The sequence below is a fragment of the Rhinatrema bivittatum genome, unplaced genomic scaffold (genome assembly GCF_901001135.1).
Source record: "Rhinatrema bivittatum unplaced genomic scaffold, aRhiBiv1.1, whole genome shotgun sequence".
Classification (NCBI taxonomy): domain Eukaryota; kingdom Metazoa; phylum Chordata; class Amphibia; order Gymnophiona; family Rhinatrematidae; genus Rhinatrema; species Rhinatrema bivittatum.
The window spans coordinates 631,879-703,967 of NW_021820400.1; positions in this window are offsets into that span (position 1 = coordinate 631,879).

Here is a 72,089-nt window from a genome sequence, read left to right on the forward strand (position 1 = left end):
CTGTGGCAATCTGAGAAATCTCACCTGGGACGGCAGATAAAGACAGCACAAGCCACGCTTCTGCACCTTCACTTCCTTACACATTGCATAGTCTGCTCCGGCTGTGGCACTCAGAAATCTCGCCTGGGATGGCAGATAAAGACAGCACAAGCCAAGCTTCTGCACCTTCACTTCCTTACACGTTGCATAGTCTGCTCCGGCTGTGACACTCTGAGAAATCTCGCCTGGGATGGCAGATAAAGACAGCACAAGCCAAGCTTCTGCACCTTCACTTCCTTACACGTTGCATAGTCTGCTCTGGCTGTGACACTCTGAGAAATCTCGCCTGGGATGGCAGATAAAGACAGCACAAGCCACGCTTCTGCACGTTCACTTCCTTACACGTTGCATAGTCTGCTCCGGCTGTGGCACTCTGAGAAATCTCGCCTGGGACGGCAGATAAAGACAGCACAAGCCACGCTTCTGCACCTTCACTTCCTTACACGTTGTATAGTCTGCTCCGGCTGTGGCACTCTGAGAAATCTCGCCTGCGATGGCAGATAAAGACTGCACGAGCCACGCTTCTGCACCTTCACTTCCTTACACGTTGCATAGTCTGCTCCGGCTGTGGCACTCTGAGAAATCTCGCCTGTGAAGGCAGATAAAGACTGCACAAGCCACGCTTCTGCACCTTCACTTCCTTACACGTTGCATAGTCTGCTCCGGCTGTGGCATTCTGAGAAATCTCGCCTGGGACGGCAGATAAAGACTGCACGAGCCACGCTTCTGCACCTTCACTTCCTTACACGATGCATAGTCTGCTCCGTCTCTGGCACTCTGAGAAATCTCGCCTGGGACGGCAGATAAAGACAGCACGAGCCACGCTTCTGTACCTTCACTTCCTTACACATTGCACAGTCTGCTCCGGCTGTGGCACTCTGAGAAATCTCACCTGCGATGGCAGATAAAGACTGCACGAGCCACGCTTCTGCACCTTCACTTCCTTACACGTTGCATAGTCTGCTCCGTCTCTGGCACTCTGAGAAATCTCGCCTGGGACGGCAGATAAAGACAGCACAAGCCACGCTTCTGTACCTTCACTTCCTTACACGTTGCACAGTCTGCTCCGTCTCTGGCACTCTGAGAAATCTTGCCTGGGACGGCAGATAAAGACAGCACAAGCCACGCTTCTGTACCTTCACTTCCTGACACGTTGCATAGTCTGCTCCGGCTTCTCACTATCAATGTACTTGTGTCACGTAATTGATGCTGGCTGGCAAAGTCTCTGAATCTATGCAGTTGCCACCTCTTTTCCTTCTGTCTGTACATTGTTTTATGTTGCAAGTTTTATCTTTTTTTAAATGAATGTTTTATTTCTGGACTCTGCTTTGAGCTGTGGATGTTAGCGGCCTATAAATCTTTTTAAAAACTACATAAACTAAACTTGGATCTTCCCTGTTCACCCCATGCCACCAGGAAATCTGGAATTGTGTTTTCCTCCACCACCTCCTCTGGGAGGCCAAAACCCAGGAATCAGCCGCCCTTTCTGCTCAGAAATATTTTCTAACATCACTCTTTGAGCCTTATATCAGTGGATGGGCAAACTGGATCGTCCCCATGGTCTTTTTATCCCGTCACATTTCTCTGTTTCCATGTTTCTGTGATCTCGTGTGTAGAGCTTCCATGTATTTGCATGCACTTAGCAGACGTCCATCACGCAGTAAGCAAGGCAGTTGCAGATGGGTTGAACTCTCACTGAAAGCTGTGCTTGGGGATTTTCTGGCTTGGCATGTCAAAGGAGCCTAGGAAGAGGTCAATCTCCGCTATCTAGCTTGCATAACCAGTGAAACAGAAAAGGTCCAGGGAAAACTGGCACAGGAGAAACCAAATCTAGCAGAGGATCCCGGCACGATGACAGGATTGAACTTCCACTGGCCACAGATGTCTGTGGAATTTTGTGCAATCTTACAGAGAAATTTGTGGAGGAAATGTCATCAAGCAACTTGAGACAATGATGAATGAAGCGGTGCAATGAGTCTCAGCATTGCATGACAAGGCTAAGAGTAAGATCAAACTGCTGCTAAGGAAAAAGTAGTCGTGCCCAAACGGAGATCTCAGGTTTTGCTGGATAGATAATAAGAATGTGAAAAACACGAGAAATCACCATACTGGGACAGACCAAAGCTCCATCAAGCCCAGCATCCTGTCTCTGACAGTGGCCAATCCAAGTCACAAGTACTCAGCAGGCTCCCTCAGAACAGATCCAATCCTTCCTGCTCAGAACCAGAATAAGCAGTGGCTTCCCCATGTCACATTCCTAATAATACTTTATGGACTTTTCCTCTGACAACTTGCCCAAGCTTTTTGGAACCCAGCTATACTAACTGCTTTCACCACATCCTCTGGCAAGTAATTCCACAGCTACCTTCACCAATTAAGAACATAAGAACATGCCATACTGGGTCAGACCAAGGGTCCATCAAGCCCAGCATCCTGTTTCCAACAGTGGCCAATCCAGGCCATAAGAACCTGGCAAGTACCCAAAAACTAAGTCTATCCCATGTAACCATTGCTAATGGCAGTGGCTATTCTCTAAGTGAACTTAATAGCAGGTAATGGACTTCTCCTCCAAGAACTTATCCAATCCTTTTTTAAACACAGCTATACTAACTGCACTAACCACATCCTCTGGCAACAAATTCCAGAGTTTAATTGTGCGTTGAGTAAAAAAGAACTTTCTCCGATTAGTTTTAAATGTGCCCCATGCTAACTTCATGGAGTGCCCCCTAGTCTTTCTATTATCTGAAAGAGTAAATAACCGATTCACATCTACCCGTTCTAGACCTCTCATGATTTTAAACACCTCTATCATATCCCCCCTCAGTCATCTCTTCTCCAAGCTGAAAAATCCTAACCTCTTTAGTCTTTCCTCATAGGGGAACTGTTCCATCCCCTTTATCATTTTGGTTGCCCTTCTCTGTACCTTCTCCATCACAATTATATCTTTTTTGAGATGCGGCGACCAGAATTGTACACAGTATTCAAGGTGCAGTCTCACCATGGAGCGATACAGAGGCATTATGATATTTTCTGTTTTATTCACCATTCCCTTCCTAATAATTCCTAACATTCTGTTTGCTTTTTTCACCACCACAAAGTGAAAGAAGAAGACTGAGGGGCTTCCCCTCTTATTAAAGATAAATCAGAGAGAGAGCTTTCAAACAGCACTTTTGCAGGAAATGCATCTCAGAGAAGCTGCACACAGCAAACTTTGTAGAAATTGAGTGGGGCAGACGTATGCATCTTACAGCTCAGAGCGTGGAGGGGAATATGTCCTATTGCACCGTTTTTCCTGCTACTATTTCCACAGCATCCTCTGAGTCTGAGGGCAGCATAAATCAGATTGTGCTGTAGCATATGCTGCCTGACGTATTCTCTAAGTTTTCTTCTTACACAAACGGGGGGTGGGAGTCACTGGAATAAAAGCTTAGATCCCAGGGTAGATAGGTCTGGTGCTACCCTGGACATTTGCCAATGGCAGGTTTTCTACATAAGGACTGCAAGATGTCTGGAGGGAGAGGTGTCTTTCAAGCATTATACGTGCTTCTCATGGAGTAGGATGGGTTTGTTTTTTCTTGTATTCTTCCAGCATGGTAGTTCCATAAGAACAGAAGTAGTACCGGAGTCCATCAAGCCCAACATCTTGCCCAGTTGAGGGCACTATGATGATCCTACGAGGACGTTCTTTCCTCTTTTATCTCTGACCATGGTCCTTTTTCTGTTACCTTAAATATTATTGACTGAGTGAGGACCAGCGAGAGTTGGAGACTGAATCTTCTGTGCTGGTAAACTCAGAACTTCAGTCCTTAGTGTAGAAAACAAATGAGAGTCATTCTTCTTCAGATGATAACTCCACGCCCTCCTAGAGGGAAACTCTGAAGCCAGTTTGAAGAGGTAACATCATTTCATGCATGAGCCGCCTTCAAAGAGCTAGGTCTGCCAAACAGCAGTCTCTGCTGAGCAAGATTAGTGAGCTGGAGAGTCAACATCATAAAAAACGGTCAAGAAAAACACAGAAATTGCTTCGCCTAGCCAAAGATGAAGTGCATTCTTTACAAAGCACAGGCTGGATGATCTGTTAGGGTAGTAAACAACTTCTGACTAGGGCTGTGAGAGTAAGAGCCTAAAATTCAAGTCAGTGGCTAAGCCCATTTGAAATCCTCGGAGATCAATAATGCTTTACCCACAGCACTTTCAGGCTTTCAGCTCCAGTGGTTGCTCTGCCTCTTTATTGGATGCAGGCTCTCTCTTGGAAAATTGGGATCTGCCTTCGGTGACTACAGACCCTGATGCCTCCCTTACGGAGCCATTCACCACAGAAGACGTGATCGGAGCTATTGCTAAATCTCCAGCTGGCCGACGTCCAGGGCCTGACGGGGATTTCTTAGGCTTTTACAAAACATTTTCCCTTTAATTTACTTCTAGTTTATGGGGATTGCTTAATATCTGAGGGAACTTGATGCTGCTGTGGGGACAATGACTGATGCCCTAATTACTCTTTTACATAAACAGGGACGGGAAAAAATTACATGATTAGTCCCTATTGAACCATTTCATTAATCAATAGATAAAGATCCTAGCAACGATACTTAAGGATGGATTATATCGCCCCCTTCTCTGCTGAAGCTTGAGCAGATGAGGCTTCTCCCAGGTCATAGCTCCAGCAATAATAGCAGACGGTTATTTAATATTACTCATGTGCCTGGCTGAGAGAAACTCTTGGGGCCTGTTATTGTGCGTCTGGAGCTGCGGTCAAAGACCTTGATACTATGCAGTGCCCTCTTTTGCTTTCCTAGGTAGATATATTTCTTGGAACTAAGCGTTGCAGGTGAATCCTTGGCCTAAAATCCTTCCTTAATGGCGTTTGCCTCCTCTGCTTTTCCGGCTAGGACGTTTGATCAGGATTTCTCAGGAAAGCTCAGGGTTCTCCCGTCAGGGGAAAGTCCCCTGCTTACGTCGTTAGTAGTAGAAAAACGATAAGTAGTAGCGCAGTAACATTTTCACATAACGTTCTCCCCAGAACTAACCACTTACCCAGGTAGCTTCCCCCACCCAGGGACGGGGTTCATGCAGGGAAAGCCACCTGTGCCTGGGGATTTCCATGCACTTTCAGGCCGATACAGTACAGTGCACTCCGATGGAGCGCACTGTTAACCCGCGATTGGACGCGCGTTTTCGACGCGCTAGCGTTACCCCTTATTCAGTAAGGGGTTGAAAACGCACGTCCAACCCCCCTGAGACTAATAGCGCACGCAACATGCAAATGCATATTGATGGCCCTATCAGTTATTCCCATGTGATTCAGAAAGTAAAATGTGCAGCCAAGCCGCACATTTTACTTTCAGAAATTAGCGCCTACTCAAAGGTAGGCGCTAATTTCTCCGGCACCGGGAAAGTGCACAGAAAAGCAGTAAAAACTGTTTTTCTGTGCACCTTCCGACTTAACATCATGGTGATATTAAGTCGGAGGTCCCAAAAGTTTAAAATAATCAAAAAAATAAAAAATAAAAATTTAAAATCGGCCCGAGGCTTGCGGGTTGAAAACCGGACGTTCAATTTTGCCGGCATCCGGTTTCCGAACCCATGGCTGTCAGCGGTTTGAGAACCGACGCCGGCAAAATTGAGCGTCGGCTGTCAAACCCGCTGACAGCCGCCGCTCCTGTCAAAAAGGAGGCGCCAGGGACGCGATAGTGTCCCTAGCGCCTCTTTTTACCGCCGGCCCTAATTTGAATAAATTCTTTTTCTGAATCGGCGCTCGTCCACTCTCCCGCGCTGTTTACTGTATCGGCCTGTTTAAGAGCAGACATTACCGAGTATTTTCCAATGTATGCGCACATTCGCTTTGAGAATCCTGGGGTGATTGGCCGAGCACTCGCACTCGTTCACTGTCCTAAGATTGCGCGTCCTCTCTCGTGCTGTAGCTCGCACGTGGACATTTACCCGCGGCAGAAGTGCTGAGTCCGCCTTGTGCCTCCCTCCTCCCCAAATTGCGTGCACTGAGCCCGGGCTCTGAAAATTAACCCTAAAAGCGCCTGCCGGCCCCAGATTTTGAAAGGGAAACGTGGCAGGGAGGTTTCCTCTGATAATTAGCTTGCAGCTCCCGGGGCTAAATTCTAATTATTCAGCTCAGAATTTGTGCTCCCAGTTGCTTGGCCATTTTGGATCGATGTAGCAGAGTCTCTGACAACGCAGTAAATGCTGCTAAATCTGGAGTTTTACCCATGGGCCCCTGGTATGGTTTAAGCTTCTGCCCTCAAGATTAGAAATATTTAGGTATTCAGATTGTAGCCAATTTATGTCATGCTAATTTGTCCCTGTCGTCCAGAAAATAAAATAATAATAATAAAAAATTTAAAAAAAACCCAAACAACCCTGTATCCAGCTGGGCAGATCGCTACTTGTCTTGCACAGGAAGGATCAATTGCACCAGGTCCAGTGAGTTTATTGCAGCGCATGGCTGGGAGGAAGGGGAAGCACCGCGAAGGGCTGGGCTTCGTCAGGGTCTCATCAGACAGCCTGCACACTTCTCCACATGGGACGGACGTGCAGGCGCAGGAAGGCCAATCATTTTCTGCAGATCTGAATCCATGGTGGGAGGCAGATCCGGGAGGAGGCTAATTAGAAGCCCTTTCACGATTTGATGGTGAAGTTAAAAATACCCAAAGGTATAGAGAATACGGGGCGGAAACTCTAAACTGCGTGCTTAAAATGCTTTGGCGTGCAAGCAGCGCACTTTTCAGCCTGCAGCCAAAAATCACAACTGGAGTTCAGTTCATTAAGGTCACGATAGGCAGAGCGTGCGATGACTGAAAAAAAAGTTGCAGAAATTGTAGCCTGCATGCTAAAAGTGTACCGTGCACTCACGGGTGGGCAGCGGGAAGTGAGCATCACTAGCCCTGTGCGTGTGTGTGCAATACGCGTCTGCCTCTCTGATCCTCCTTCTCCGGTCACAAACACATAAAGGGGAGGTCAGCGCCGCGTGGACAGACGGAGGGGAGGGCCGGCTTCCATTCCGAGGGGGCGATTTTGGAAGGGCGCTATGTGCGGCCTCCTGTGCTAGCTCCTTTCTAATGTCTGTCTCTTGTTCTGTCTCTGTGAGGGTGGTCTGGGGAGGGGAGAGGCAGTGCATATCTGGGGGAGTGGGCAGGCTAGGAGTACCGCTGAGGGTGCAAAGTGGTGAGGCGAGGGAAGGCATAGGATGAACGGAAGGAAACGGTCATGTCTGGAAGAGGGAGGAGAAGTGGAGATAGAGGAGGGAGGGCAGACCCAATGTTAAGGTCTGGCAGGCACAGGGAGAAGCAGAGCACAGGGAAGAAAGAGATTTGGGGAAAAGAGCATAGGAGGAGCCGTCAGATACCAGCAATGCTGGGGCAGGAGGAGACAGAACCGAACACCAGAGGGGCACATCTGCATCCACATCTGTAGACGGCAATCTCTTCAGTAAGGATGAAACCCAGAAGCACCTCTGGAAAGTGAGAGCGGCAGAAGTGAGCAGCTCAGGAGCAGCCCTCAGGAAGGCAGGAGGCCACCATCAGATGAGCAGGAGCCATATTTGGGCTCTCGGGGGCTGGGGCTGGCTTTGGATGTTGGCGTGGGAGAGCTGGCCCTTTCCCCATGAGGCGTGAACCCTATGCCCTGCAGTGCCCTGAGTAAAAGGCCCCGGTGCCACACGAAGCCCATTTGCAGGGCACATGAGATTTTGGGCCGGTGCCGCTCCGGCGTTCCTGCTTTTGGAAACCGTTCTTGTTCTTGATGGGTTTGGGTGTTAGGGGAAGGGATGGCCCTTTCTCTCAGAGGAGAAGGATGTAAAACTTGGGGAGAAGTTCCTTCTTTCCCACCTTCCCTCTTTCTATCGTCCTCAGATATCCAGGATCTGTTGCAGGCCAGCCCACGCCATCCACCATCTACTCTCTTCCTGTTCCTTCCACCCAAAGCCCGGCACTTAGAAGCACAGAACATGACAGACAGACAGACCGCCTGGCCCCTCCACATCTCCTGGAAAGGTCCAACGTAAGATGTGCAGAGAGATGGCATCAGGATGACCCGGGGGAGGGGCAGTGCCAGGAGGTGTGCGGCTGATAAGGGGGTCCTGCCTGCCTGTGCACTGAGCCGTCAGGGCCGGTGGAAGCATTAGGCAGGGTAAGGCAGTGGCCTGGGGCGTCAGAAGAGGGCGGGGAGACAGAGGAGCACTTTGCAACTTCTGTAAACAAGGCTCCAGGAAAGAAAAGCGATGTAGAAAAGTAACTGCACGTCAGAGGGAGGCAGCAGCTGACAGGATGAGCAGGAACTAAGGCAATTAACTCTGTAGTAAGGCCACAGGGACCCTGCAGAACCTTTCCCTCCCGCCGCTTCTAAGCCTCCCTCCCTCCAGCTTTCTTTGACCGTATTGACTTTTCAAGCTATTATTTCTTAAAAATAAATCCAAAGCTTAGAATTTGAAATACACCCCAGGCCGAGGTAACCTTTGATGTAGAATTGCAAAGTCAGGGCAGTTTTTAAAGTAGAAAACAAAATAAAACAAACAACAAATATCAATTCATTTAAAATTAAAAATTGCAAACGTATTTGTTAATTATGAGAAATAAAATTAAAAAAAATCAATTCAACTGTAGTCAAACTAAAAAAAAAAAAAAGGCTCAGATATAAAGTCCGCCTGGAAGAGCCAGAGCCGTGCTTAGGGCATAAGAGCATAAGGCTGGGTCAGAGCAAGGTCCATTTACCCAGCATCCTGTCCCTGGGTCACAGGTTCCCAGCGGATCCCATAAAGTAATTCCTCACTCCCAGGAGCACCAGTCGTGTTCCTTAGTCTCCCTGAAAACCCCCACCTCGTTCATTTCCAGAGGGCCAGCAGTATTATTAATCCACGGTGCCAGAGAGGTGGCGGCTGAAAGTGGTACGAGTTGGGCTTTGAAACATTTCTGTCCATCACAAATGAAGAAAGCAAAAGTGGCACAGAAGCAGGCGGTACCTTCTGGAGCAGGGATAGGCAGCTGGGATCATGGGGTGCCACGCGCACAGGTCTGGCTCTCAGGATAGCCCTGGAGCAGGGGTAGGCAGCTGGGGTCCTGGGGTGCCACGCGCACAGCTCTGGCTCTCAGGATAGCCCTGGAGCAGGGGTAGGCAGCTGGGGTCCTGGGGTGCCACGCACACAGGTCTGGCTCTCAGGATAGCCCTGGAGCAGGGGTAGGCAGCTGGGGTCCTGGGGTGCCACGCGCACAGCTCTGGCTCTCAGGATAGCCCTGGAGCAGGGGTAGGCAGCTGGGGTCCTGGGGTGCCACGCGCACAGGTCTGGCTCTCAGGATAGCCCTGGAGCAGGGGTAGGCAGCTGGGGTCCTGGGGTGCCACGCACAGGTCTGGCTCTCAGGATAGCCCTGGAGCAGGGGTAGGCAGCTGGGATCATGGGGTGCCACGCACACAGGTCTGGCTCTCAGGATAGCCCTGGAGCAGGGGTAGGCAGCTGGGGTCCTGGGGTGCCACGCGCACAGGTCTGGCTCTCAGGATAGCCCTGGAGCAGGGGTAGGCAGCTGGGGTCCTGGGGTGCCACGCACACAGGTCTGGCTCTCAGGATAGCCCTGGAGCAGGGGTAGGCAGCTGGGGTCCTGGGGTGCCACGCACAGGTCTGGCTCTCAGGATAGCCCTGGAGCAGGGGTAGGCAGCTGGGGTCCTGGGGTGCCACGCACACAGGTCTGGCTCTCAGGATAGCCCTGGAGCAGGGGTAGGCAGCTGGGGTCCTGGGGTGCCACGCACACAGGTCTGGCTGTCAGGATAGCCCTGGAGCAGGGGTAGGCAGCTGGGGTCCTGGGGTGCCACGCGCACAGGTCTGGCTCTCAGGATAGCCCTGGAGCAGGGGTAGGCAGCTGGGGTCCTGGGGTGCCACGCACACAGGTCTGGCTCTCAGGATAGCCCTGGAGCAGGGGTAGGCAGCTGGGGTCCTGGGGTGCCACGCACACAGGTCTGGCTCTCAGGATAGCCCTGGAGCAGGGGTAGGCAGCTGGGGTCCTGGGGTGCCACGCACACAGGTCTGGCTCTCAGGATAGCCCTGGAGCAGGGGTAGGCAGCTGGGGTCCTGGGGTGCCACGCGCACAGGTCTGGCTCTCAGGATAGCCCTGGAGCAGGGGTAGGCAGCTGGGGTCCTGGGGTGCCACGCGCACAGGTCTGGCTCTCAGGATAGCCCTGGAGCACGGGTAGGCAGCTGGGGTCCTGGGGTGCCACGCACAGATCTGGCTCTCAGGATAGCCCTGGAGCAGGGGTAGGCAGCTGGGGTCCTGGGGTGCCACGCGCACAGGTCTGGCTCTCAGGATAGCCCTGGAGCAGGGGTAGGCAGCTGGGGTCCTGGGGTGCCACGCACAGGTCTGGCTCTCAGGATAGCCCTGGAGCAGGGGTAGGCAGCTGGGGTCCTGGGGTGCCACGCACACAGGTCTGACTCTCAGGATAGCCCTGGACCAGGGGTAGGCAGCTGGGGTCCTGGGGTGCCACGCACAGGTCTGGCTCTCAGGATAGCCCTGGACCAGGGGTAGGCAGCTGGGGTCCTGGGGTGCCATGCGCACAGGTCTGGCTCTCAGGATAGCCCTGGAGCAGGGGTAGACAGCTGGGGTCCTGGGGTGCCACGCACACAGGTCTGGCTCTCAGGATAGCCCTGGAGCAGGGGTAGACAGCTGGGGTCCTGGGGTGCCACGCACACAGGTCTGGCTCTCAGGATAGCCCTGGAGCAGGGGTAGACAGCTGGGGTCCTGGGGTGCCACGCACAGGTCTGGCTCTCAGGATAGCCCTGGAGCAGGGGTAGACAGCTGGGGTCCTGGGGTGCCACGCACACAGGTCTGGCTCTCAGGATAGCCCTGGAGCAGGGGTAGGCAGCTGGGGTCCTGGGGGCCACGCACACAGGTCTGGCTCTCAGGATAGCCCTGGACCAGGGGTAGGCAGCTGGGGTCCTGGGGTGCCACGCACAGGTCTGGCTCTCAGGAAAGCCCTGGAGCAGGGGTAGGCAGCTGGGGTCCTGGGGTGCCACGCACACAGGTCTGGCTCTCAGGATAGCCCTGGAGCAGGGGTAGACAGCTGGGGTCCTGGGGTGCCACGCACAGGTCTGGCTCTCAGGATAGCCCTGGAGCAGGGGTAGGCAGCTGGGGTCCTGGGGTGCCACGCACAGGTCTGGCAGCTGGCTCTCAGGATAGCCCTGGAGCAGGGGTAGGCAGCTGGGGTCCTGGGGTGCCACACGGACAGCTCTGGCTCTCAGGATAGCCCTGGAGCAGGGGTAGGCACCTGGGGTCCTGGGGTGCCACACACACAGGTCTGGCTCTCAGGATAGCCCTGGAGCAGGGGTAGGCAGCTGGGGTCCTGGGGTGCCACGCACAGGTCTGGCTCTCAGGAAAGCCCTGGAGCAGGGGTAGGCAGCTGGGGTCCTGGGGTGCCACGCACACAGGTCTGGCTCTAAGGATAGCCCTGGAGCAGGGGTAGACAGCTGGGGTCCTGGGGTGCCACGCACACAGGTCTGGCTCTCAGGATAGCCCTGGAGCAGGGGTAGACAGCTGGGGTCCTGGGGTGCCACGCGCACAGGTCTGGCTCTCAGGATAGCCCTGGAGCAGGGGTAGACAGCTGGGGTCCTGGGGTGCCACGCACACAGGTCTGGCTCTCAGGATCGCCCTGGAGCAGGGGTAGACAGCTGGGGTCCTGGGGTGCCACGCACAGGTCTGGCTCTCAGGATAGCCCTGGAGCAGGGGTAGGCAGCTGGGGTCCTGGGGTGCCACGCACACAGGTCTGGCTCTCAGGATAGCCCTGGAGCAGGGGAAGGCAGCTGGGGTCCTGGGGGCCACGCACACAGGTCTGGCTCTCAGGATAGCCCTGGACCAGGGGTAGGCAGCTGGGGTCCTGGGGTGCCACGCACAGCTCTGGCTCTCAGGATAGCCCTGGAGCAGGGGTAGGCAGCTGGGGTCCTGGGGTGCCACACACAGGTCTGGCTCTCAGGATAGCCCTGGACCAGGGGTAGGCAGCTGGGGTCCTGGGGTGCCACACACAGGTCTGGCTCTCAGGATAGCCCTGGAGCAGGGGTAGGCAGCTGGGGTCCTGGGGTGCCACGCACAGGTCTGGCTCTCAGGATAGCCCTGGACCAGGGGTAGGCAGCTGGGGTCCTGGGGTGCCACGCACACAGGTCTGGCTCTCAGGATAGCCCTGGAGCAGGGGTAGACAGCTGGGGTCCTGGGGTGCCACGCACAGGTCTGGCTCTCAGGATAGCCCTGGGGCAGGGGTAGGCAGCTGGGGTCCTGGGGTGCCACGCACACAGGTCTGGCTCTCAGGATAGCCCTGGACCAGGGGTAGACAGCTGGGGTCCTGGGGTGCCACGCACAGGTCTGGCTCTCAGGATAGCCCTGGACCAGGGATAGGCAGCTGGGGCCCTGGGGTGCCACGCACACAGGTCTGGCTCTCAGGATAGCCCTGGAGCAGGGGTAGGCAGCTGGGGTCCTGGGGTGCCACGCACAGGTCTGGCTCTCAGGATAGCCCTGGAGCAGGGGTAGACAGCTGGGGTCCTGGGGTGCCACGCACAGGTCTGGCTCTCAGGATAGCCATGAGCCATGAGCCATGGCTCTCAGGATAGCCATGAGCCATGAGCCATGTTCAACCATGCCTACCCAGAATAACCCTTCTCCATCTCCCCTCACAGTTCCCCCTTCAGGGGTCTGCCCTCTCCTTATATTAAGGAGACTATCATTGTAAATTATAAACTGTATTCTCTGGTTATGACTTTCTTGTTTTTTAACTATCTTTCCTACTGCCTATTTATTTTATCCCCTGCCCAGTTACTGTCTCCCTGTTGAAATGTATTTTCCAAACTTTCAGTTATTATGTGAACTGGTATGATGTACCCACTAATGCCGGTATATAAAAGTTTCTAAATAAATAAATAAATAGCCCTGGACCAGGGATAGGCAGCTGGGGTCCTGGGGTGCCACGCACACAGCTCTGGCTCTCAGGATAGCCACCATGAATGATGCAGGAACTGCCTCCATCGCAGGCGGACACATCTCATGCAGATTCACTGCGGATATTCGGAAAAGCAGAGCAGGTTGTGGTGCACCAGGACTGGACTAGAGTAACCGATATATTATCGAAGCACAGGATCAGATGCAGGAAGGGCTTTCCTGCCTCACTAAATCCGACATCACTTCTGCATGCACATTCTTTCCTGCTCACCTTTGCTTTTCTTTGTTATTTCGAGGCTTTCATTTTCTGGTTGTTTTCACGTTAGTTGTATAACTGATGCCTCTGGAACTTTTTATTCTTTTAAACTAAACGAACACAACAAAACATCTGAAAAGTTTGAAAGCTGAATATTTCCCTCTGATTCACACCTCAATCTACAGAAGCACATTTTCTGAAACCTGGCAAACTGACAGGGACTGAGAAAGGAATAGGCACCGGGAGTGTTATTAAAATTAAAAAAACAACCTGCCAGACCTTCCTGTGCCAATCCATCAGTGAGTGCAAATCAGAATTTAAGAGAGACGTGCACCTGATGAGTCCTGCTGACTGATAGCCCAGGCTTCCCTGCACTAATGGCTGAGGGAGGGGAGAGCTCCATTAAGCTCCGAGGGGAAACACTGAAGTCACATCTTCTCCTGTCATCTTGCGCGCTCCATGAATCGCAGCTCCTTTACCTCGCAGACTTTCCTTCACAGTTTATTGCTTTCAAAGCAATTAAGTAAATCAATCAAGTGAAAAAATAAGCCCAAGCCGGAAGCTTTTCCTCAGCCTCCTCTGTCTGCAGGTGTCCTGTAATCTAATTTGTTTGGAATTCATGAGCACGGCTTCCCGTGCAGAGAGCAGCACAGTGCGCGGCTTCCCGTGCAGAGAGCAGCACAGTGCGTGGCTTCCCGTGCAGAGAGCAGACACAGTGTGCGTCTTCCCATGCAGAGTGCAGCACAGTGTGCGGCTTCCCATGCAGAGAGCAGCACAGTGCGCGTCTTCCCGTGCAGAGAGAACAGTGCGCGTCTTCCCGTGCAGAGAGCAGCACAGTGCGTGGCTTCCCATGCAGAGAGCAGACACAGTGCGCGTCTTCCCATGCAGAGAGCACAGTGCGCGTCTTCCCGTGCAGAGAGCAGACACAGTGTGCGTCTTCCCGTGCAGAGAGCAGCACAGTGCGTAGCTTCCTGTGCAGAGAGCAGACACAGTGTGCGTCTTCCCATGCAGAGAGCACAGTGCGCGTCTTCCCGTGCAGAGAGCAGCACAGTGCGTGGCTTCCCATGCAGAGAGCAGATACAGTGCGCGTCTTCCCGTGCAGAGAGCAGCACAGTGCGCGGCTTCCCGTGCAGAGAGCAGACACAGTGCGCGTCTTCCCGTGCAGACACCAGACACAGTGCGCGTTTTCCCGTGCAGAGAGCGGCACGTGTGCAGCTTCCCGTGCACAGAGCAGCACGGTGCGCGGCTTCCTGTGCAGAGAGCAGACACTGCGCGTCTTCCCGTGCAGAGAGCAGACACAGTGCGCGGCTTCCCGTGCAGAGAGCAGACACAGTGCGCGGCTTCCCGTGCAGAGAGCAGCACGTGCGCGGCTTCTCGTGCAGAGAGCAGCACGTGCGCGGCTTCTCGTGCAGAGAGCAGCACGGTGCGCGGCTTCCCGTGCAGAGAGCAGACACAGTGCGCGTCTTCCCGTGCAGAGACCAGCACGGTGCGCGGCTTCCCGTGCAGAGAGCAGCACAGTGCGCGGCTTCCCGTGCAGAGAGCAGACACGGTGCGCGTCTTCCCGTGCAGAGAGCAGCACATGCACGGCTTCCCGTGCAGAGAGCAGACACAGTGCGTGTCTTCCCGTGCAGAGACCAGCACAATGCACGGCTTCCCGTGCAGAGAGCAGACACAGGGCGTGTCTTCCCGTGCAGAGAGCAGACAGCGTGCGCATCTTCCTGTGCAGAGAGCAGACACAGTGCGCATCTTCCCGTGCAGACAGCAGCACAGTGCGCGTCTTCCCGTGTAGAGAGCAGACACAGAGCGCATCTTCCCGTACAGAGAGCAGACACACAGGCTGATACAGTACAGTGTGCTCCGATGGAGCGCACTGTTAGCCTGCTCTGGGACGCGTGTTTTCCCTTTCCCCTTATTCAGTAAGGGGAGGAAAACGCGCGTCCAACCCGCGCACCTAATAGGGCCCTCAACATGCATTTGCATGTTGAGGGCCCTATTAGGTATGCGCGCGGGATACAGAAAGTAAAATGTGCAGCCAAGCCACACATTATACTTTCAGAAATTCTTCCGGTGCCGGGAGAGTGCACAGAAAAGCAGTAAAAACTGCTTTTCTGTGCACTCTCCGACTTAATATCATAGCGATATTAAGTCGGAGGTCCCGAAAAGTAAAAAAAGTAAAAAAAAAAATTTTGAATTCGGCCCGCGGCTGTCAGGCCGAAAACCGGACGCTCAATTTTGCCGGCGTCCGGTTTCCGAGCCCGTGGCTGTGAGCGGGCTCCAGAACCGACGCCGGCAAAATTGAGCATCGGCTGTCAAACCCGCTGACAGCCGCCGCTCCTGACAAAAAGGAGGCGCTAGGGACGCGCTAGTGTCCCTAGCGCCTCCTTTTACCCGGATCTACCGGGTCACCTAATTTAAATAGAGAATCGCGTGCACCGGCTAAGGGTATTGGCCCGATAGAGCACAACTTCCCGTGCTGAGAGCAGACACAGTGCGCATCTTCCCGTGCAGAGAGCAGACACAGTGCGCGTCTTCCTGTGCAGAGAGCAGCACAGTGTGCATCTTCCCGTGCTGAGAGCAGACACAGTGTGCAGCTTCCCATGCAGAGAGCAGCACAGTGCGCGGCTTCCCGTGCAGAGAGCAGCACATAAGAACATAAGAACATAAGAAAATGCCATACTGGGTCAGACCAAGGGCCCATCAAGCCCAGCATCCTGTTTCCAACAGTGGCCAATCCAGGCCATAAGAACCTGGCAAGTACCCAAAAACTAAGTCTATTCCATGTAACCATTGCTAATGGCAGTGGCTATTCTCTAAGTGAACTTAATAGCAGGTAATGGACTTCTCCTCCAAGAACTTATCCAATCCTTTTTTAAACACAGCTATACTAACTGCACGAAGCACAGTGCGCGTCTTCCCGTGCAGAGAGCAGCACAGTGCGCATCTTCATGTGCAGAGAGCAGACACAGTGCGCGGCTTCCCGTGCAGAGAGCAGACACAGTGCATGGCTTCCCGTGCAGAGAGCAGATACAGTGCGCGGCTTCCCGTGCAGAGAACAGCACAGTGCGCATCTTCATGTGCAGAGAGCAGACACAGTGCACGGCTTCCCGTGCAGAGAGCAGACACAGTGCACGGCTTCCCGTGCAGAGAGCAGCACAGTGCGCATCTTCCCGTGCTGAGAGCAGACACAGTGCACAGCTTCCCGTGCAGAGAGCAGACACAGTGCGCGTCTTCCCGTGCAGAGAGCAGACACAGTGCGCGTCTTCCTGTGCAGAGAGCAGAGACAGTGCGCGTCTTCCCGTGCAGAGAGCAGACACAGTGCGCGTCTTCCCGTGCAGAGAGCAGACACAGTGCACAGCTTCCCGTGCAGAGAGCAGACACAGTGCGCGTCTTCCCGTGCAGAGAGCAGACACAGTGCGCGTCTTCCTGTGCAGAGAGCAGACACAGTGCACGGCTTCCCGTGCAGAGAGCAGACACAGTGCACGGCTTCCCGTGCAGAGAGCAGACACAGTGCGCGTCTTCCCGTGCAGAGAGCAGACACAGTGCGCGTCTTCCTGTGCAGAGAGCAGACACAGTGCACGGCTTCCCGTGCAGAGAGCAGACACAGTGCGCGTCTTCCCGTGCAGAGAGCAGACACAGTGCACGTCTTCCTGTGCAGAGAGCAGACACAGTGCGCGTCTTCCTGTGCAGAGAGCAGACACAGTGCACGGCTTCCCGTGCAGAGAGCAGCACAGTGCGCATCTTCCCGTGCTGAGAGCAGACACAGTGCACAGCTTCCCGTGCAGAGAGCAGACACAGTGCGCGTCTTCCCGTGCAGAGAGCAGACACAGTGCGCGTCTTCCTGTGCAGAGAGCAGAGACAGTGCGCGTCTTCCCGTGCAGAGAGCAGACACAGTGCGCGTCTTCCCGTGCAGAGAGCAGACACAGTGCACAGCTTCCCGTGCAGAGAGCAGACACAGTGCGCGGCTTCCCGTGCAGAGAGCAGACACAGTGCGCGTCTTCCCGTGCAGAGAGCAGACACAGTGCGCGTCTTCCCGTGCAGAGAGCAGAGACAGTGCGCGTCTTCCCGTGCAGAGAGCAGACACAGTGCGCGTCTTCCCGTGCAGAGAGCAGACACAGTGCGCGGCTTCCCGTGCAGAGAGCAGACACAGTGCGCGGCTTCCCGTGCAGAGAGCAGACACAGTGCGCATCTTCCCGTGCAGAGAGCAGACACAGTGCACAGCTTCCCGTGCAGAGAGCAGACACAGTGCGCGTCTTCCCGTGCAGAGAGCAGACACAGTGCGCATCTTCCCGTGCAGAGAGCAGACACAGTGCACAGCTTCCCGTGCAGAGAGCAGACACAGTGCGCGTCTTCCCGTGCAGAGAGCAGACACAGTGCGCGTCTTCCCGTGCAGAGAGCAGAGACAGTGCGCGTCTTCTCCACCTTTCTCCAACATTCTTCATTCATCATGCAAACAGTTAGATGATGAAGACCTCTCCAGCTTCACAGCCTGCCTAGCTAACCCCTTGTCACCACAGGTCATCTCCTTCCCTGTGTTAGTCCCAAGCAGGCTTTTAGTCTGTTATGGGTTTCTTCACCATATCACCCTCTCAATAAAGACATTGTCTCTAAGCTTCCCTCCTTCCAAGGTCACATCATGACCTTTGTCTGCACGCTGGTTCATCTTTCCAATCTACCTGTACGCAGTGTAAGCTTTCTTTCATTTTTCACAAAAGCAATACCTGTACGGCCGGGATATCTCCTTAACAATCTTATGTTCTTTAGTGAACACAGAACTGAAGTATTCGTTTAATATTTCTGCCATTTCTTCGTCTCTCTCCACACATTGATCTTTGTCTCCTTTCAGTGTCACTATACCACGTCGGACCTTTCTCCTTTCTCTGATGTATCTGAAAAATGTTTTGTCACCTCGCTTTACCTCTTTGTCCATCCTTTCTCTGCTTAAACTTTTGCTTTCTTGATTGCTTTCTTTGTCTCCCTCTGTTCCACCAGATATTCTTCCCTCTGTTCCTCCCTTTGGGATCCTTTATTTTTCTTGAACGCTGTTCTTTTTGTCTTTATTTTTTCGGTCACCTCCTTAGAGAACCAGATCGGTTTCTTATTTCTCTTCCTCTTGTTTACTTTTCTAACTTATTGATTTGTTGCTTTTTTAATTGCTCCTTTTAACTTGGCCCCACCTCTCCCATTTTCTCCAGTTCTTCCTCCAGGTAGAGCCCCAGTTTGACAAAGTCTGTGTTTTTGGAGTTCAAAACTCGGGTCTTCGTGTGACTTCTCTGTATCTTATTTGCAAAAGGGAAGCCCTGCGACTGATGATCCCTGGTGCTGAGGTGAGCTCCCACCTGAACATTGCAGACATTATCACCATTAATGAACACCAGATCCAGTGGCGAACCTAAAGTATTTGGCACCTGGGGTAGATACGGCCTTTGGCAAAAGCCCCCAAACCCCCCAATAAATAATTTTAAAATCTCCTAAATATCGATAAAATATTTCAAAACAGCAGACACATCAAATAACACCCGATAATTACAACTAATGAGGATTTAAAAAATCTCCCACTCTCTATGTCTTTCATCCTAAGATTGTCGTAGCCTGGGGACACACATGCACACAAACTATGCTCCCTCTCTCTCTCTCTCACACACACACACACATACATGCTTGGTGAGAGATAGAGGGAGTGTGTGTGTATGTGTGAGAAAGAGAGACAGAAGAAACGTGTGTGTGTGTGTGTGTGAGTGTGTGAGAGACACGCATACTTCCTTTGTGTCTTTCTTACAACACAGACACACTACCTCTATCTCTCACACACACACACACACACACATGCTTCCTCTCCTTCTCACAGACTAACACACATACACTTACACACACAGACAAGCAGACAAAAACTGAACTGCAAACCACAACAAGCCAGATTCTGTACGCAGTGCAATAATGAAAAAGCAGAACATCACTACTCCTCAAAACAATACAATCAAGAAATATAAATCAATCAGAATAGTAAAAGCATACTAAAAATATTCATATCAAGACAGCTGATGAACAGAATTATCAAACACTAATAAAATATTTCAGAATAACAGATATCACATCTAATAATTAAAACTAACAAGGATAAAAAATATCCATTGCTCACCATACCTGGGAACTTTAAGATTTTTAGTCATCCTGAGATTGTCTTGGATTGGAGGAGAACACACAAACTTTAACCCCTTTCACACACATATATACAGGCACACATGTACAGGCACTCTCTCATACATGCACAGACACACTCTCACACAAACACACACACTCACCCTCACATACAAACACACCACACACATGCACCCTCACACGCACACACACAAACACACCCACACACATGCACCCTCACACACACACATGTGCCCTCACACACACACGAACCCTCATACACAAACACACACCCACACACATGCACCCTCACACACACACACACACGCAGGCACCCTCACACACACACACACACGCAGGCACCCTCACACGCACACACACAAACACACCCACACACATGCACCCTCACACACACACACACACGCAGGCACCCTCACACACACACACACAAACACACCCACACACATGCACCCTCACACACACACACACACGCAGGCACCCTCACACACACACACACACACATGCACCCTCACACACACACACACACGCAGGCACCCTCACACGCACACACACAAACACACCCACACACATGCACCCTCACACACACACACACGTGCCCTCACACACACACGAACCCTCATACACAAACACACACCCACACACATGCACCCTCACACACACACACACACGCAGGCACCCTCACACACAAACACAGCCACACACATGCACCCTCACACACACACACACGTGCCCTCACACACACACACACACGAACCCTCATACACAAACACACACCCACACACATGCACCCTCACACACACACACACGCAGGTACCCTCACACTCAAACACACCCACACACATGCACCCTCACACACAAACACACACACACACAAGCACACACACACACACACTTTCTCATAGAAAGGCACTCACTCTCACAGGGCAATCTCTCGCTCTCTCACACACATTTTGGACCTCTTATTTGGCAGCTGGCTGCACGGCAGGGCCTCTTCCTCTGCTTCCAGCTCTGTGGAAATGCCAGTGGCACCGCAGAGCCTCTTCTTCCACCGCAGGACCTGGTGGGGAGTAGGAACCCTGCCAGCACGTTACACTCTGTGCCGGTGATAATGCCACCCCCCCACACTGTTATCACCCGGGGCAGACCGCCCCCTCCCCCCCCCCCCCTTAGTGCGGCCCTGACTGGATTGAGCATTGCACCCTCCCTCATGGGTTGCATTACCATCTGTTTGAGCAGAGCCCCATGAAGGGCATCCCCTGTCTCTCTATTTCTCACAGATTCCACAGAAGGGATCCTCCAATCCACATCTGGCAGATTAAAATCTCCAATGAGCAAGGCTTCTCCCTTCTTTCCCACCTTTCGGATGCCTTCAGTGAGTTCCCTGTCCAGTTCTTCTGTCTGAGTCGGTGACCTGTAGATCACTCCAGTAACAACAGATGCACCATCTTCTATTGTCAGGACGGCCCATGATGCTGCTTCTCTATCCCACCTCCCTTGCACTTCAGTTGCTTGCTTATTGTTTCTGACATAAAGAGCTGCTCCTCCCCCTTTCCTGTCCTCTCTGTCCTTCCTTAACAAGTTATAGCCCGGTATTGCCGTATCCCAATCCTGAGAATAATGAACCAGTTCTTTGTAACAGCAACAATTCCACCTCCACCGTTAGGGTCTGCAGGTCTCGGATGTTGTTACCCAGACTGCGAGCATTTGTGGTCAAAGCTTCCCAGCTGCTCTTAACATTCGCTTTTTCTGCTTTTTCTGAACTGATTGATTTTGTTACTTCCTCTTCCCTCTTCATGATTTGTTTGGGGGTGACCTGCCCAATTCACTGCCCACCTCCTGCCGTCCCGCTCCCTAGTTTAAATGCCTGATAATGAATGATCTGAGTTTCTCACTCAGAATCCTCCTTCCTGCCACAGACAAATGCAGATCATCCTTACCATAATCATCATTTCCTGCTCCGTACACGGCCCCAGCCTCCGATGTATCCAAATCCACATTCTGCACACCGGGGTTTTGCGCCAGGGATTGAAGTTCTCTATACGGCACAGCCTCTCATTTCTCTCTCCATGAACAGGTTGTACTTCTGAAGAGGCAATGGTCTTTGCCACGGATCTAATTCTTTTCCCTAGATTTTGGGAATCTTCCTGTACTTTATGGGCATCGTTTCTAACAAGGTCATTGGTCCCCAGATGGAAGATAACGTTGAAATCACAGTTCTTACTTTCTTTTATAATTCTCTTCACCATTTGGTTTGCATTTCTGTGAGCTGAGGATCCTGGAAGGCCTTTATCTCCTGTGTCCCCCCAAAACATGAGTTCCCAAATTGGTTTCTCTAATAATTAAATCTCCCAGCAGAAGCAGCTTTCTTTTATGACATTTCATCGAGTTGAAGGGTTTCTGGGTGCATTGGCCCTTTCAGACCTCATTTCATATTCTGTTACTTGGACTCTTTCATTTCCCAGTGCAGAAAGTGCATGAATAAAGGAACCAGCGGGAGAGAGGCTGCCTCTTCCTCACAGGCCTTGTTCCACCAAAACCCACTGTAACCCAATTAGTCCTGGGATTCTGAGTCCTGGGTCTCTTGATTCTCTGTGGGAGTGGGGGCGGATACTCAGGATGCGTCACAGACGGTGAAACTGAGTGCCTCAGAGTCACAGGTCTTATTCCACCAGAGCCCACTGTAAACCATTTACACCTGGGTGTCTGAATCCTCTTATTCCCTACATAGGACAGAGGGGAGGGGTTCAAACAGGGAACAGGGAAGCTCCCCCTGCCAGTCTTATCCCTCCCCTCACCTCCTCTGCACTGGGAGGAGCAGGAAGCAGGCTGCTGTTCTCTGATGAGCGGCATTCAGTACAACTGGCCTGCTTGCCCCCAAATTCTTTCTGTCCTAGGCATAGGCCTGGTGCACCCGTTGAGCGATAGGTAGTGGAGCTTGCTGGGAAATGGAATTCACACTGAAGAAAAGAAGGTGATGAGTGGAGACCCTCAGGGAACCTACTCTGAGGAGCAAAGTGGAGTGCCTCAGGGATCGGTTCTTGGGTCGCTTCTGTTCAATATCTTTGTGAGAGACATAGAGAAGACTTAGAAGGAAAAGTTTGTCTTTTTGCTGACGACATTAAGATCTTCAATAAATTTCTGAGGGGTAGACGGTAAGGAATTCATTGCTGGAGGATGTGGTAAAAGCAGGCAACATAGCTGAATTAAAAAAAAGTTTTGTACAAATTCCCAGAGAAGTCCATAAACTGTTATTAACCAGGTAGACTTAAGGACAAGCCACTGCTTATCACTGTGTGATAGCAGCAAGGGATCTATTTTCTGTTTGGGATCTTGTCAGGTACCTGTTATCTGGATTGGCCACTGTTGGAAACTGGATACTGGGCTTGATGGACTCAGTTTGGCACTTTTTATGTTCTTAAAGAAGATAAGGACTGACTGCTCTTTGGCACCTAATAAGTTTTGAGTTGTAGATTTTGGGCCGGATTTTCAAAAGGTTACGAGCGTGTAAGTCCCGGGGCTTGCAAAAAGGGGCGGAGCAATGAGGGGGGTGGGGTGGGGTCAGAGGCTCCCGGCACAGCGGCCTTTTGCTGCTGTGCTGGGGATCGTGCGCCGGCAGTCGGCCGGCGCGCGCAATTTACTTCAGACCCAGGGCTGAAGTAAGTTTTAGAACAAAAGTAAAAACAAGAAAAAGGTAGGGGGGAAAGGGCAGGGGAGGTAGGGGAAGGGAAGGAAAGGTGGGGTGGGGGGTAGGGAAGTTCCCTCTGAGGCCGCTCCGATTTCGGAGCGGCCTGGGAGGGAACGAGGGAAGGCAGTGCGGCTCGGCGTAGGCTCGGTGCGCGCAAGGTGCACAATTTTGCACCCCCTTGCGCACGCCGACCCCTGATTTTGTAACTTGCGCACGCCTGAGCGCCCATGTTATAAAATCAGGCATATATGTGTGCGCGCTGGGTAGCGCGCACAGGTCTTAAAATCTAGCCCTTTGGGTATAGACCACAATAGGAGGTGAAATACTGATGTCCAGGAAGCAGGAAAGAGACTTTGGGGTGATGACATCTCATGATTTTAAGATGGTGAAACTATGCAACCAAGCGGTGACCCGTGCAGGAAGGATGCTAGGATGCATAGGGAGAGGCATAACTAGTGAAAAAGAGAACGTGAATTTGTCATTGTACAGAGAAGCCAGGGTTCAAATCCCACTGCTGCTCCTTGTGACCTGGGCAAGTCGCTATACCCTCCATTGCTATACCCGTCCATTGCCTCAGGTACAAACTTACGGGCCGATACAGTAAAGCGCGGCCGCGGTTACCCTGTTTTTAACCCGCTTTGTACGCACATTTTGGACGCGTATGTCTAACCCATGATTCGGTATCCGGTTTTACGCGTCCTTACCGCTTACTGAAATCGACGCGTATCCCTTTCCGCCCGCCGCATGTATATGATATGTTAATGATCGGATTAGCTATTCCCTCCCATACAGTAACGTGCGCCCAGATTATCGCCTTTTTAACCTGCTATTTTGCCGCGTCTTTAACCTGCAAATTTACTGCCTACCCTGACCCTGGCGTTAGTGTGGTGAACTTAGCCGCCCAGTCCCAAACTAACCCAATCCACAGAAAAAAATGCTTCTCGCACAAGGGGGAAAAAAGTAACCCAACCTGGCATCACCGCGCTTAACCTCAGAGAACTTCGGTTCCGTAGGGAAGAACGGACACCGTTTCCGGGGGCTCCTCTGGCCTTCTCGTGGGTCTGGGCTCCTTGTCGCCGCTGACTCGCAGTGGGCACGAGCTCCTGTATCAGGCCCTACCCCTACACGACCTACGCCATGACCTCGGACGTCCAGCCGGGTGCTCAGGACGCGGCGTGCGTTCATGCATCTTCCCGCTGCCTTGAGCACCCAAACTGGATGTGCAGGCGGGCATCCGAGGTCACAATTATTACAAAAAATAAAGCAAGGTGCAGGGCGAAAATCATTTCTGTATCACACTCGGGCATCGGGGATTGCCAGCTTGACAAGTGTCAGGCAAGCCCCAGCAGCCGGCGATCGGCGGCAGGGAGCGCAACAAAGCACCTGTGCGCGCAGCTCCGATTTTCCGCCTCCTTCGGACGGGCAAGAGAGAGACGAAATTTCACGGGCAAACTTTCCCCCAGCCCCCGCTCAACTGCCCTGGCCGCGGCCACGCAAGCCCCCAGCAGCAGCAGCAGACGGGCGTCCATGGGTGCCGATCTCTCGTGCGGGTGCGCTGGCAGCTCCGGAGCAGCCCCAGTCCTCTCTCCACTCCTCCCGAGGCGCGCACCGCGGCTCCCCTGCCTCCCGGGGGCAGCTGACGGCGAGAGCAGCTTCAGCAGCCCGGGACGGATCGGGCGCTCCCCATGCGAGGCGGCTTCAAGCAGCCCCCGCCGGCGAAGGTGCATGAACGCATGCCTCTACGCCTGTACGTCCAATTTGGGCGCTCAAGGCATCGAAGGTGCATGAATGCACGCCTCGACCTGAGCGCCCGGCTGGACGTCCGAGGTCACGGCGTGCATTCATGCACCTTCGCTGCCTTGAGCGCCCAAATTGGACGTACAGGCGTACAGACGTGCAGTTAGTGTAGCTGGGTTCAAAAAAGATTTGGATAAGTTCTTGGAGGAGAAGTCCATTAATGGCTATTAATCAATTATACTTAGGGAATAGCCACTGCTATTAATTGCATCAGTAGCATGGGATCTTCTTAGTGTTTGGGTAATTGCCAGGTTCTTATGGCCTGGATTGGCCACTGTTGGAGACAGGATGCTGGGCTTGATGGACCCTTGGTCTGACCCAGCATGGCAATTTCTTATATTCTTATGTAGATAATAGAAGGACCAGGGGGCACTCCATGAATTAGCAAGTAGCTCATTTAAAACAAATCAAAGAAAATTCTTTTTCACTCAGCGCATAATTAAACTCTGGAATTCTTTGCCAGAGGATGTGGTTTAAAAAAGTTTTGGATAAGTTCCTCGAGGATAAATCCATTAACTGCAATGCTGGTAATTAATAAGCAATAGTAGCTTGTGATCTATCTAATGTTTCTGTATTTGCCAGGTTCTTGTGACTTGGATTGGCCACTGTTGGAAGCAGGATGCTGGGCTTGATGGACCCTTGGTCTGACCCACTATGGCATGTTCTTATGTTCTTATGTTATGTTCTTATATCTTTATCAGATGCATTGGAGGGCATTGCCTCCTGCACTGGGGCATCCTGCAGGAATTCACAGATATCTGCATTAGGGATGCACAATTGTTTTAAAATGAATGGTAATCCAAAATGAATTAGGCATATTTTTTTCAGTTAATTTTTCTCCATATAAATGCCAATTCCCATTGAAAATCCCCTAAATTTACAGTTTATTCATTTTGGAAAAAGTGCATCTATTAACAAATATTTCATGCTATATTCTGAAATGAATAGAAACAAAAAAAAAAAGGCCAAGAAATGAAGAAAAAAAATACTACCTTAACAGAATGCATGGGGTAACCTGCACAGAGCGGCAGTTACTGCCCTTAAAGGAACACATCGGGGTAATCTTCATGGAGCAGCAGTTTTTACCCTTAATGGAATGCATGGGGTAACCTGAACAGAGCGGCAGTTATTACCCTTAATGGAATGCATGGGGTGAGCTGCACAGAGTGGCAGTCATTACCCTTAATGGAATGCATGGGGTAACCTGCACAGAGCGGCAGTTATTACCCTTAATGGAATGCATGGGGTAAGCTGCATGGAGGGGCAGTTATTACCCTTAATGGAATGCATGGGGTAAGCTGCACAGAGCGGCAGTTATTACCCTTGATGGAATGCATGGGGTAAGCTGCATGGAGCGGCAGTTATTACCCTTAATGGAATGCATGGGGTAACTTGCATAGAGGGGCAGTTATTACCCTTGATGGAATGCATGGGGTAAGCTGCATGGAGCAGCAGTTATTACCCTTAATGGAATGCATGGGGTGAGCTGCACGGAGTGGCAGTCATTACCCTTAATGGAATGCATGGGGTAACCTGCACAGAGCGGCAGTTACTGCCCTTAAAGGAACACATCGGGGTAATCTTCATGGAGCAGCAGTTTTTACCCTTAATGGAATGCATGGGGTAACCTGAACAGAGCGGCAGTTATTACCCTTAATGGAATGCATGGGGTGAGCTGCACAGAGTGGCAGTCATTACCCTTAATGGAATGCATGGGGTAAGCTGCATGGAGGGGCAGTTATTACTCTTAATGGAATGCATGGGGTAAGCTGCACAGAGCGGCAGTTATTACCCTTGATGGAATGCATGGGGTAAGCTGCATGGAGCGGCAGTTATTACCCTTAATGGAATGCATGGGGTAACTTGCATAGAGGGGCAGTTATTACCCTTGATGGAATGCATGGGGTAAGCTGCATGGAGCAGCAGTTATTACCCTTAATGGAATGCATGGGGTGAGCTGCACGGAGTGGCAGTCATTACCCTTAATGGAATGCATGGGGTAACCTGCACAGAGCGGCAGTTACTGCCCTTAAAGGAACACATCGGGGTAATCTTCATGGAGCAGCAGTTTTTACCCTTAATGGAATGCATGGGGTAACCTGAACAGAGCGGCAGTTATTACCCTTAATGGAATGCATGGGGTGAGCTGCACAGAGTGGCAGTCATTACCCTTAATGGAATGCATGGGGTAACCTGCACAGAGCGGCAGTTATTACCCTTAATGGAATGCATGGGGTAAGCTGCATGGAGGGGCAGTTATTACTCTTAATGGAATGCATGGGGTAAGCTGCACAGAGCGGCAGTTATTACCCTTGATGGAATGCATGGGTAAGCTGCATGGAGCGGCAGTTATTACCCTTAATGGAATGCATGGGGTAACTTGCATAGAGGGGCAGTTATTACCCTTGATGGAATGCATGGGGTAAGCTGCATGGAGCAGCAGTTATTACCCTTAATGGAATGCATGGGGTGAGCTGCACGGAGTGGCAGTCATTACCCTTAATGGAATGCATGGGGTAACTTGCACAGAGCGGCAGTTATTACCCGTAATGGAATGCATGGGGTAAGCTGCATAGAGTGGCAGTTATTACCCTTAATGGAATGTATGGGGTGAGCTGCACAGAGCGGCAGTTATTACCCTTGATGGAATGCATGGGGTAAGCTGCATGGAAAAGCAGTTATTACTCTTAATGGAATGCATGGGGTAAGCTGCATAGAGCGGCAGTTATTACTCTTAATGGAATACATGGAGTAAGCTGCATGGAGCAGCAGTTAATTCTCTTAATGGAATACATGGGGTAGGCTGCACGGAGTGGCAGTTATTATCCTTAATGTTATGCATGGGATAAGCTGCACAGAGTGACAGTTATTACCCTTAATGGAATGCATGGGGTAAGCTGCACAGAGTGGCAGTTATTACCCTTAATGGAATGCATGGGGTAACCTGCATGGAGCAGCAGTTATTACCCTTAATGTTATGCATGGGGTAAGCTGCACAGAGTGGCAGTTATTACCCGTAATGGAATGCATGGGGTAAGCTGCATGGAGTGGCAGTTATTACCCTTGATGGAATGCATGGGGTAAGCTGCATGGAGCGGCAGTTATTACCCTTAATGGAATGCATGGGGTAACCTGCATAGAGGGGCAGTTATTACCCTTAATGGAATGCATGGGGTAAGCTGCATAGAGCAGCAGTTATTACCCTTAATGGAATGCATGGGATAAACTGCATGGAGCGGCAGTTATTACCCTTAATGAAATGCATGGGGTAAGCTGCACAGAGTGGCAGTTATTACCCTTGATGGAATGCATGGGGTAAGCTGCATGGAGCGGCAGTTATTACCCTTAATGGAATGCATGGGGTAAGCTGCACAGAGCAGCAGTTATTACCCTTAATGGAAAGAATGGAGTAAGCTGCACAGAGCGGCAGTTATTACCCTTGATGGACTGCATGGGGTAAGCTGCATGGAGCGGCAGTTATTACCCTTAATGGATGCATGGAGTAAGCTGCGCAGAGCGGCAGTTATTACCCTTAATGGAATGCATGGGGTAAGCTGCATGGAGCGGCAGTTATTACCCTTAATGGAATGCATGGGGTAAGCTGCACGGAGCGGCAGTTATTACCCTTGATGGAATGCATGGGGTAAGCTGCATGGAGAAGCAGTTATTACTCTTAATGGAATGCATGGGGTAAGCTGCATAGAGCGGCAGTTATTACTCTTAATGGAATGCATGGAGTAAGCTGCATGGAGCAGCAGTTAATTCTCTTAATGGAATACATGGGGTAGGCTGCACGGAGTGGCAGTTATTATCCTTAATGTTATGCATGGGGTAAGCTGCACAGAGTGACAGTTATTACCCTTAATGGAATGCATGGGGTAAGCTGCACAGAGTGGCAGTTATTACCCTTAATGGAATGAATGGGGTAACCTGCATGGAGCAGCAGTTATTACCCTTAATGTTATGCATGGGGTAAGCTGCACAGAGTGGCAGTTATTACCCTTAATGGAATGCATTGGGTAAGCTGCACAGAGTGGCAGTTATTACCCTTGATGGAATGCATGGGGTAACTTGCATGGAGCAGCAGTTATTACCCTTAATGTTATGCATGGGGTAACCTGCACAGAGTGGCAGTTATTACCCTTAATGGAATGCATGGGGTAACCTGCATAGAGCGGCAGTTACTATCACAAGCAAATTGTTAGGAAACTGGATGTACCATTTGGTCTTTATCTTCCATCGTTACTATGTTACTGTTACTGTGTTATGTAAAATGATCCAAAAACAAATAAAATGAACTGAAATTAAAACAATTTCCCTGCACTTCCCTAATCTGTATTAGATTATTTATTTATTTAAAATATTTATATCCTGCCCCTCCATAGTTTGGAGCAGGGTACTAGAAACACTTATAATAAAGTCAATGCTTATACAATAAAAGCAAATGAAACATAGGAGTCATCAATTCAATACAGTCCAATGTAAGGGATAGTCAATATGTCTTTGACCTGAGGAGGTTCATCATTAATGATGGAAAGGTTACATCTGAACCACATGCAGGTCGAATGCTAACTTGAAAATGTGAGTCTTTAGATTATTTTTAAATGTTTTAGGATCCTGGATATTCAATGTGTAAAGTGTATGGGAGAGAGTTCCAATCTGATGGTCCGGCCACGGAGAATGAACGTTCTCGTGTCTCATCTAGGTGTGCCAGCTTGAGTGAGTCGGCATCTAAAAGGCCTTGACTGGTCAACCTTAATGGTTGAAATCCACTCTGAAAATTATTGGGTAGACCTTGGACGATGACTGCCATTTTGTATTGTATGCGCCACGAGACCGGGGTTGTATGCTCTCGGAGTGCTGTACCTGTTAATAGTCTGGCTGCGGAGTGTTGGACTAGTTGGAGAGGACTGAGTTAGGCTATAGGCAGCCCAACAGAAAGAGAGTGTCTATAGTCAAGATACAATGGAGGATGTCTCCTGCACTGAGAGACTGTGCAGGATGTCTTGGAGAAACAGCAGGAAAAGACCAACTGGTCCACACAGTCTGCCCACGTATTCCTATTCACATTGCTAGGACATATACCATCCTTCCAGCTGCCAGCCATAAACTGTGGCCGCCTATAGGCTATCCCTCCTTATCCTGGAAAATGTTTGTCATATTTTTCCACTGTGGTGCAAGTTCATGATTAGCTGAGCCTGCAGCCTGCAGTTCCTTCCTCCCATCTGCACAGTAAGGATGTGTTTTATCTTCTGTAGTACTGTGTACATTGATGGCACTTACATACACAAGAAACAGAATTGCTGTCATTGTTAGAAGCAATGGGAGACGAGACCTCCAGCATGTGAAGCATTGCAGACCCATGGAAAATTAGTGGAAGATTTCCATGCACCTCTCACATCGCAGGAACAGTGCCAGGTGGAGATAAGGGGCTTTAGCAATGCTCATTGCATTGAGCTCAGACTGCTGCTGTATTGAGTCGTGGCTGCTGATTAATGATCTCACAGCTGGGGCATGGCAGATGGATGGAGGCCACTGAAGGGCACCAGGAGGCATACTGGGGATGACCTGAGACCCCGGTGATCAAGCTGTCAGTTACACAGAAGCAGTGAAAGTTCGTTCACTGGCTGGTAGCAGCATAGAGCCTTCATGTGCAGCTGTGTGGACCTGTGTGATGTGCTAGTGCATCCCTAAGACGTTTTGTGCTGCATTGTGCAGTTGTATTACATATAGCGCAGTACAGCTGTGACATGCCCTTAGCACAGATGCATTATACACATTCTAATGTGCTAGTGCATCCCTAAGACGTTTTGTGCTGCATTGTGCAGATGTATTACATATAGCGCAGTAGAGCTGTGATATGCCCTTAGCACAGATGCATTATACACATTATAATGTTCTAGTGCATCCCTAAGACGTTTTGTGCTGCATTGTGCAGTTGTATTTCATAGAGTGCAGTACAGCTGTGATATGCCCTTAGCACAGATGTATTATACACATTATAATGTGCTAGTGCATCCCTAAGACGTTTTGTGCTGCATTGTGCAGATGTATTACATATAGTGCAGTACAGCTGTGATATGCCCTTAGCACAGATGCATTATACGCATTATAATGTGCTAGTGCATCCCTAAAACGTTTTGTGCTGCATTGTGCAGTTGTATTTCATAGAGTGCAGTACAGCTGTGACATGCCCTTAGCACAGATGCATTATACGCATTATAATGTGCTAGTGCATCCCTAAGACGTTTTGTGCTGCATTGTTCAGATGTATTACTTAGAGAGCAGTACAGCTGTGACATGCCCTTAGCACAGATGCATTATAGGCATTATAATGTGCTAGTGCATCCCTAAGACGTTTTGTGCTGCATTGTGCAGATGTATTTCATAGAGTGCAGTACAGCTGTGATATGCCCTTAGCACAGACGCATTATACGCATTATAATGTGCTAGTGCATCCCTAAGACGTTTTGTGCTGCATTGTGCAGATGTATTACATATAGCGCATTACAGCTGTGATATGCCCTTGGCACAGATGCATTATACACATTATAATGTGCTAGTGCATCCCTAAGACGTTTTGTGCTGCATTGTGCAGATGTATTACATAGAGTGCAGTACAGCTGTGACATGCCCTTAGCACAGATGCATTATACACATTATAATGTGCTAGTGCATCCCTAAGACGTTTTGTGCTGCATTGTGCAGATGTATTACATAGAGAGCAGTACAGCTGTGACATGCCCTTAGCACAGATGCATTATACGCATTATAATGTGCTAGTGCATCCCTAAGACGTTTTGTGCTGCATTGTGCAGATGTATTATTTATTTTATTTATTTATTTATTTTTAATTTTTATATACCGAAGTTCTTGTGGGAATTACAAATCACTCCGGTTTACATAAAACGATGAACTGCCCAACAGCGGATGGGGGCTTTACATAGAACTGTAGAACATAAGGAACAATAAAACCGGATGTCAATTTAACATAGTAATAATAAATATAATATAATATAATATGTACATACAATTTAACTATTTAACGTAGTAGAGATGACCTGTCAAATCTACCATATAGATACAATAAGAGTAATATAGTGAACTTATGGATTCAAAAATTGATTGAGCAGTTGTGGAGTCCTGATAGTAGGAATTGGTGAGATGTCGATAATTTAGGGATACTATTATTTAGGAAGTCCTCTTGTCTAAGTATCATTGAGAATCTGGGAAGGCTTGTTGGAAAAGCCAGGTCTTCAGTCTTTTTTTGAACTCTTGATGACTGGGTTCTAGTCTTAGATCTGGGGGGAGAGCGTGCCACTGGTGGGGTCCAGCTGAAGATAATGCTCGTTTGCTCAATGCTGATTTTACTTGTGGGACATGCAGTGTTCCTTTGTATGCGCTTCTAATTGGTCTGGAAGATGTATGCGGTTGAAGTTGAGTGCTTAGCATGATAGGAGCCAGATTGTATATTGCTTTGTGTACTATTGTGAGTATCTTATAGAGTATCCTATATTTGATGGGAAGCCAATGTAAGTTACGAAGGAGTGGGGTGATATGGTCTTTTTTGTTAGAACTTGTGAGGATTCTAGCAGTGGAATTCTGTACCATCTGTAATGGTTTGATGGTGTTGAAGGGTAGACCTAGCAGAAGGGAGTTGCAATAGTCGAGCTTTGATAGTATGATGGATTGCAGTACGAGCCTGAAGTCCGAGAAGTAGAGGAGGGGTTTAAGTTTTTTAAGGACTTGCAGTTTGTAAAAGCAGTCCTTAGTGGTAGTGTTTACGAACTTTTTTAGGTTTACATGGTTGTCTAGCCAGGCTCCAAGGTCTCTGACGTCGGGTGAGAACTTGCTATTTGAGTTATGAGAGAGGTTTGATGAGATTGTAAGGGGATCCTGGGAGACAATGAGCATTTCGGTTTTATTGTCATTCAATATTAGGTTGAGGTTTGAGAGAATGTTTTTAATCAGCTGTAGGCATTCGTTCCAGTATGTGATGGTTTTTTCAAGGGATTCTGAGATCGGGAGAAGGATTTGAATGTCGTCTGCATAGAGGTAGTGTGTAAGCTTGAGGTTTGAGAGTAGGTGGCAGAGAGGGAGGAGGTAGATATTGAAGAGGGTGGGTGAAAGTGAGGAACCTTGTGGGACTCCTAGATCTATGAGGACTGGATGCGATACTTTGTTGTTTATTCTAACTTTGTAGAATCTGTTGCTTAAGAAGGACTGGAACCATCTTAGAGCTGTGCCTTTGATCCCTATATTGGCAAGTTGGTCTATAAGTATCGTGTGTTTTACCGTGTCAAACGCAGCAGAAAGATCAAGAAGAACAAGCAGGTACGATTGTTTTTTCTCCAGGTTAATGAGGATGGTGTCAGTGAGAGATAGTAATAGAGATTCGGTGTTTAGGCGTTTTCGGAAACCATATTGAGCCAGGGATAGAATATTATGATCTTCCAGGTATTCTGACAGTTGCTTGTTGACAATTTTCTCCATCAGTTTGGCAATGAGTGGTAAGTTAGCGATAGGTCGAAAGTTAGCTGGGTCCGATGGAGAGGCGTTTGGTTTTTTTAGTAGTGGTTTGAGGATTGCCAATTTTAACTGGTTGGGAACTAGACCTTGAGAAAGGGATGAGTTAATAATTTCTGCAATTGGTTTTGAGATGGTGTTTGGTATGGCTATGAGGAGATTAGTTGGTAATGGGTCTGATGGATGGGAGGATGGTTTGAGTTTCTTGAGTGTATTTTCTATCTCCAGTGAAGAAGTGAGCTCGAATGAGTCCAGGCATGTGTTTTGTTGCGGCAGGGCTGTTAGGTGGTATGTTTGGGTGGAGCTGTTGGTTGTGATTGAATGTGTAAGGTTGGTGATTTTTGTCTTAAAGTAGTCGGCGAGTTCGTTTGCTTTGTTGAGAGCTTGGTGGTCTGGGATGGTGGGAGGAGATGGTTTGGTTAGAGAGGAGACATATGAGAAAAGAGCCTTTGAGTCGAAAATGAAGTTGTGTATTTTTTTTGCGTAGAATTCTCTCTTTGTTCTAAGGATAGTATTCCTGTAAGTGTTGAGGAGGGATTTGTAGATGGCATGTGTCGAAGTGGTTGGGTTTTTTCTCCAGCTTTGTTCATTTTTTCTTAGCGATTGCTTTAGTGATTTAAGTTCTGGGGTAAACCAGGGTTTTCTATTGTCTAATGTGGGTTGTATGGTTTTGGTTGAAGTTGGGCAGATTTGATCTGCGATTTTATTGTTGATAGTGATCCATGAGGTGGTTGCAGTTATTGCGTCTGTAAGGTCTAGTTGGTTTAGTGCTTCGGACATCTTTTCGCTGAGTGTGTCTGGAGAGCATGGTTTCCTGAAGTGGATGGTGGATTTGGTAGCGACTTGAGGTGGTGGGTTGTTGATCTTAAGGGTTGTGCGGATGACTCTGTGGTCAGACCAGGGAACTGGAGAACAAGTGGGGTTGGTGTGAATGGTAAAGGGTTCGTTAATGAAAATAAGGTCCAAAGTATGGCCTGCCTTGTGGGTAGGACTGTTGATGATTTGCGTAAAGCCCAAATGGTTGAGTGAGGAGAGGACTGTTTGGCAGTTGATGGATTGTGTAGTAGCATCTACATGTAAATTAAAGTCTCCGAGGATTATTGCAGGTTTGTCTGTGTTTATATGTTTGGCTATAAGTTCGATCAGCGGTGAGGGATCCAATTCTAAGGTTCCTGGTGGGGCGTAAACTAATGCTAGTTGGATTTGTTCTGATTTAAAGAGGGAGAATTCTATTTTGGTGGAGGTGTTCGTAAGTTGTAAAGTTATACTTAGACCTTTTTTTGCTGCAAGGAGGAGTCCTCCACCTCTTTTTTTGGGCCTGGGGACAGAGAATAGGTCGTAGGATTGCATGGGAAGCTGATTTGTGAGTACAGTATCTGTGTGTTTTAGCCATGTCTCTGTGATAGCACAGATATCTGGGTTAACTTCTATGAGATAGTCACTGAGGATGTCCATTTTTTTGGTAAGAGACTGTGCGTTGAATAGGGTTAAGGTAAACAGAGAGAGTCCTAGGAATTGCGTAATTGGAGATATCATTATTGGTATAATCCTTTGTTGTCGTGCAATGTGATGTATTGTAGGTTTTGTATGCTTTCTGAGTTTGTGCCAAATTTTGGGTATGGTGTAGAGGTGCATTATTGTGGCTTAGTTGGTTGTGAAAATGTTGCGGTATTGGAGATACTGCAATAGGTATAGGGGAGACTTGATGAATGCTAGAGAGACTGGATGGATGCTGTAAGCTGGAGAGTCTGGATGATTGCTGGAGAGTCTGGATGATTGCTGGAGGGTCTGGATGATTGCTGGATGCTGTATGCTTGAGAGTCTGGATGATTGCTAGAGAGACTGGATGATTGCTGGAGAGACTGGATGATTGCTGGAGAGACTGGATGATTGCTGGGTGCTGTATGCTGGAGAGACTGGATGATTGCTGGAGAGACTGGATGATTGCTGGAGAGACTGGATGATTGCTGGGTGTTGTATGCTGGAGAGACTGGATGATTGCTGGAGAGACTGGATGATTGCTGGAGAGACTGGATGATTGCTGGGTGTTGTATGCTGGAGAGACTGGATGATTGCTGGAGAGACTGGATGATTGCTGGAGAGACTGGATGATTGCTGGGTGCTGGGCAGTCTGGAGGAGTGTTGAAAAAGCAGATGTGTGAATGAAGCCTGGATAATGGAGTCCCTGGACGAATGCTTGGGTGGAGCTGACGTTGTGTGATTCGGTTGTGGAGGGTTGGGTGGCAGAGCAGTTTGGTGTCGGTGGTTTCTTGTTATATCTCAGGTTCACACGAAGGGGCACACAAAGGGGCAGGCCCCTTTGTCGTGCTCCTTAGGGGCGCGACGCTCGGCGCGCGACGCCTAACAGGGTGTAGATTTGAAGCCCAGCCGGGCTGTAGCTGGTTGGCTGGCTTCTGGTTTTGGGCGGGACTTGGCGCGGTTCGCGGTTTTTTTGTCTTTTTTTCGCCGCGTTTCTTTGGGCGGATTAGGCCTCGGAGCGTGCGGCTGGCGTCGGGGTCCCCCGGGTGGGGAGGCCGAGTACTGACCTGACCTTCCCCCGGTGGGGCTACGGCGCCGGTCGCGCAGGTCTACGGTCGCGGTATTACATAGAGAGCAGTACAGCTGTGACATGCCCTTAGCACAGATACATTATACGCATTATAATGTGCTAGTGCATCCCTAAGACGTTTTGTGCTGCATTGTACAGTTGTATTACATAGAGAGCAGTACAGCTGTGACATGCCCTTAGCACAGATGCATTATACACATTATAATGTGCTAGTGCATCCCTAAGACGTTTTGTGCTGCATTGTGCAGATGTATTACATATAGTGCAGTACAGCTGTGATATGCCCTTAGCACAGATGCATTATACACATTATAATGTGCTAGTGCATCCCTAAGACGTTTTGTGCTGCATTGTACAGTTGTATTACATAGAGAGCAGTACAGCTGTGACATGCCCTTAGCACAGATGCATTATACACATTATAATGTGCTAGTGCATCCCTAAGACGTTTTGTGCTGCATTGTGCAGATGTATTACATATAGCGCAGTACAGCTGTGACATGCCCTTAGCACAGATGCATTATACGCATTATAATGTGCTAGTGCATCCCTAAGACGTTTTGTGCTGCATTGTACAGTTGTATTACATAGAGAGCAGTACAGCTGTGACATGCCCTTAGCACAGATGCATTATACACATTATAATGTGCTAGTGCATCCCTAAGACGTTTTGTGCTGCATTGTGCAGATGTATTACATATAGCGCAGTACAGCTGTGACATGCCCTTAGCACAGATGCATTATACGCATTATAATGTGCTAGTGCATCCCTAAGATGTTTTGTGCTGCATTGTGCAAATGTATTTCATAGAGTGCAGTACAGCTGTGATATGCCCTTAGCAAAGATGCATTATACGCATTATAATGTGCTAGTGCATCCCTAAGACGTTTTGTGCTGCATTGTGCAGATGTATTACATAATATAGTGCAGTACAGCTGTGATATGCCCTTAGCACAGATGCATTATACACATTATAATGTGCTAGTGCATCCCTAAGACGTTTTGTGCTGCATTGTGCAGATGTATTACATATAGCGCAGTACAGCTGTGACATGCCCTTAGCACAGATGTATTATACACATTATAATGTGCTAGTGCATCCCTAAGACGTTTTGTGCTGCATTGTGCAGATGTATTACATAGAGAGCAGTACAGCTGTGACATGCTCTTAGCACAGATGCATTATACACATTATAATGTGCTAGTGCATCCCTACAACGTTTTGTGCTGCATTGTGCAGATGTATTACATACAGCGCAGTACAGATGTGCTGTGTCAGATGTATTAAAACTGCATTTTTGCAGCTGTGACACATATCACATGGAAATTCAGACTTAGAATAACAGCAAAGACCTGATTTGATTTTCAGTTTTCTGTTATTAATTTACTTTCTTTGATTTCTCCTATTTGATTAGCTATCTTATCGATGCAGACTACAGAAATGTCAGTTGCAATGCAGTCCTGGATGATCATTAAAAGGACCCCCCTGGCCTCCCCATCATACAGGCACAGCAGTTGCAGACACTTTACAATATACAGGGGCAGGCACAATGTTTAGAAGCAGGTCAGCCCTCTGCTAGGAACAGGAATCTCAGTTCATCAAACACTGCAGTACAGTCATAAAGAACCATTACTACAAACCTTCCCTGGTGTATAACCACAGGAGTAAAGTCCCCTACAATAGACATGCCAGGGGGCAATCATCAAAAGCAGAGCTCGCTCTCTCTATCCGCTGCTGACAAATTCAATTATTACAGAGTCGTAAATAATCATTACAATAAAGCCTCCCGACTGTAAGGTCAGTGGAGCGACTGACTCCCTACATCAGCAAAAGATCCAAAAGTAGACCCCTCTCCTTCAGACGAGACGTTCAGTCCTGACTAACTGTGAGCACCATCCTGCCAATCACAGGATCACAGGCGTAGCAGACTCCCTGCTACATGCACTACAGTACAGCCCTGCGTAAGCATTAGGGATGTGTGTTCCCTTCAAAGCAATGCAAAAAATATAATGAAGGAGGACAGTTTCAGTTTGCTACGAATGGAAGGAACCCGAAATTTTCTATGTTGCATTATCAAAAATTCTAAGCGACTTATAGCAATAACATACAGAAAGAAAAGGGGCCCCTGTGGCCCTGGAAAACCCGTCCAGCCTTGCAAAAAATTGACCCAGGGCCTGGGCCTACTCAGCTGGTCCTCCTCAAGCTCCTCAGACCCCACCCCCTCCCCAATCCCGGCCTACAACATTAGTCTGGCTAGGATCGAGCCTCTGCCCCTTCCCCCAGATTAATTCCCCACTTACCCGCTTCATGGCTCCTGAGTGCCCATGTCCTCCTGCCCAGGTCTGGAGCTTCAATAATTGCACCTTCTGCGTGGAGGAAGGCGCCGTGGTGATGTCACTTCCGCGCCTTCCTCTGGTGTGGCCAGCACTATCTTAGTGTGCTCCTATATGTTTGGTGTTTGGCTTCATTGGACCCAGAAGATTAATCGGTGGGAAGTAGCCTAGGCAGACCCCGGGCCAGGGGAGGCTCATCCTGGCAGGCCTGGGCCACAGGCTCACTTTCTGATGGGCGGGAGGGCGTTTCCAGGGCATTACGAGGTCTGGGGTTGTTTTTTTTATAATAAGTTCATGATTTTTCCTTGTTTTGTATTTTTTTTTTTTTCCATTTAATGTTTTTTTTTTTTTAGTCTGGCAAATGAATGGAACTGAAAAATCATTAAACAAACTGAAAAACAAAAAAGAAAACCCGACAAAAATGAAAAATCAAACCAAAACAAAACATTTGAGGCTACACATTCCTAGTAACCACTTTTTGTTAACCGGGATTTTGTATTTTTACCGCAACCCCGCTCCTCTGATGGATATATTTATTTATTTATTTATTTGAAAACTTTTATATACCGGTATTAGTATGCATACATCATGCCGGTTTACAATGTAACTTTAAAGGCAGAAATTACAATGAACAGGGAGGGCGAACAAGGAGGAGTATACAAAGAGCAGGAGGTGGAGGAATTAAAGCAATAAATAAAACTGCAACGGACTATTTACAGGAATATACAAGGCGTAGGCAAGATACTTGCGGAGGTCAGTGTACTTAATCAGGGTAGGCTTGTCGGAAGAGCCATGTTTTAAGTTTTTTTCTGAACTTGGCGTAACATGGCTCTAGCCTGATAGTGGTAGGGAGGGCGTTCCATTGTTTAGGGCCTGCAATGGAAAGTGCACGGTCCCTAGTAGAGGAGAGGTGGGCTTTTTTCAAAGGGGGAATGGAGAGGGTGCCTTTGTTGACAGTGCAAGTGGGTCGTTCAGTGCGTATAGGACGAAAGGGTTCATCCAACCAATTGGAATTGTGCGAGTGGATGGACTTGTGCACTATGGTTAGAATTTTGAAGAGAATTCGGGATGCGATGGGGAGCCAGTGGAGTTCTTTGAGTATAGGGGTAATGTGATCAGCTTTCCTTGAGTTGGTGATGACCCTGGCGATGGCATTCTGGAGCATTTGTAAGGGCTTGGTGGTGGAGGAGGGTAGGCCGAGGAAGAGGGCATTACAGAGGTCCAGCTTTGAGGAAAGGGTGGCTTGGACGACGGTGCGGAAGTCATGATAGTGGAGGAGGGGTCTGAGTTTCTTCAGGATGTGAAGCTTGAAGAAACCTTCTTTGAGGATGGAGTTGATCTGTTTTTTGAGATTGAGTTGTTGATCTATGATAACCCCAAGGTCTCTTACTGTGGGTTGGGGTGTTATAACGTTGAAAGCTGGATCGTTGGAGATCGGTGGTTTGGGAGGGAGGTGAGGAGAGATAAGGAGCAGCTCTGTTTTGGAGGAGTTTAGAGCGAGGTGGATGTTGGTGAGGAAGTCATTTATGTTGGCAAGACATGTGTTCCAGAAGGCAAGGGCATTTGAGAGAGAGTTGTGAATGGGAATGACGATTTGAACGTCATCTGCATAGAGGTAGAATTTGAGGCCGAGGTCTGTGAGGAGCTGACATAGAGGTGTGAGATAGATGTTGAAAAGGGTGGAGGAGAGGGAGGAGCCTTGTGGGACACCTTGAGACAAGGGGTAGAGTGTGGAGTTGGCGTTTCCTATCTTGACGGAGAACTTTCTGTTAGATAAGTAGGATTTAAACCATAGTAGGGCTAGGCCTGAGATGCCTATTTCGGATAGCCGGTTGATGAGGAGGTTGTGGTTGATGGTATCAAAGGCAGCTGAGATGTCGAGTAGGGCGAGGAGGTAACAGTTGCCTCGGTCCATACCTATGAGTAAGTGGTCCGTGAGGGAGAGCAGGAGGGTTTCTGTATTAAGGTATTTACGGAAGCCGTATTGGGCTGGATGCAGAATGTTGTTGCTTTCTAGATATTCTGTAAGTTGGATGTTTACAATCTTTTCCATAATATAAAACTGTATTTTGCCGTTTTCCACTCACACCCGTCATCTCACAAATATTATTAGACGTCACTGGCACATTTTATCATTACACGAATGTCTGAATTTTCCTTTAAGATTTTCTTTCCCTCGTGGCCGCAGCCTGAGGGATATTCTAGTACATTCACAATTTATTAACACAGTTACTGTTAACTCCTCCTACTCTGGCTTTAGTTCTTCTGGACATTGTTCAGTGGGTCCTCATTCCCTTACTGGTACTACTTTTCAACATCCCGTTACCCTACAGATATATGAATTGAAGTTTTCTGCTACATGCTCTTCGCGTGGTTATGTGTCCCTGTCCAAAGTTATATGTGGGCAAACCCATTAGATCGATTCGTACTAGGATGACTGAACATCGATCTAACGTACATACTAACTGAGAAATGGCCCCTTTGGTTTCCCGCTGGTCTTCATATAGGCATTCTGAATCAGGCCTTACGTTTCCTCTCATAGATATCATTTCCCCTCCTTCACGAGGTGGAAATTTTGCTGAAATTTTAACACGCCGGGAACAGAAGTGGATTTTTCGATCGGATTGTCTAGCCCCGAAGGGGCTGAACAATGAAATTGAATGGTTTCGCTTTCTTTGACTGTATTTCTGTGTGGTTTATCCTGATTGGTTGTCGTCACTCTGTGACGTTGCCCTCTGATTGGTTCCTCGTTTCGCGCCATTATACAGCTCTTTAAATGAGCGTTTCTGTAAACATTGCCTGCTCTCCTTTAACTTTAATCCGGACCTGAGTGAAGGTATGTGTCCCGGCATTAAGAGTATATATTATGCCTTCTTTTACAGTCCGTAGTTTACTAATGTAATATTTTGTTTGCTTGTAGTGGCTGAAATAGCACACTGTACTCAGTCCCTCCCGACGCAGCTCTAAGCAAAATACGATCCGTGTCGGGGGACCTGGTTGAAAACTTCTGCATTTTATTTGAGCCTCTGGAGTAGCTGCTTTGAAATATTGAAAAAATAAATTAAGGAACTTTTTTCATCAACTCATGAAGTGTTGGACTGTTTAAATTTTCTGCTCTCCTTTTTGTGTGTGTAGTACCCATCTCTCACCATATCCACGTTACTGGCCCACACCAACTGTTACTCACCGAGCAGCCAGCCATCACCTTGGGCAAATTGGTTCCAAGCTACGAAGGGGCAAGCATGAAGGAATGATGGCCGCTCCCAGGAAATCATGTCACTATGTTCAGGATTCAAAGATGTGCATCGCACACAACCTGCACATTCATGGAATGGAAGTGCAATCTCCTGCTCTGACTTCGGGGTCAGTACTGACCATTTCATCCTACTCTCTGTTTCCTGTCTTTTAACCAACTTGCAATCCATGAAAGGACATCGCCTCCTATCCCATGACTTTTTAGTTTTCTTAGAAGGCTCTCATGCAGGAATTTGTCGAATGCCTTCTGGAAATCCAAATATACCACTTCCACAGGTTTGTTCACCCCTTCAAAAAAGTGAAGCAGATTTGTGAGGCAAGACTTCCCTTGGGTAAATCCATGTTGGCTGTGTCCCATCAAACCATGTCTTTCTATATGTTCTGTGATTTTGATGTTTAGAACACTTTCCACTATTTTCCTGGCACTGAAGTCAGGCTAACCGGTCTGTAGTTTCCCGGATCGCACCTGGAGCCCTTTTTAAATATTGGGGTTACATTTGCTATCCTCCAGTCTTCAGGTACAATGGATGATTTTAATGATAGGTTACAAATTTTTACTAATAGGTCTGAAATTTCATTTTTTAGTTCCTTCAGAACTCTGAGGTGTATACCATCCGGTCCAGGTGATTTACTACTCTTCAGTTTGTCAATCAGGCCTACCACATCTTCCAGGTTCACCGTGATTTGGTTCAGTCCATCAGAATCATCATTCATGAAAACCTTCTCCGGAACAGGTATCTCTCCAACATCCTTGTCAGTAAACACTGAAGCAGAGAAATTGTTTAATCTTTCCGTATGGCCTTATCTTCTCTAGGTGCCCCTTTAACCCCATGATCATTCAACAGTCCAACGGACTCCCTTGCAGGCTTTCTGCTTCAGAAATATTTTAAAAGTTCTTATTATGAGATTTTGCCTCTATGGCCAACTTCTTTGCAAATTTTCTCCTAGCCTGCTTATCAATGTCTTATATTTAACTTGCCAATGCTTATGCTTTATCCTATTTTCTTCTGAAGGATCCTTCTTCCAATTTCTGAATGAAGATCTGTTGGCTAAAATAGCTTCTTTCACCTCCCCTTTTAACCATACCGGTAATCGTTTTGCCTTCCTTTCACCTTTCTTAATGCATGGAATACATCTGGACTGTGCTTCTAGGATGGTATTTATTTTTAACAATGTCCATGCCTGTTGCACACTTTTTACCTTTGTAGCTGCTTATTTCAGGGGTTTTTTAAACTATTTTTCTCATTTTATCAGTTTCCCTTTTGAAAGTTTAGCACGAGAGCCTTGGATTTGCACACTGTTCCTTTTCCAGTCATTAAATCAAATTTGATCATATTATGATCACTATTGCCAAGCGGCCCCACCACCGTTACCTCTCTCACCAAATTCTGTGCTCCACTGAGAATTAGATCTAAAATAGCTCCCTCTCTCATCGGTTCCTGAACCAATTGCTCCATAAAGCTATCATTTATTCCATCCAGGAATTTTATCTCTCTAGCATGTGCTGGTGTTACATTTACCCAGTCAATATTGGGGTAATTGAAGTCTCCCATTATTACCGCACTACCAATTTGGTTAGCTTCCCTAATTTCTCTCACCATTTCACTGTTCGTCTCACCATTTTTGCCAGGCGGATGGTAGTATACCCCTATCACTGTAGTCTTCCCCAACACACAAGGGATTTCTACCCATAAAGATTTGATTGTGCATTTATAGGTAAATTTTAATTGGGCCACGTGCATAAAAAATGAGAGTTACGTGCTTGGCTGGGCCTTGTGCACGCCTCGCACATTTTGAAAGGGGTCCGGCCATGCGCGTAACCCCTGTTATGCTCAGAAGTGCCGGGCCTAATAAAAGGGGAGGTCGGAGGGGACAGGGAGGGGCGGGCTGTAGACAGACAGTATAACGGCCATTTTCCACTGTGCCGGGGGAGCATGCGCCAGCAGTTGGCCGGCGCACGCAAGTTGCTTCTGCTCCAACGGAGCAGAAGCAACTTAACAAGAAAAAGTAAAGGTAGGGAAAAGGGTTTAGTAGGTAGGAAAGACAGAGGAAGAGGGAGAGAGAATGGGTAGGGGAAGGGAACTGGAAGAGGCCCCCCTGCTTGTGCTGCCCGCACATGTGTGCACAGATTATAAAATCCGGTGCGTATGTGAGCGTGGCCTCCAGATTTTATAACATGCGTGCGCCAGGAAGAGCACACACATGGACGGACACACGTACCTTTAAAAATCTACCCCTTAGTCTCATGCAGGATGTTTATCCTGTTGGACTCTCTGCCATCCCGGACATAAAGCACCACACCTCCTCCCGACTGCTCCTCTCTGTCATTGCGATATAATTTGTACCCCGGTATAGCACTGTCCCATTGGTTATCCTCTTTCCACCATGTCTCTGAGATGCCAATTAAGTCTATGTCATCATTCACTGCTATACATTCTAATTCTCCCATCTTACTTCTTAGACTTCTGGCATTAGCATACAAACATTTCAAAGTTTGTTTTTGTTTGTATTTTCATTCTGCTTTTTAATTGATAGGGATAAGTTAGAATTTTTTAGCTCAGGTAAGTTTTTAGTTACAGGCACTTGGACTACTTTTCTAATTATTGGAACCTCACTGTCGGGATGCCCTAATTCTAATGCATCATTAGTATCCTTTAAAGATACCTCTCTCCGAACCATGCGCTGCTGAGCGACTGTCGGCTTTCCCCTTTGTTCTAGTTTAAAAGCTGCTCTATCTCCTTTTTAAAGGTTAGCGCCAGCAGTCTGGTTCCACCCTGGTTAAGGTGCAGCCCATCCCTTCGGAATGAATGTCCTCCTCTGCGTGTGATGAGATATCTGGGAATTCCTGCAGGATGTCCCAGTGCAGGAGTCAATGCCCCCCTCTGCGTGTAATCCAGGTATCTGGGAATTCCTGCAAGATCTCCTACAGTAGGGTGTAATGTCCTTCTTAGTATGTAGGGTTTCCTACTGCTTTTTTGCTGGGTGGTGCAGTTCATAGTGTAAGATACAGTCCCAGCAGCACAGAGGTAGTGGCACTCCCATCCCCACAGATGAATAAACCGGCACAGAAGGCTAGGACACTGACGTGCAGCGATGCGCATAATCCAGGCACTAATTCCAGCTCATGAATATTCACAGGCTCTTGCTCTGCCCGTGCTGCCGTCTGTTTTGCTTTGTTATCTGGAAGAGGATTAATGCTCTGGCTCTGGGGTGCATGCTGAGGGGACCTGTTTCTGCAGCAGGCAGCTTATCTGGCCCCCTCCTTAAGGAGCGATAACAGTGACTGCTCCAATCCTCTCTGCAAGCAGTGAGAGGAGCCTGCCTTACTGGATCCTGGCAGTGCCGAGGGGCAGGAAGCCCGGGTCCCGGGGGCAGAGTGAGAGGAGCCTGCCTTACTGGATCCTGGCAGTGCCGAGGGGCAGGAAGCCCGGGTCCCGGGGGCAGAGTGAGAGGAGCCTGCCTTACTGGATCCTGGCAGTGCCCAGGGGCAGGAAGCCCGGGTCCCGGGGGCAGAGTGAGAGGAGCCTGCCTTACTGGATCCTGGCAGTGCCCAGGGGCAGGAAGCCCGGGTCCCGGGGGCAGAGTGAGAGGAGCCTGCATTACTGGGTCCTGGCAGTGCCCGGGTCCCAGGGGCAGAATGAGAGGGGCCTGCCTTACTGGGTCCTGGCAGTGCCCGGGTCCCGGGGGCAGAGTGAGAGGAGCCTGCCTTACTGGGTCCTGGCAGTGCCCGGGTCCCGGGGGCAGAGTGAGAGGAGCCTGCCTTACTGGGTCCTGGCAGTGCCCGGGTCCCGGGGGCAGAGTGAGAGGAGCCTGCCTTACTGGGTCCTGGCAGTGCCCGGGTCCCGGGGGCAGAGTGAGAGGAGCCTGCATTACTGGGTCCTGGCAGTGCCCGGGTCCCGGGGGCAGAGTGAGAGGAGCCTGCATTACTGGGTCCTGGCAGTGCCGAGGGGCAGGAAGCCCGGGTCCCGGGGGCAGAGTGAGAGGGGCCTGCCTTACTGGGTCCTGGCAGTGCCGAGGGGCAGGAAGCCCGGGTCCCGGGGGCAGAGTGAGAGGAGCCTGCCTTACTGGGTCCTGGCAGTGCCCGGGTCCCAGGGGCAGAATGAGAGGGGCCTGCCTTACTGGGTCCTGGCAGTGCCCGGGTCCCGGGGGCAGAGTGAGAGGAGCCTGCCTTACTGGATCCTGGCAGTGCCGAGGGGCAGGAAGCCCGGGTCCCAGGGGCAGAGTGAGAGGAGCCTGCCTTACTGGGTCCTGGCAGTGCCGAGGGGCAGGAAGCCCGGGTCCCGGGGGCAGAATGAGAGGAGCCTGCCTTACCGGGTCCTGGCAGTGCCCGGGTCCCAGGGGCAGAATGAGAGGGGCCTGCCTTACTGGGTCCTGGCAGTGCCCGGGTCCCAGGGGCAGAATGAGAGGGGCCTGCCTTACTGGATCCTGGCAGTGCCGAGGGGCAGGAAGCCCGGGTCCCAGGGGCAGAGTGAGAGGAGCCTGCCTTACTGGGTCCTGGCAGTGCCTGGGTCCCGGGGGCAGAGTGAGAGGAGCCTGCCTTACTGGGTCCTGGCAGTGCCGAGGGGCAGGAAGCCCGGGTCCCGGGGGCAGAGTGAGAGGGGCCTGCCTTACTGGGTCCTGGCAGTGCCGAGGGGCAGGAAGCTCGGGTCCCAGGGGCAGAGTGAGAGGAGCCTGCCTTACTGGGTCCTGGCAGTGCCGAGGGGCAGGAAGCCCGGGTCCCGGGGGCAGAGTGAGAGGGGCCTGCCTTACTGGGTCCTGGCAGTGCCGAGGGGCAGGAAGCCCGGGTCCCGGGGGCAGAGTGAGAGGAGCCTGCCTTACTGGATCCTGGCAGTGCCGAGGGGCAGGAAGCCCGGGTCCCAGGGGCAGAGTGAGAGGAGCCTGCCTTACTGGATCCTGGCAGTGCCGAGGGGCAGGAAGCCCGGGTCCCGGGGGCAGAGTGAGAGGAGCCTGCCTTACTGGGTCCTGGCAGTGCCGAGGGGCAGGAAGCCCGGGTCCCGGGGGCAGAGTGAGAGGAGCCTGCCTTACTGGGTCCTGGCAGTGCCGAGGGGCAGGAAGCCCGGGTCCCGGGGGCAGAGTGAGAGGAGCCTGCCTTACTGGGTCCTGGCAGTGCCGAGGGGCAGGAAGCCCGGGTCCCAGGGGCAGAGTGAGAGGAGCCTGCCTTACTGGATCCTGGCAGTGCCGAGGGGCAGGAAGCCCGGGTCCCGGGGGCAGAGTGAGAGGAGCCTGCCTTACTGGGTCCTGGCAGTGCCGAGGGGCAGGAAGCCCGGGTCCCGGGGGCAGAGTGAGAGGAGCCTGCCTTACTGGGTCCTGGCAGTGCCTGGGTCCCGGGGGCAGAGTGAGAGGGGCCTGCCTTACTGGGTCCTGGCAGTGCCGAGGGGCAGGAAGCCCGGGTCCCAGGGGCAGAGTGAGAGGAGCCTGCCTTACTGGGTCCTGGCAGTGCCTGGGTCCCGGGGGCAGAGTGAGAGGAGCCTGCCTTACTGGGTCCTGGCAGTGCCGAGGGGCAGGAAGCCCGGGTCCCGGGGGCAGAGTGAGAGGGGCCTGCCTTACTGGGTCCTGGCAGTGCCGAGGGGCAGGAAGCCCGGGTCCCGGGGGCAGAGTGAGAGGAGCCTGCCTTACTGGATCCTGGCAGTGCCGAGGGGCAGGAAGCCCGGGTCCCGGGGGCAGAGTGAGAGGAGCCTGCCTTACTGGGTCCTGGCAGTGCCGAGGGGCAGGAAGCCCGGGTCCTGGGGCCTGTGCTGAGGAAGCCCAGAAGGAGCCAGGCTGCTGCCGCTGGCCATGGGGCTGGGTCTTAGGGGAGAGACCTGGAGGGAAAGCAGATTTTCAGCAGCCAGAGGTGAGGGCACAGAGCTGGGGACTCAGTCTGCCTCCCGCTCATTAGGAGAAACCCTAGCGGTGCTGGAAGCAGGGAGGGGAACCTCATGAGCTGGGAGCCACTTTGTGAATTAAGAAAGCAAAATATAGGAAGATTCTTGGTCTTCTGTACACAATCCCTGAGTTGCTGGGTATTTCCTCGTCATTTCTCCGTTCTGCATGTGGGACCCTCTTTCTGGGAATGTATTATTATTATCATTATTATCATTATTATCATTATTATTATTATCATTATTATTATCATTATTATCATTATTATCATTATCATTATTATTATAATTATTATTATCATTATTATTATTATTATTATTATTATTATTATTATTATCATTATTATTATCATTATTATTATTATAATTATTATTATTATTATTATTATTATCATTATTATTATTATTTTATTATTATTGCTCCTCAGTCTCTTCCCCCATTTTCTGCTCCCCAGGGGGAGGGTCCGGCAGGGTTGTGTAGCATCACATAGGGGTGCGTGTGCTACCCCTGCTCTTCAGGACAGGGACACTTACAAACCAGGCAGGATTCTCTGCCTGGTTCAAAATAATCAGGATGGTCAACAAATAGAAGGTCCAGTTACATCCATGGTCGTCCCCCCCCCAGCCGGGGGCTTGACCCTCGCTTACCCTGCATGGCAAGCAGTGATGAGGTCCCAGCTGGGCTGGCGGACGCCCTGCCAGTACCTGAGGCCCCGAGGCATCCCTCACGCCCGAGTCCCCAGGGTGGACGCTCCGTCGGGAGTCTCCAGCCGTCCTTCTCCGCTTCTCTGCCTCTCACCGTCCTGGGATACCGAAAACGGACCTCACAGCTTCCAGCTCAGGGCCAGGAAGGGGGGCAGAAAACAGCTTCATTACCCCTTGGGGGCAAAACTCAAATTCCTTACCAAAGCACTTCTCTTCTGTCTGCACGGGCACTGCCGCCTCCTCTTACACTGGGCAAAGAGGTGCACGGCTCCCTCCTGAGCCGCTGAGCGGGGGCTTCTGCCTGACAGCAGGCTCAGGGCAAAAGTGTGGAAAACCTTCTGCTTCTCTCTCTCTCTCCCCCCTCTCCCTGGCAGGGCAGGGGTCTCTCCCTCTCTGTGCTAAGCTGAGGCCTAACCTGGAGAGCGCACTGACACCTCTCCTTCTCCATCAACATCAAATCCATACTCTGACTAGGACTCACCCCCCCCCCCCCCCCAATGGACTGGGAGATCTTCCCTCCCAGGCTGCCTCTGGGGGAGGGGCCCATGCAAGAAAGCTCTCCCCACCTCAACTAATCCTAAAGGCTGGGAGCTGGGCTCCTGCGGTGGCTGAACAGTGGCCCTGCCACGTTATCCCCCCTTCCAAAAAGAAAATGTGGGGATGGGATGCATGCACAGGTTCTCAAGAGACCTGCAAAGAGACGAGAATGAAACCTGTTGCACTACCAAACCTGACCACCCAGGGGCGCTCTAACCCGGTGGCGCTTACGCCCAGCGCAGACTCACTGCAGACCCAGGATCTAACCGCAGACACGTACCATTCAACGCTGAACTCTACGATATTCACAAACCTTCCTGTGGGAATAACCCCAGCCCCATGGGCCGTCACCCACGCAACCAGGGGAACCGCATTCACTTACTGCAATTTCCAAACATCATCGCTCTGTGGGCTTCCAGGAGGAAGACTCAGAAAAGCAGGAACAGAAAAAACAGGAGTGGGGAAACAGCGGGCTTCCACCAGCCTGAGCCACAGAGCGCCAAGGATCAAGGAGGGATCATCCCGTCCAGGGGCAGCCCCCCATACTACCCAGCAGGGAACAAGGACAGAAATATTCCCTTAAGCAGATCCTGGGGGGGGAACGCTAGACATCAAGACACCTTGTGGACACTAGAAGGCATCCAGGAATAGCAATGGGGTCGTGCCCTTGCACACTGCACCAGCATCCTCTTCTCTCACGTGGCCTGCAAAAGGTAAAACCTTTCTAGAAGGGACATAGGACAGAAAAATTCCCTTAAGCAGATCCTGGGGGGGGAACGCTAGACATCAAGACACCTTGTGGACACTAGAAGGCATCCAGGAATAGCAATGGGGTCGCGCCCTTGCACACAGCACCAGCATCCTCTTCTCTCACGTGGCCTACAAAAGGTAAAACCTTTCTATAAGGGACACAGGGCAGAACTGGAACCTGGAAGGAAAAGTAAGTTAAGCTGCAAGGGGCAAGAGTCCTTGGGAGGACTCCCACCTAAAGCAAGGAGTAAACTGTCAAGCAATTGATTAGAAAAAGGAATCAAGGAACCCCACTTTATTTCAAATTCTTTGTTTGTTTTTTCTCTAGGATGGGTTTCCTTTTTTTCCAAACAACATGAATGCAATTCATTAACAATACACTAATATTCAATTAAACAAAATACTTTTGGACTTTTTCCCCAAAATTCATAAATAAAATTATTCTAGGGCAACTCTTTCTGCAGAGTCCATGAAAGCTGGTCTGCTGTTCTTCAGTGGCCTCTTGACTGGCCAGGTCATCTACGTGCCAGTAGAGATCCTCAGCTCCTTACTCTGTCCTTCCATGGCAGCCGCCATTGCCTCGCCACCAGCGGACGGAGCTGGCACCCTGGTCTCGCTGCTCCCCGATTGCCCCTCCCTTCAAAGGCCTTGGACGGCGATGTCAAACCTACGTTCTCCACCACTTCCTTGAATGCCGTGGCCAGCTGATGGCCCAGGACAGATAACATGGTGAGCACGATTGCTGGTTTCGGCCTCTGTGTACAACGGGCCCAAAACAGCCACAGCACTCCAGCTCGCCCATGGCCTGGCGTATACCTGGAGGGTCAACTCAATCCTCCCACAAGGGGTGAGAAAGGGGGTTGTTTCACCTAACATTGTGGCACTGGTAGGTACCTGCTGCCCCACAGATGCAGCCGCATCTCGATCCAGAGGTCCAATACTGCTCACCAGTGTTCCCCACAGCCTTCATCTAAGCAGCAGGGGGGATGCTAAATATACAGCGTGAGCTAACCATAGGCCTACGTTTTAAGATTCATTTCTCTGGTGGATTTCACAGTGAAAGGTTGCATTTCCTGGAGCTGTTTAGATGATTGAGGGGTTAAAGGGGCACTTAGAGAAGATAAGGCCAGTACAGCCATGCAGCTGAATATCTTTGTAACTTAGCTGGGTAAGCTGTATCCACCTAAGGCCTGGATTTATCAAAATGTGGTAAGATAGGTGCCAGACTGGTATTTCCTGCATTTAACCACTGGAAGAGAGAGAGAGAGAGAGAGTGCTCCCTCCATGTGACAGGGGCCGGCCAATGGCACGGATACCCTGTCACATGGTAAGGGTAATGGCAGCCGACGGCCCGAGAGCGGGAGATCGCTCCTGGGACCCCCACTGGACCACCAGGTACCTGTAAAAAGTTTGTTGGGGGGTCGGGAGGGTGGGGGAAGCTAAGGGATTAGTTTTAAAGGGTCGGGGTGGGTTTAGGGGTTATTTTTCTGTGCCGTTTTTCCCGCCCTCCCCCAAAATGATAAGAGAACCCCCACGAACAATTTCGTGGATTTTTCCTATCGGTTTGGGGGAGCCCCCGATTTCTGACGATTTTGAAAATATCGTACGATATTTTCAATCGTCAGAAGCCCGATTCACATCCTTAATTCAGCGCTACTTGGGACGTGCTGGTTTTCATGTGCATTATGGGTGTGCTAATACCTTTATTGCATGGGTCGCTCATTTTGCACAACCAAAACACACATTCAAGCGTGGGTTAACAGGTGCGCTAGACTGAGCACATGATATTGCATTGGCCTGCTTGAGTACTGTTTGCAATTTTTGTCGCTGCATCTCAAAAAAAGATATAGTTGCACTGGAGAAGGTACAGAGAAGGGCAACCAAAATGATAAAGGGGATGGAACAGCTCCTCTATGAGGAAAGGCTGAAGAGGTTAGGACTTTTCAGCTTGGAGAAGAGACGACTGAGGGGGGATATGATACAGGTCTTTAAGATCATGGGAGGTCTTGAACGGGTAGATGTGAATCGGTTATTTACTCTTTCAGATAATAGAAAGACTAGGGGGCACTCCATGAAGTTAGCATGGGGCACATTTAAAACTAATCGGAGAAAATTCTTTTTCATTCAGTGCACAATTAAACTCTGGAATTTGTTGCCAGAGGATGTGATTAGTGCAGTTAGTGTAGCTGGGTTCAAAAAAGGTTTGGATAAGTTCCTAGAGGAGAAGTCCATTACCTGCTATTAATCAGTAAGGTTTAGCAGCATGGGATCTACTTAATGTTTGGGTACTTGCCAGGTACTTGTAGCCTGGATTGGCCACTGTTGGAAGCAGGATGCTGGGCCTGATGGACCTTAGGTCTGACCCAGAATGGAAACTTCTTATGTTCTTATGTTCTTATATTTATGAGTGAAAGAAAAAGTTTAAAAAAAGAAACAGAAAGAGAGAAAGTTAGGCAAAGGAAAGGCTTTGTTTTAATCTTCCCTGTTGCAGTGTTTACTGTGTCAGAGAGATTATCTGTTCACTGGGGTGAGATAGAGAGACAATCAGTGAACAGGAGGGATTTTTAGAGTTTCCGTCTCATCCGGTGCTCTTCAGTCTAATCCTGAGAGCAGCCAGAGCCCTGAGCCTCGTCTTTTTCTTCTGTAAGGAATACTCCAATCCCTTACTAGTATGTTTTTGCCTTTTTGGCCTGCACTAGTGGCTCGCAGCCTTTTTGGAGCATCCCTAAATGTTTCCTTCCCTCAAGGCTTGGATTGGTTAGCTTGGGACTGAGCATGTGCAGAGAGGAGAGAGGATGTCAGAAGGGTGCTCTGGCAGGGGTCCCAGACCCTTACTAGGCTCCCATGGGAAAGGAGTTTTTTGGGAAGAGGTTACACTACAGAGAGGTTTTTCTGGTTTTGATCCCGGGGTTCACAGCCTTGATTCCTGGGCTGCTCTTCCCTCTTCTGATGATGTCTACCTGCAATTTTCATTAGAACTGAGTAGAAAATCCCTGTTTTAGAGCCCATCATAGGCTGCATTGCCTCCCCAATTGATTTTAATGGAAACTGAATGAACAAATAAACAAAAAAAAAATGTTTTTCATTATGAAATAAAGAAATTTATTTATTTATTTATTTATTTATTTTGTATACCGACATTCGATCGAGATATCACATCGGTTTCCAGGTAACAGGTTGAATAGGGCGAGATCTGCCCTATTTTACATTTAACAAGATAACAATTGATTAAACTATTGAAGTAAAAAACATTGTAACATATGATAAATGTTGGTAACCTAGGAAATGAATAAAGAAGTTGAAAGGAGATGTAAGCCTCTGACATCCTGGTCAGACAGACAGGCAGAACGAATGCCGTAATGGCAGCTCACAGGAAGAAGACGTCTTCCAAAGGGAAACCGAACCAATCTACAAGCTGCCTGCCGAGTCTGTGAGATCCTATATTCCAACAACATAACAGTGACGAAACACAGCGGCAATAAAACAGTGGCATATGGAGGCACAGAGCAGCGGATGCAGATTAAAGAAAGCTGAAATCTCAGTACAGCATGGCTCGACTATAAAAAAAGCTTTTGATAGCAGTCCATACCCTTAGATATTAAATTGCCTTGAAATGTACAGAATGAATCTTGGATTGATCACATAAATCAAGTAAACCATGAAAATGTGGCAGACTGTCCTCTATCTGAATTATATTGACAATTTGTCATTCCTAACATCAAGCTCCAGCAAGCAAGCAATATTTCAGGAGGATTCCCTATCACTCTCCGGTTTTGGCAGGCACTGATTCCACTGAATGCCCTCATTAACTCCTTGGGCTTTAGATCTACCCTTAAACCGAGAGACCATAATGATCCACAGCCATCCCACCTACTCTCTGTAAATGGCGTGAAGCTTCACAGTTCCTGTGAGCACCACTGAGCAGAACAACTCAGAACAGAGAAGGCTTTTACAGACCACATCAGCATAACATTTGGCCTCGACAACCGTGCTATAGCAAACTTGCTTAAAGGGGGAAAAAAAGCAAAGCTGAACACTTCTCTCTGAGAGAAGATTGGGACAGAAAACTTGAGCAGAAAGGTGAATATAAATATCTAAGAGTAGAAGAAGGTGCTGCAATCCAGTAGGGATGTGCAGCAATCGTTTTGGACGAATTAGGCAATTTCAACAAAATTACCTAATTCGTCCTGGTTCGGGGACCCCAAAAACCGAAGAAATTTTTCCCGAAATTTTGGGTCCCACGAAAAACAAAAGCCCGAACCGTGGGAAAAACGAAATTTCTCTTAAGCATGGATAATCATTCTGACGAGCAGAAGGAATGAGTGAGAAGCTACCAGCACGTTTGGCAAAAGTGGCAAAAAAAAAATTTTTCAAAAGAAGAAAAGTTCTTCAAACAGCTGGGTAAGCAAACAAGGAAAAAACAACTGGTTAAAGCACAAATTCAGGAAGAAGAAGATAGCCAGGGACAGTAGTTGGTCCAGCTCTTCATCCACCTCTTCAAGTTCAAGTGATGAGGGGCGGTGTCAGGACTCAGTGTTAGTAGAGGGCTAGGCAGGATATGGGGCACCCAGCCTTGGCTTCTTTAACAGAGCTATGGGAAGAAATTCCTAAGCGTATAGTCAAGTGTATTCACAAGCGCAAGTTTGTAAACATTTTTAGGTTATTAGAGGGTAGGCGGGGGGACAGGAAACACAAGAAGAAATCAAAGAAGAAGGGAAAACGGGGAGAGGATGGCATCAAAATCTCTAAGAATATAATCAATTGGGTGAGGGGCTTTCTAAGATTGGCCAGTGTGGTGAGCCATTTTGACCCCACGCAATATGGGGCATTGCTGTCCTACGCGGACAGCATATTGGGAGCGTTCAAACATTACGAAGGTTGGGCTTGGCTCAACTACGATGAGAAGTTTCGGGACAAAATGGCAGCTAACAGATTTATGTCCTGGGGTACGCAGGATATTCATCTGTGGCTTACACAGATGACGATAAAGGGAGCCAGCATAGGGAAAGGTGGTGCGACAGGAGTTAGTGGGAACAGTAGTCAAGCAGGTCAAGGGGTTGCAGGTAACCAGGGTAGTTCCTTTCGTGGAGCGGGAAGCGTCCACAAGATGGAGTCAGGGAGTAAAGCTACAGGGGAAGGAACTGACATATGTTGGAGATTTAACAAACTTAGCTGTTTGTTCCCGCAATGTAAATTTAGGCATGCATGCGCTTCCTGCGGCAGATCTCACCCGGCCACTAAGTGTGGGCAGGGGCAGAATTCTGCCCTTACCAAGGGTGGTAAACCTTGAAGTGTATTATCAAAAGGCGGATTCACCCATAGTGCTCTCGGAGTTGAAGGAGAGATTGAGGTGTTATCCGGACCTAGAAGCGGCTGCTTAGTTGTGTACAGGATTTAGTGAAGGGTTTAGGATTCCATACAAGGGTCCTGGGGAAGGGGGGAGGGTGAAGAATTCCAGGTTGGCATATTGGATGGCGGAAGTAGCGCGACAGAAGTTAAATACGGAAATCCAGTTAGGAAGGATGGTGGGGCCTTTTCAGGAGCGGCCGTATCGTAGGATGCATTTGTCCCCCTTGGCAGTTATTCCAAAGAAGGCGCCAGGGAAGTTCAGACTGATTTTGAACTTATCGTATCCGGAAGGTGCTTCTGTAAATGACTTTATTCCGCCATGAGAATGTACAGTGAAGTACGCTTCCTTTGATGAGGCTATAGCCCTAGTGCTTGAGACGGGGTGGGGAGCTTTGCTACCCAAGGCAGATATTGAATCTGCATTTAGGCTCATACCGATTCACCCAAGTAGTTTTATGTTATTGGGTTTTTACTTTGACGGGGGTTACTTTGTGGATCGCTGTCTCCCGATGGGTTGTGCAGTTTCTTGGGTGTTCTTCGAGGTGTTTAGCACCTTTATGCAATGGGCCACAATGCAGCACAATGGGTGCAAGGAGATGTTACATTACTTAGATGATTTCCTGTTCGTGGGTCCGAGTAGGACAAGCATGTGTCTAGATCAGTTAACTGGTTTCTTGGAGGTGGCAGGGTCATTAGGTGTGCCCATCGCAAAGGACAAAACAGAAGGTCCGGCCACCAGGATTACCTTTTTAGGTATAGAATTGGATTCAGCCGAGATGGTGTCACGGTTGCCGTGGGATAAGGTTGTTCACTTGAAGGAGATGGTGAAGTTGGTTCGTGGATCGGTCAAGGTGACGCTTAAGAAGATGCAAACCTTGATCGTTTCGCTTAATTTTGCATGTCGAGTTATTCCCATGGGGAATGCGTTTATTCGACGGTTGTCCACTAGGACAGTGGGAGTAAGGGCGGGTCACCATTTTATTCGTGTTACAAAAGCAGTGAAGGACGAATTGGGCATATGGGAGGGTTTCTTAGATTCATTCAATGGAGTGTGCCTGATGCAGGAGAAGGAGATATCGAGCAAGGCCTTGGAGTTGTACTCAGATGCAGCAGGAGCTATGGGATTCGGTGTGTATTTTCAGGGTCAATGTTGTGTGGAACGGTAGCCGAGGTCCTGGGAGGCTGAGGGACTCACAAAAGATATCACGTTCTTGGAGCTTTTCCCTATGATAGTAGCGTTAACGATTTGGGGTTGTGAACTGCAGAACAAGAAAGTAGTCTGGTGGTGTGATAACTTGGGCGTCGTGCAGGTAGTTAATAGGCAATCGGCCAGGTGCCCAAGGGTGTCGGGGTTGTTGAGGGAGTTGGTATTTTTGTGTTTGCAGTGGAACATAACTATCACGGCGAGACATGCTGATGCTCTTTATCATTTCAAGTGGGACGTATTCTGGGCCGAGGAGCCTCAGGCGAGTCCGACAGGAGAGACATTCCCAGAACATCTATGGAACCTTGGCTTGGGGAGACGTGGCATTTGATTCGACGATCCCTGGCACCGTCTACATGGAGATCCTATATGACGGGCAGAGAACTGGTGTCTCGATTTTTTGCGGGTGTTGGGGTGGATCAGGGGGGCAGTTAGTGAAGGGGACATCGTGCAGTATATTCTGTGGGTGAAGGGTTCGGGATACACTAGGGCGTTGGTGTGCTGCCAGCTTGTGGGTTCCACATTCTTTCAAAAGCTGGGGGGTTATGGAAATCCGATTCAGGGTTTCACGGTTCAGCGAGTGTTAAGGGAATGGGGTAGGGAGCAAACGGAACACCAAGTCAAATGGAGATCCATAAGATATTTCGACCTTTTGCAGATAGCGAAGCACTTAGCGGTGGTGTGTAGGTCGTGATATGAGTTATTGTTATTTAGGGCGGCTTTTTCCCTGGCTTTTTTTGGGGCTATGAGAGTCGGGGAATTGGTTGCTCGATCAAAGGCAAATAATAGGGGTGAGGGGTTGCGAGCACAGGATATGTGGGTGTACGAGAATAAGATTACTATGCGCATTCGAAAATCCAAGAAGGATCAGAAAGGTAAAGGGTTCTGGATATCATTGGTGCAGGAGCGCGACGAGCTAGTGTGCCCGGTCAGGGGCACAAAAGCTTTCGTTCAGGTACGGCCAAAAATAGGGGGATCATTCTTGATTCACGGAGATGGCTTACCATTGACGATCTTTCAATTCACTCGTGTGCTGCAGTTGGTAGTTGAGGGACTAGGTCGGGAGACGGGGGTTTACTCACCGCATTCCTTTCGCATAGGGGCGGCAACCACAGCAGCGGAGTTAGGATGGTCAGCACCACGGATTCAGGCACTCGGGCGATGGAGATCGTCGGCCTTCCGGTCATACATGCGGAAATGAGGGAGAGCGGTGGGGTGGGGATTGGTGCTCATGATAGGGGCTAATGCAGTCCTTTGTTTTGCAGATGCGGGGGTCAAATCCAAACGAGAATGTGCCTGGGTCGTGGGCCATTCATTTGTTCACCGTGCGCAGCGAAGGGCTGTGAAGAGGCCTTATAGAGAGCATTTAAATTTGAATACTTGTAATTGGATAGTGCGATGGTTTGGGAAGGGAGGCAAGCATTGGGGAGTGTTGTGATCTTTCCTCCATCGGCGGGTTCGAATTTGGGGTGATCCAAAGATTTTATTTATTTAAATTCTTTTACTATACCGATACTCAAGACGCGGTCTTATCGTACCGGTTTACAACAGAACAAGGGGAAACCAATTAACAACTATATAGAAGGTAAAAAGTTACATCAAACAGGGAGCGAGAAACATGGGAGCTGGAGGATAGGAAAGATTATTTTAAAAACGATAACAACTGAAGAGTGGTAAAATAGTCAGTGAAAACAATGAAACAATAGAAAGCGATACATAATCAGCTAGATTGAGCTCGGCTGTAGGTTTATCTTAGGCAATTATTCATATATCTTGTGGACGGGGGAAACATGGAGAGGTAAGCAGGGGGGTGGTGGCGGGGCAGGGACTAAGACAGGGAGGGGGGGAGTTAGGGAAGCAGTCAGGGGTGAGAGTCAATGTGGTTGATAAAGGTTCCTTCAACGGTAAGCTTGAGTGAACAGCCAGGTTTTCAGTTTCTTTCTGAAGGAGAGATGGCATTGTTCCTGGCGTATATCTGGGGGAAGCGAATTCCAATGGAGCGGACCCGCAGTCGAAAGTGCTCGCTTATGAATGGAGTTGTGGACCGAGGATTTGTTAGGGGGGGGCCTTGAGAGAACCTTTGTAGGCGGATCTGATTGGCCTTACGGACGTATGTAGTTTGAGAGGGATGGAGAGTTGGAGTGTGGATTGCTGGTATTCGGATTTGTGGATGATGGTGAGAGTCTTGAATAGTATTCTATATTGGATGGGTAGCCAATGAAGGATTTTTAGAATAGATGTGATGTGGTCATTACGACGTGTGTTTGTAAGGATCCTGGCCGCTGCGTTTTACAGCATCTGTAGAGGTTTAGTAGAAGAGGCGGGAAGACCGAGTAGTAGAGCGTTGCAATAGTCGATCTTTGAAAACAGTATGGCTTGCAGCACTGAACAGAAATCCTGGAAGTGTAAGAGCGGTCTTAGCTTCTTCAGGACCTGTAGCTTAAAGAAGCATTCTTTGGTTGTAGTGTTGATGAACTTTTTGAAATTCATTTTAGAGTCAAGGGTGGCCCCAAGGTCTCTAACCTGGCTAGCTAGTGGAATAATTGCATTATTGGCGAAGAGGTTGTTATGATTAGGGGAGATAATCAGGAGTTCCGTTTTGGACGTATTAAGGACCGAGTTGAGACTCGAGAGAAGAAGGTTGATGGTGTGTAGGCAGCTGTTCCAAAAATTTAGAGTAGAGGAGATGGGGTCCGAGATGGGGATTATGATTTGCACATCGTCCGCGTAAATAAAATGGGTAAGGTTGAGGCTGTTTAGTAGCTTGCATAGAGGGAATAGATATATATTGAACAGGGTAGGGGAAAGTGAACCCTGTGGTACTCCTTGTTTTGAAGGTATGGGGTGGGATTCTTTGTCATTAATTTTAACTTTGTAGTGCCTGTTGTTCAGAAAAGATTTGAACCAGAGCAGTGCAGAGCCAGAGATGCCTATTTCCTTTAGACGGTTGATGAGGATAGAATGGTTAACCGTGTCGAATGCCGCGGAGATGTCGAGTAGGGCTAGCAGGTATGATTGTCCCTTGTCAAGGCCCATCAGGATGTTGTCCGATAAAGAAAGAAGGAGGGATTCTGTGTTAAGGCGTTTCCTGAAACCGAATTGAGAAGGGTAGAGAATGTTGTGAGAGTCAAGGTAGTCTGTGAGTCGGATGTTGACCAGCTTTTCCATTAGCTTGGCTATAAAAGGTAGGTTTGCAATGGGGCGGAAATTTACAGGGTTAGCTGGGTCCAGGTTGGGTTTTTTTAGTAAGGGTTTCAGGGAAGCAATTTTTAAAGAGTCAGGGAAGGATCCTTGATTGAGGGAGCAATTTATAATGTCAGCCAGAGGTTTAGCAATGTTGTTAGGAATGGTGAGAAGTAGTTTGGTCGGTATTTGGTCCAATGGGTGTGAGGAAGGTTTCATTTTCTTGATTATTGATTTGATTTCCAGGGATGATGTAGATTCAAGAGATTCTAGTATCTGTTCGTGGATGGTTGGTGAATGGTTTATGCTTGGTGGGTGCGAGGGAGTTCATGAAGTGTTGGATGTTGCCAGTGGAGCAAGAAGATTTTTTATTTTGTTGTCAAAGAAGATTGCCAACTCTGTAGATTTGCTTTGGGCTTCTTCTTCTGGGAAGGTAGGGGGTATAGGGGTGGTAAGGGCTGCAACATATGAGAACAGAGTTTTTGGGTCGTATAGGAAGCCGTGTATTTTTTTGGCGTAGAAATCTCGTTTAGTGCGAGTAATGGAGGTCCTATAAAAGTTCATTGCTGTTTTGTAAGAAGCCAGTGAGGTAGGGGAGGGATCTTTTCGCCAGCGTTGTAGTGCCTGTTGTAAGATGATGATTATTCACTTAGGGGGCAATGATATTGGTAAGATGTCATGTTGCAAATTAGTGGCAATCATACGAAAGGACTTGGCGAGTACTCTGAACGACATGTCAGGTACAAGGGTGGGATGGTCGGATATTACAGTGCGGATCAAACACCATTCAGAACCGTTATGGTGCAAAGGGATCAAGAAATTGAATCGCCAGATTGGCAAATGGTTGGTTCAGCAGGGTGGTTTCTGGGTGAGACATAGTTGGTCGTGGGAGGTGCTTGGGGGTTTCTTTTTGAGAGATGGGGTTCACCTTTCTGAAATTGGCATGGATTTATTTAATAATGCCTTGGAGGAGGGATTTACGCACCAGTTGTGTGAATAGAGGGATGCAGTGGGGGAACAAAGGTAACGGGAGTTACTTTTGTTTGTGGCGGAAAACCTGAGCCCTAAGTTGGAATGTGGTTTGCGAAGGACATTGGAGGGGGGGGAAATGCTCGTGTGGTTTGGGGCTGCTACAAGGAAAGGCCTAAGAGCAAGGGGGGGGGGGCGATGCTCAAGCCACATGCTTACCCTCGCTGGAGCCGTGGCAGGGTAAGAGATGGGGGAGCGTCACCTGAGTCTTACCACTGGGACGCAGTGGTAAGTGAAGAGGGGGTAAAATGGAGGAGGGGGAGGGGAAATGCATATTTAATGTTTATGTATAAGTTCAAGGGCTCAGGTTAGGTTGTGTAATAAACTGCGGCCTTGTGTTAACGCCATAACTTGTATTGATGTGTTTTGTACGGGGGGGAGAGGGGGTTTCGGGAGCGAGCTGTGGGTCTTGCTTCCCTATGATAAGGGGATGGAACAGCTCCCCTATGAAGAAAAGCTAAGACTTTTCAGCTTGGAGAAGAGACGACTGAGGGGGGATATGATAGAGGTGTTTAAAATCATGAGAGGTCTAGAATGGGTAGATGTGAATCGGTTATCTACTCTTCCAGATAATAGAAAGACTAGGGGGCACTCCATGAAGTTAGCATGTAGCTCATTTAAAACTAATCGGAGAAAATTATTTTTCACTCAATGCATAATTAAACTCTGGAATTTGTTGCCAGAGGGTGTGGTTAGTGCAGTTAGTGTAGCTGGGTTTAAAAAAAGGTTTGCAAAGGTTCTTGGAGGTGAAGTCCATTACCTGCTATTAATCAAGGTGTCTTAGAAAATAGCCATTTCTATTACTGGCATCAGTAGCATGGGATAGATTAGTTTTTGGGTACTTGCCAGGTTCTTATGGCCTGGGTACTTGCCAGGTTCTTATGGCCTGGATTGGCCACTGTTGGAAACAGGATGCTGGGCTTAATGGACCCTTGGTCTGACCCAGTATAGCATGTTCTTATGTTCCTGAACAGGTGGATAAAGCGATGGTAAAAGCCAGAAAGCTGCTTGGCCACACAGGGAGAGGATTGGTCAGCAGAAAAAGGGAGGAGATATTGCCCCTGTATAGGTCCCTGGTGAGACCTCACTGGGAATACTGAGTACAATTCTGGAGACCCCCACCTTCAAAAGGATATAAACAGGATGGAGTCGCTCCAGAGGGAGGCTGCTGACATGGGCAGTGGTCTTCATTCTATGGCACATGGGGAGAGACTTAAAAATCTAAAGATGGGAGGCTATTCCAACTTGCCTTCACTGCGGTGAGTTCGGAGCTGTTCCTGACCTGCGGGCTGAGGGAGGAAAGGACGCCGGCTTGACCGACGTCAGAGGGCGGCGCCGGAAGACCTGTGAAAAGGCGCCTCCCGAGAGAGTTCCCCTGAGGCTATTCCAACTTGCCTTCACTGCGGTGAGTTCGGAGCTGTTCCTGACCTGCGGGCTGAGGGAGGAAAGGACGCCGGCTTGACCGACGTCAGAGGGCGGCGCCGGAAGACCTGTGAAAAGGCGCCTCCCGAGAGAGTTCCCCTGAGGCTATTCCAACTTGCCTTCACTGCGGTGAGTTCGGAGCTGTTCCTGACCTGCGGGCTGAGGGAGGAAAGGACGCCGGCTTGACCGACGTCAGAGGGCGGCGCCGGAAGACCTGTGAAAAGGCACCTCCCTCTCGGCGCGTCGTCGAATCGGCGCGTCGTCGAAGCCGCGCGCGTCCAAGGGGCACGCGCGACTTTGCCCGACTTCGCCCGATAAAGCCCGGGCCATATCTTTGTGGAGATAACTTTGTTACATTGGATAGAGGAAAGTGCTACATAAGCAAGAATTGATTTTGCAGTCGAAGTAATTTAAATCTATGCCGGCGAAGAGAAAGGGTAGGGTGCGGATCTTCCCTCCGGAACCAACCCTATCCACCTCCACGCAGTTAGAAATACAACAATTCTTGACCCAGCTGAGTAAGCAAGGAGCTGATGAAGCCGTTGGAAATCCCCAAGGAGGAGAAATGGGGATTTCCCGTGAAGAGGCGTCCTTAAGTCCGGATGCCAGAACACCACCGGTACAACGTGCATATGAGGAACAGGCTGCTCATCTGCCTGCCCCAACTGGGGATAGAACAAATGAGCAAGAGGGAGCCTCATCTTCAATTTTGATGCAGGAAATTGTCAGGCCAGAAAAGGTGACTCTTGAAGCGATTTGGGATGCTGTAAAAAGTTTAAATGGAGCGGTAAACAGATTGGAAACAAAGATGGACTCACTGACTCTTGAAAATCAGGGTAAGATACAACAAATGAATATTAATATATCAGAGGTATCTAAAAAAGTTAACAAAAATGAGGAAGAATTAAAAATAATACATAAGTTGAATGTCATGGTAGTAAAAGAACAAACTGGTATTTCACATCGTTTAGAAATGATAGAGAATAAGGCTAGGCATTTAAACATACGTATTACTAATTTTCCTCAGGTATTAGGGGAATTGCCTTATATTTCGTTAAAGAAGTATTTAAAGGAAGTCTTATTATTTTCTGAGAATGATTTGCCATCCATTAACACGTGTTACTTTGTGTCCACAAGATCCCCAGTACCTTCAAATTTATCAAACTTTTTGGAGGATTCTTCCTTAGAAGTAATGCATAGAAATACCCTGATAGTTTCTTTTGTTCTAAAGAAAGATATCAGTACCCTAATGAAAAAATATTTCCAAAAATTTCCAACCAGTTTTCACGGCCAAATAGTAAAAATATACCCTGACTTGGCTCCTATCACGAGGTTGAAACGGAAAGAATTTTTGAAATTGCGTCAGAAAGCTATTACCTTGGGTTTTTCTTTCTTTCTAAGATACCCGTGTAAATGTGAGTTAAAGAAAGGGGAAGCTGAATATGTGTTTTTCCAGTTAGAACAATTATATAGTTTTCTTGAAGCTCAACAACAGCCTATAGCATCTACACCATTGCCCAATGAGACACCAAATCTGGGGGTACAATTAAGTGTGTGAAATGGCATGAGTAATAAGTAAATCAGCTGGTAAATATGAATAGCTATCGATAATGTTTTTTGTTTCTTATTAATCTCCTCTATTTTAGATTCCTCATATAGCCTCAATGTTTTTCCTCTAACAGAGAAAGATTAGAGGATACTTTTTTTTTTGTCCTTTTTCCTTTCTATATTTGAATATGCAAAAATTTTAAGTTTAAATATGTCAGCTATGACAATTTATGGATTAGTTATTTCCGTATAGAAATTGTATATCGAATGTGATTTCAGAAATTGTAAATGTAAATTGGAAGTTAATATTTTTGATTGTGTATTTAACATTGGAAAACTGAAAATAAAGATTTAAAAAAAAAAAATAAAAAATCTAAAGATGAATACCTAGAGGAAAGGAGAGATAAGATAGAGACAGTCAAATATCCCAAAGGTTTCCATGCATAGGCGGGGAGCATTTTTCAGTGAAAGGAGACTCTAGAATGAGGGGTCATGAGATGAGGGTGAAAGGGGGCAGACTCGGGAGTAATCTTAGGAAATATTTCTCTACAGAGAGGGTGGTGGATGCATGGAACAGCCTCCCAGTGGAGCTGGTGGAGACAAAAATAGTATCTGAATTCTTGAAAGCAGGGGATAAATAGAGGGGGTCTCTAAGGAAGTGATGGGAATTATACTGCTAGATTAATTGGCAGAGCGGAGGGGCCATAGGGTCTTGTTTTATGTTTCTGAGTCCCTGCACTGCAGTAAAAACCTTTTGGAGATTGTGCATTGATTCACCGCAGAACCTTCTGCAGAAAGCTCTCGGCAGAGAAGTGGAAAATTATATATTGCAGGCAAACAATTCGGCGAGATACAGAGAAATGAGAGAAAGTAAATGAGGAAATGATTAGGATGAGAAAGGCCCTGTACAATGGATGTAATTAGGATCAGGAGAGCGGGACAAACATGAGCAGATTACACGTGAGGGCCTGGGCAGCCTCCGGCAATTTCCACTCTCAGTGCGGAGAATGTGGGACTCATCCAGTGCTGCAACCTGGGGGTGGGGCAAGGACAGGACCCCCCCAACCTGAAACCTTCCCCCACCCCCAGCTGTAAGAACGGAGGAATGCCTGCCCAAGCCTCTCCTCTGCAGCCAGCTCCCATCAGGGACTCATCACACACAGCCTCTCTCCAGCCTGCTCCCTATCCAGCCCTCATCAGGGACTCATCACACACAGTCTCTCTCCTTACTGCTTCTTATCCAGCCCTCATCAGGGAATCATCACACACAGCCTCTCTCCAGCCCTCATCAGGGAGTCATCACACACAGCCTCTCTCCTTACTGCTTCCCATCCAGCCCTCATCAGGGACTCATCACACACAGCCTCTCTCTTTACTGCTTCCCATCCAGCCCTCATCAGGGAGTCATCACACACAGCCTCTCTCCTTACTGCTTCCCATCCAGCCCTCATCAGAGAATCATCACACACAACCTCTCTCCTTACTGCTTCCCATCCAGCCCTCATCAGGGACTCATCACACACAGCCTCTCTCCTTACTGCTTCCCATCCAGCCCTCATCAGGGACTCATCACACACAGCCTCTCTCCAGCCCTCATCAGGGAGTCATCACACACAGCCTCTCTCCTTACTGCTTCCCATCCAGCCCTCATCAGGGACTCATCACACACAGCCTCTCTCCTTACTGCTTCCCATCCAGCCCTCATCAGGGACTCATCACACACAGCCTCTCTCCAGCCCTCATCAGGGAGTCATCACACACAGTCTCTCTCCTTACTGCTTCCCATCCAGCCCTCATCAGGGACTCATCACACACAGCCTCTCTCCTTACTGCTTCCCATCCAGCCCTCATCAGAGAATCATCACACACAACCTCTCTCCTTACTGCTTCCCATCCAGCCCTCATCAGGGACTCATCACACACAGCCTCTCTCCTTACTGCTTCCCATCCAGCCCTCATCAGGGACTCATCACACACAGCCTCTCTCCTTACTGCTTCCCATCCAGCCCTCATCAGGGAGTTATCACACACACCCTCTCTCCTTACTGCTTCCCATCCAGCCCTCATCAGGGAGTCATCACACACAACCTCTCTCCAGCCCTCATCAGGGACTCATCACACACAGCCTCTCTCCTTACAGCTTCCCATCCAGCCCTCATCAGGGAGTCATCACACACAGCCTCTCTCCAGCCCTCATCAGGGACTCATCACACACAGCCTCTCTCCAGCCCTCATCAGGGAATCATCACACACAGCCTCTCTCCAGCCCTCATCAGGGAGTCATCACACACAGCCTCTCTCCTTACTGCTTCCCATCCAGCCCTCATGAGGGACTCATCACACACAGCCTCTCTCCAGCCCTCATCAGGGAGTCATCACACACAGCCTCTCTCCTTACTGCTTCCCATCCAGCCCTCATCAGGGACTCATCACACACAGCCTCTCTCCTTAGTGCTTCCTATCCAGCCCTCATCAGGGATTCATCATACACAACCTCTCTCCTTACTGCTTCCCATCCAGCCCTCATCAGGGACTCATCACACACAGCCTCTCTCCTTACTGCTTCCCATCCAGCCCTCATCAGGGACTCATCACACACAGCCTCTCTCCTTACTGCTTCCCATCCAGCCCTCATCAGGGAGTTATCACACACACCCTCTCTCCTTACTGCTTCCCATCCAGCCCTCATCAGGGAGTCATCACACACAACCTCTCTCCAGCCCTCATCAGGGACTCATCACACACAGCCTCTCTCCTTACAGCTTCCCATCCAGCCCTCATCAGGGAGTCATCACACACAGCCTCTCTCCAGCCCTCATCAGGGACTCATCACACACAGCCTCTCTCCAGCCCTCATCAGGGAATCATCACACACAGCCTCTCTCCAGCCCTCATCAGGGAGTCATCACACACAGCCTCTCTCCTTACTGCTTCCCATCCAGCCCTCATGAGGGACTCATCACACACAGCCTCTCTCTTTACTGCTTCCCATCCAGCCCTCATCAGGGAGTCATCACACACAGCCTCTCTCCTTACTGCTTCCCATCCAGCCCTCATCAGGGACTCATCACACACAGCCTCTCTCCTTACTGCTTCCCATCCAGCCCTCATCAGAGAATCATCACATACAGTCTTACTGCTTCCCATCCAGCCCTCATCAGGGAGTCATCACACACAGCCTCTCTCCTTACTGCTTCCCATCCAGCCCTCATCAGGGACTCATCACACACAGCCTCTCTCCTTACTGCTTCCCATCCAGCCCTCATCAGGGACTCATCACACCCAACCTCTCTCCTTACTGCTTCCCATCCAGCCCTCATCAGAGAATCATCACATATCGCCTCTGTCCTTCCAGCTTCCCTTCCAACAGTTTTCTGAGTCATCACACAAATCCTGTCTGCTTCCTCTCTTCCATTTGGCTCTGATCTTGACCCTGATAGCTCTACTTTGTCACCACTTGTTGTGTTCATGGTCCGCAGGCATAGCCTTCACAGCGGTTATCATTTCAATAAAATACATAAAAGCAATGAAATTACAATCGTATCATAAAAAAATGAACAGCTAAAATAATTAAAAGATCAGAAATTACAAACACATTAGCTGTTAAAATAAGGAGAAATTAAAATAAAGCATACTAAAATAGTAGCAGGCATGAAAGCAATACTGAGAATATAGTCAAGGTGGTCACAAAGAGATTTGGCAGGAGGGGAAGGAAGCAGGAAGAAGAATAACCAAAAACATAACAGAATGCTCCCAGCCCACCCCCCAAACCTATCCACTGAGGATTATTGATTTACCCTTCACTTGCTTGGGTTTTATTCAATTCCCAAAGCCCCATAACAGAAAACTCTTTACTGCGGCCCAGCCTGGCACATCTCCAGATGCTCCCAGCTCCCAAGCAATTCTGTCATGCAAGGAGAAGAATAGCAAACCCAGCAGGAGATGCTGCAGGGGGGCGGGGAGAGACACACAGACCCCCTAATGCACCTGGAAACATAACTCAACAAACTGAGAACAAGTTGGAAGTCTGGTCTCAGTGTGATAACCACTGCACTCTTTTATCCCATGGGGACATTTACGGCATCCATTGTATCTGAAGACTGGAGGGTGGCTAATGTAACCCCAATATTTAAAAAGTGTTATCCGTGCAGCGTGCTCTCCTTTGGTGAATCAGTCCCTTTTCAGTGTTATCAGTGCAGTGCGCTCTCCTTTGGTGAATCAGTCCCTTTTCAGTGTTATCAGTGCAGTGCGCTCTCCTTTGGTGAATCAGTCCCTTTTCAGTGTTATCACTGCAGTGAGCTCTCCTTTGGTGAATCAGTCCCTTTTCAGTGTTATCAGTGCAGCGCGCTCTCCTTTGGTAAATCAGTCCCTTTTCAGTGTTATCAGTGCAGTGAGCTCTCCTTTGGTGAATCAGTCCCTTTTCAGTGTTATCAGTGCAGTGCGCTCTCCTTTGGTGAATCAGTCCCTTTTCACTGTTATCAGTGCAGTGCGCTCTCCTTTGGTGAATCAGTCCCTTTTCAGTGTTATCAGTGCAGCGCGCTCTCCTTTGGTGAATCAGTCCCTTTTCAGTGTTATCACTGCAGTGAGCTCTCCTTTGGTGAATCAGTCCCTTTTCAGTGTTATCAGTGCAGCGTGCTCTCCTTTGGTGAATCAGTCCCTTTTCAGTGTTATCACTGCAGTGAGCTCTCCTTTGGTGAATCAGTCCCTTTTCAGTGTTATCCGTGCAGCGTGCTCTCCTTTGGTGAATCAGTCCCTTTTCAGTGTTATCACTGCAGTGAGCTCTCCTTTGGTGAATCAGTCCCTTTTCAGTGTTATCAGTGCAGCGTGCTCTCCTTTGGTGAATCAGTCCCTTTTCAGTGTTATCACTGCAGTAAGCTCTCCTTTGGTGAATCAGTCCCTTTTCAGTGTTATCAGTGCAGCGTGCTCTCCTTTGGTGAATCAGTCCCTTTTCAGTGTTATCACTGCAGTGAGCTCTCCTTTGGTGAATCAGTCCCTTTTCAGTGTTATCCGTGCAGCGTGCTCTCCTTTGGTGAATCAGTCCCTTTTCAGTGTTATCACTGCAGTGAGCTCTCCTTTGGTGAATCAGTCCCTTTTCAGTGTTATCAGTGCAGCGTGCTCTCCTTTGGTGAATCAGTCCCTTTTCAGTATTATCTGTGCAGTGTGCAGAGAATTTCTCAATTTTTTTAAGCTTGGGATTGAGGCTGAATTTCATTTTTGGAAAAGTTAAGTTAATAAATATGTGAGAATCTGCTCGCTGTTGGGCTCCACAGGATTGGAGCAATGTATTTTCTTTTCTGTATAAGACAAAATTATCAAAAAAGAAATGAAAGTTACATTTTTTGCAGAGCGCTGAGAGACTTCTGTCAGATGCTAAACTTAGGAAGTGGCTGATGGTCCCCCTGGACTTCTCTCTCTTTATATTTCCTCTGGGGAATGAGGCTTTTGCATGTTGCGCACCTGCAGGCTCCTTGCAGACGGAACAATCTTCCCCGTTAAGAACATAAGAACATGCCATAATGGATCAAGCGAATCCAGGCCATAAGAACCTGGCAATTACCCAAACACTAAGTCTATTCCATGTAACCATTGCTAATGGCAGTGGCTATTCTCTAAGTGAACTTAATAGCAGGTAATGGACTTCTCCTCCAAGAACTTATCCAATCCTTTTTTAAACACAGCTATACTAACTGCACGAACCACATACCCTGGCAACAAATTCCAGAGTTTAATTGTGCGTTGAGTAAACTTTCTCCGATTAGTTTTAAATGTGCCCCATGCTAACTTCATGGAGTGTCCCCTAGTCTTTCTATTATCCGAAAGAGTAAATAACCGATTCACATCTACCCGTTCTAGACCTCTCATGATTTTAAACACCTCTATCATATCCCCCCTCAGTCGTCTCTTCTCCAAGCTGAAAAGTCCTAACCTCTTTAGTCTTTCCTCATAGGGGAGTTGTTCCATTCCCCTTATCATTTTGGTAGCCCTTCTCTGTACCTTCTCCATCGCAATTATATCTTTTTTGAGATGCGGCGACCAGAATTGTACACAGTATTCAAGGTGCGGTCTCACCATGGAGCGATACAGAGGCATTATGACATTTTCCGTTTTATTCACCATTCCCTTTCTAATAATTCCCAACATTCTGTTTGCTTTTTTGACTGCCGCAGCACACTGAACCGATGATTTCAATGTGTTATCCACTATGACACCTAGATCTCTTTCTTGGCTTGTAGCACCTAATATGGAACTTAACATTGTGTAACTATAGCAAGGGTTATTTTTCCCTATATGCATCACCTTGCACTTATCCACATTAAATTTAATCTGCCATTTTGATGCCCAATTTTCCAGTCTCACAAGGTCTTCCTGCAATTTATCACAATCTGCTTGTGATTTAACTACTCTGAACAATTTTGTGTCATCTGCAAATTTGATTATCTCACTCGTCGTATTTCTTTCCAGATCATTTATAAATATATTGAACAGTAAGGGTCCCAATACAGATCCCTGAGGCACTCCACTGCCCACTCCCTTCCACTGAGAAAATTGCCCATTTAATCCTACTCTCTGTTTCCTGTCTTTTAGCCAGTTTGCAATCCATGAAAGGACACTGCCACCTATCCCATGACTTTTTACTTTTCTTAGAAGCCTCTCATGAGGAACTTTGTCAAACGCCTTCTGAAAATCCAAGTATACTATATCTACCGGTTCACCTTTATCCACATGTTTAACAACTCCTTCAAAAAAGTGAAGCAGATTTGTGAGGCAAGACTTGCCCTGGGTAAAGCCATGCTGACTTTGTTCCATTAAACCATGTCTTTCTATATGTTCTGTGATTTTGATGTTTAGAATACTTTCCACTATTTTTCCTGGCACTGAAGTCAGGCTAACCGGTCTGTAGTTTCCCGGATCGCCCCTGGAGCCCTTTTTAAATATTGGGGTTACATTTGCTATCCTCCAGTCTTCAGGTACAATGGATGATTTTAATGACAGGTTACAAATTTTTACTAATAGGTCTGAAATTTCATTTTTTAGTTCCTTCAGAACTCTGGGGTGCATACCATCCGGTCCAGGTGATTTACTACTCTTCAGTTTGTCAATCAGGCCTACCACATCTTCTAGGTTCACCGTGATTTAATTCAGTCCATCTGAATCATTACCCATGAAAACCTTCTCCAGTACGGGTACCTCCCCAACATCCTCTTCAGTAAACACCGAAGCAAAGAAATCATTTATTCTTTCTGCGATGGCCTTATCTTCTCTAAGTGCCCCTTTAATCCCTCGATCATCTAACGGTCCAACTGACTCCCTCACAGGCTTTCTGCTTCGGATATATTTTAAAAGTTTTTACTGTGAGTTTTTGCCTCTACGGCCAACTTCTTTTCAAATTCTCTCTTAGCCTGTCTTATCAATGTCTTACATTTAACTTGCCAATGTTTATGCTTTATCCTATTTTCTTCTGTTGGATCCTTCTTCCAATTTTTAAATGAAGATCTTTTGGCTAAAATAGCTTCTTTCACCTCCCCTTTTAACCATGCCGGTAATCGTTTTGCCTTCTTTCCACCTTTCTTAATGTGTGGTTCTTTATCCTACAAGCCCCCCAGTTGACCCAGGACCCTCACACTATGCTGAAAGCCATAAAACACAAGATATCCAGACCTGCTCCTCATCAGGACCTGCAGTAAAGTTGCTCGGATAACATGCCAACGTGCACCATGGTCAGCTTTTTTAAAATTCAGACTTATGTGCGTATGTGTTAGCCCTGCCCTGGAGCACCCATGCTCCACCCATTCCCTGCCCCTTTTCTGCCTGTTTATCCTTTACTCGCACATGGGTGTGTACACGCGTACTTCATGGCTTCTTAAAATTCATGTTGCTCGTGCACAGCCTCCATACGTGCATATGCAGGATGTTTTTCTAGAGCAAAATCTACCTCTAAGCTTTTTCCTACCTTTTGGCTTATTTTTCAAAACAAAAACACAAACTCTAAACTTTTTCCTTCTTGTAGGCTTGTTTTTTATAACACACACCCGCACACATGCACGCACACACACACATACACTAAAGAATATACCCCAATAATTTACCTCTCCCCAAACTTTTTAAGTTCTAAAATTTCCCAGAGTAATACTTACTGATAATCTTCAACCACCAGCAAGATAATCCACTCCTCTCAGTGCTCCCAAGATGAACTCCCGAGTCCAGACTATTTGGCCAAGGGATTGTACATGTGCACTCTGGTTCCTGATTCAGGAAGTGCACTACCAGTATAAGGGTCTTCCATTTGGTCTATCTGTGGCTCCAAGAGAGTCATAGCTGTGCAGCTTCATCAGCAGAAGGTCTGCATCTTCCCATACCTTGACAATTGATTGGTGATGGGCCCACTAAAAGTGAATTAAGGTATCCGTGGAATGGTGAATGCCTCATGCTCTGTAGTAAATATACCATTCCTGTTAAGACATGTGTGGGAACGAGCGGCGATTCCCACAGACCTGAAGACAAACTAGATTCACTCCAGCCTTCTTAAAACAGTAGCTCTTTATTATAACTTCAGACATGCACAACCATAGACTGTCTTCTCCTCAGACAGTGTACACTCTTTACTTACTCTGTGTTGCTTCGTCTCAGCTCAAGGTTTGGACAGTGTTATGCACAGGAGCTGCCTTCCTCCTGGAGACCTCAGGCCTGGTCTGGTTATCCCCACATGGATTCCAGCTCTTATTCCCCAGTCTCTGGTTACACCCTCTGAGCCCCACCTGCCCCTCAGGATCCCGCCCATAGAGCATATTCTCCTTAGGGAATTTAAGGTGGATCAGGCATCTAGCCAGGCCCTGCACAGGTACATAGGGGAACACTAGGGGCACTGCCTCACAACATGGTAAATGACAATTTCACCACCATGACAAGTGTTATAGCATTCACTGAGATAATATGATAATAGCCATACTAATAAAGAATAATGAGATGGTTAG